Genomic DNA, 59829 nt, shown 5'->3' on the forward strand with positions numbered 1-59829 from the left:
CATGCCTGTAATCCCAGCACTTTGGGAGGCTGAGGTGGATAGATCACCTGAGGTCGGGAGTTCAAGACCAGCCTGATCAACATGGAGAAACCCTGTCTCTACTAAAAATACAAAATTAGCCGGGCATGGTGGCGCATGCCTGTAATCCCAGCCCTTTGGGAGGCCGAGGTGGGCAGATCACCTGAGGTCAGGAGTTCGAGACCAGCCTGACCAACATGGAGAAACCCCATCTCCACTAAAAATACAAAATTAGCCGGGTGTGGTGATGCATGCCTGTAGTCCCAGCTACTCGGGAGGCTGAGGCAGGAGAATCGCTTGAACCCAGGAGGCGGAGGTTGCAGTGAGCCGAGATCACACCATTGCACTCTAGCCTGGGAAACAAGAGGGAAACTCTGTCTCAGAAAAAAAAACACAAAACAAAACAAAAAAAGTGTGTGTGTGTGTGTGTGTGTTTTGAAACAGGATCTCATTCTGCCACCCAAGCTGGCGTGCATTGGCATGATCCTGGCTCACTGCAGCCCGGACCTCCTGGGCTCAAGTGATCCTCCTGCCTCAGCCTCCCAAGTAGCTGGGACTACAGGCATGCACCATCGTGCCCAGCTAATTTTTATATATTTGTTTTGTTTTGTTTTGAGACAGAGTCGTGCTCTGTTGCCCAGGCTGGAGTGCAGTGGCGCGATCTCGGCTCACCGCAAGCTCTGCCTCCCGTGTTCACACCATTCTCCTGCCTCAACCTCCCGAGTAGCTGGAACTACAGGCGCCCGCCACCACGCCTGGCTAATTTTTTTGTATTTTTAGTAGAGACGGGGTTTCACCATGGTCTCGATCTCCTGACCTCGTGATCCGCCCGCCTCGGCCTCCCAAAGAGCTGGGATTACAGGCGTGAGCCACTGTGCCTGGCCTTGAAGAAAACGTGTGTAACTTTCTTTATAACTTTAGAGTGGGAAACGGTTTCTCTAATCATGATTAAACATCTAAATACCATAAAGCAGATTCGAGGCAAAAATCCTCACAAGTCAAGTCACAACACGAAGCGCACACTAGGAAAAATACCTGCGGCTCAGATCTACCAGGCGAAGGGATCCTAAATGTGTGTGCAAGAGCACAACCAAAAACAGAAGGCAAAGGACGTGAACAGATCATCCGCAGAAAAAGAAATCCACAGAACAAACACGTGGAAAGGTGTTCGTCATCGGAGAAATGCGCATCAGAGAAAGACACTGCAGTTCTGCTTCTCATCCAGGGGAATCGCCAAATCAGACCTCCTGCCCCATTGGCACAGCTCAGGGAGAGCCCCCCGACACACTGCTGGTGGAGGGGCCAGGCAGCGGAGCCCCAGGGCAGGGGCCTGGCCACTCTGTCCATGAGATCATGGCCCCAATTTGTGCTAGAACCCAGATATCCCACTACTTCTTTCTCCTTCTCCTTCTCCTCCTCCTCCTTCTCCTCCTCCTTCCTCTTCATCTTCTTCCTCTTCTTCCTCCTCTTCCTCCTTTTTATTCTTTCTCCTCCTCCTCCCCCTCCTCCTCCTTATTCTTCCTCCTCTTTTTCCTCTTCCTCCTATTTTTCTTCTTTCTCCTCCCCCTTCTTCTTCTCCTGCTCCTCCCCTCCCCTCTCCTCCTCCTCCTGTCACTCTTCCTCCCCCTCCTTCTCCTCCTCCTCCTTCTTCTCCTCCTCCTCCTTCCTCTTCATCTTCTTCCTCTTCTTCCTCCTCTTCCTCCTTTTTATTCTTTCTCCTCCTCCTCCTTCCCCTCCTCCTCCCACTCTTCCTCCCCCTCCTTCTCCTCTTCTTCCTCCTCCTTCTTCTTTTTTCTTTTGAGACAAAGTCTCTCTCTTCTGCTCAGGCTGGAGTACAGTAGTGCAATCCTAGCTCACTGCAGTCTTGAACTTCCAGGCTCAAGTGATCCTCTCGCCTCAGCCTCCTGAGTAGCTGGGACCACCGGTGTGTGCCACCACATCCAGCTAATTTTTATATTTTTTTGTAAAGACAGGGTCTCCCTATGTTGCCCAGGCTGGTCTTGAACTCCTGGGCTCAAACAATCTTCCTGCCTTGGCCTCCCAAAGTGCTGGGATTACAGGTATGAGCTACAGCACTCAGCCTCAGAAATCCCGTTTCTAAAACTTGTGCCATTGATCTGCTTGTTCATATGTGAAAGGGACAGGTGCAAGGATCATTGCAGTGACATCGACGGTCATTGTGATCGACTGAAAACAGCCAAGTTGCCATTGTTGAGGGACTAGCTAAGTCACTTAGCTCAGCCACATAGTGGAATACTATGCAGCTATGAAAAAGAAAGCAGAAGACCTCTGCATGCTGATTTGGAAGGTTTTCCGGGGTACATTGTTAATGAAAAAGCAAGGTGCAGAACTGGTGTATAATATGCTACCTTGAGGGTAAGAAAGGGCAGGAGAGAAAAATGTAGATTCGTGTTTGCACCAGTACAAGGAAGACTGGACAGATAAAGAAGAAGCTAACAGAGGCCAGGCACGGTGGCTCACACCTGTAATCCCAGCACTTTGAGAGGCCAAGGCAGGAGGATTGCTCAGGGCTAGGAGTTCAAGACCAAACTAGGCAACGTGGCAAGACCTCATATCTACAAAAAATTTTAAAATTAGCCAGACATAGTGGCACGTGCTTGTAGTCCTAGCTGCTTGGGAGGCTGAGGTGTGAGGATGGCTTGAGCCCAGGAGTTCAAGACCAGCCTGGGCAACAGAGCAAGACCCTGTCTCTACAAAATATGAAATAGCTAGGCTCATGCCTGTAATCCCAGCACTTTGGAAGACTGAGGCAGGCAGATCACTTGAGCTCAGGTGTTCGAGACCAGCCTGGCCAACATGGTGAAACCCTGTCTCTACTAAAAGTATAAAAAACTAGCCAGGCGTCGTGGAGGGCACCTGTAATCCCAGCTAATTAGGAGGCTGAGGCAGGAGAGTTGCTTGAACCCAGGAGAAGGAGGTTGCAGTGAGCCGAAATTGCACCACTGCACTCCAGCCTGGGCGATAGAGTAAGACTCAGTCTCAAAAAAAATAATTAGCAGGGCGCTATGGTGTGCCCCTGTAGTCCCAACTACTCAAGAGGCTAAGGTGGGAGGATCACTTGAATCCAGGACTTTGAGGCTGCAGTGAGCTAAAATTGTGCCATTACACTCCAGCCTGGGTTACAGAGCAAGACTCTATCTCTAAAAAATAAAAAGAAAAGAAGCCAGTAGAAACAGGTGCCTTTGGTAGGGTGGACAGGGCAGGGTGAGAAACTAGACTTCTCTGGAAAACCCGTTTTATGTCCTTTTGGCTGCCGTCAGGCCACGTATTCAAAATTATACAACTAAACGTAAAGTGAAATAGAGGAAAGAACGCTTGCCTCATGGAGTGGTTGTGTGGGTTCAAGTTCGAAGGGGCTGTGCAGACCTTTGCCCTGTGCCTTGGTGAATGTCCCTATTACGGCTTTATGGCAGAGGTGGCCTTGGTTACGCCCAGATAGGCTGTCCCTGTTTGCCCTGGGAAAAGCTGTGTGACAGCCGGGGCTCTGGGACCAGGGTACAGAGCAAGGCCTGCCCTGGGACCCCAGCGGCGCAGAGCTGGTTCTTGCAGGGAGATGAGTCCAATTGTACTGTGAGCCTGGGACGCCCTGGGACGGGTGGGATCCCTCCTACCCTTGCTTCTTCCTGAGAGTTGGAGGTATGGAGGGTAAGCCGGGTGGCCCTGGCTGAGGTCGGGGAAAGGGAGGGACACGGAGACCACCAGGATCAATTCTACTGCAGGGAGAAGACAGGCAGGAGCCCTGAGCATGGAGGGTGGGAGGTGGTCCCAGCAGTTCTACCCTCAGGATGCCCACAGACTCTTCCCCAGGGACTCAGACCCCAGAAAAGTGAAGACTGCAGCCTGAAACAGGCTGGACTTCAGGGCCCCCAGCTGCATCCCACCTCCAGCTCGGGAAGTTCAGCATGGCTCCCTGGGAGCTGAAGGGGGCCCAGTGTCTGCACCCCACGCCTCGGGAAGGGACAGCCTCTGCAGGCGGGTGCTTGCTGACCGCCACACACATGATGCACACTTCCTGCATGACGGCAGGGCTCAGCGGCACCCGTCCATCTCCAGTACTCCCTGCCCCCGTGAGGAGGAGGGGGGATATGACTGCCTCGGCAGAGGCAGGGCCGCACCTCGACCTGATCCGCCTGCACGCTCAGGGCTGTCCTGGGCCCGGCTGGGTCAGTGCTGTGCCCTTGGAAGGCTCTACCTGAGCAGAGGCCCTCCCAGGAGTGTGGGGGCCCCCAGCTGGGTCCCAGCATTCAGGCTTCTCCCAGGAAGCCGTGGTGGGCCGGGGCCGTCGGGATGGCCAGGGACCTCTGCCTGTCGGGGGAGCAGAGGGAAAAGGGGTGCCTGTGCCTGTCAAATCTGGGAGAGGCGCAAAGTGCCCCAGAGAGGGAGGAGAGGGGATCTGACTTGCCAATGCTCCACCATTTGTCCAGCCTCACGGCCTAGGGGCATGGTCACCACCCTAAGCCTGCTCCTCATCCCTAAAATAGGAACAGGATCAACTTGAGGGCCAGACATGGGGAAGTACTTTGTAAACTGCAAAGCGTTCTCAAATGAAAAGACTGGCAGGGCGCAATGGCTCACGCCCAGGACTTTAGGGGGCCAAGGTGGGCAGATCACCTGAAGTCAGGAGTTCGAGACCAGCCTGGCCAACATAGTGAAACCCCAACTCTACTAAAAATACAAAGATTAGCCAGGCGTGGTGGTGCGCACCCCTGTAGTCCCAGCTACTCAGGAGACTGGGGTGAGAGGATCACGGGAGCACATGAAGTCAAGGCTACAGCAAGCTACGATGGCACCATTGCACTCCAGCCTGGGCGCCAGAATGAGACCCCGTCTCCAAAAAAACAACAAAACTCAAACCAAACAAAAACACAGTAGTTCCCACCCAGTGGTGACCTGGTCTCTGGGGGCCCCTTGACCTGGACAGCTTCCTGTATCCTTGGTTGTCATACCGGTGGTGACGGAGGTGACCAAGGTTCTCTCCCAGAGCAAACCCCAGTCAGGATTCTCTGGCTCTGTCTTTGCTTTTTTTTTTTTTTTTTTGAGACAGAGTCTCACTCTTTTCGCCCAGGCTGGAGTACAGTGGCATGATCTCGGCTCACGGCAACCTCCGTCTCCCGGGTTCAAGCGATTCTCCTGCCTCAGCCTCCTGAGTAGCTGGGATCACAGGCACTCAACAGCACACCCAGCTAGCCCAGCCATTTTTTTTTTTTTTTTTTGTATTTTTAGTAGAGACGGGGTTTTACCATGTTGGTCAGGCTGGTCTCCAACTCCTGACCTCAGGTGATCTACCCACCTCAGCCTCCCAAAGTGCTGGGATTACAGGCGTGAGCCACCGCACCTGGCCTAATTTTTTTTTTTTTTTTTTTGAGACGGACTCTCGCTCTGTCGCCCTGGCTGGAGTGCAGTGGCGCGATCTCCACTCACTGCAGGCTCCACTTCCCAGGTTCATGCCATTCTCCTGCCTCAGCCTCCCGTGTAGCTGGGACTACACCACCACGCCCGGCTAATTTTTGTATTTTTAGTAGAGATGGGGTTTCACCGTGTTAGCCAGGATGGTCTCCATCTCCTGACCTTGTGATCCACCCGTCTTGGCCTCCCAAAGTGCTGGGATTACAGGCGTGAGCCACCGCACCTGGCCTAATTTTTTTAAATTTTAAATTTTGTGTTGAGAAAGACAGGGTCTCACTCTATTGCCCAGGCTAGAGTGCAGCAGCATGATCATCACTCACTGCAGCCTTCACCTCCTGGGCTCGAGCGATCCTCCCACCTCTGCCTCCCAAAGGGCTGGGATCACAGGCATGAGCCACGGCTCACGGCTGCCTCCCCATCTTTCACAGGCATCACTGAATGATGTTTTATTTTTCTCTAACAGGGAGTTGCTGCTAGTGTGGAGTAAGCGGGGGCCGGGGAGGCTGGTCAACACCTCCATGCAACAGGACAGACCCAGAGCAAAGATGCTTCCATCCTTCCATCCCACAGACTGGGGTTGGGACACCTGTTCTGGGGAAGCCCAAGTCCCTCTATGACAGCCTTTCCCTCATGCTCAGACAACAGCAAGAAGCAAGTGAAGAGCTGCCGAGGTTGAGTTGCTTTTGGGTGCCAGTCACTGGGTCAGGTATTCAACATTCCTTCATTAAACTCTTCCGAAGGGCCTGGCCAGACGGCCGATATGGTTCGGCGGTGTCCCCACCCAAATCTCATCCTGAATTGTAGCTCCCATAATTTCCCCATGTTGTGGGAGGGACCCCGTGGGAGGTAATTGAATCATGGGCGTGTTTTCCCCCACACTGTTCTCATGGGAGTGAATAAGTCTCATGACGTCTGATGGTTTTATCAGGAGAAACCCCTTGTGCCTGAGTCTCATTCTCTCTCCTGTCTGCCACCCCGTGAGATGTGCCTTTTGCCTTCCTCCATGATTGTGAGGTCTCCCCAGACACGTGAAACGGTGAGTTTGTTAAACCTCTTTTTCTTTATAAATTATCCAGACTTGAGTATGTCTTTTTTTTTTTTTTTTCTGAGACGGAGTCTTGCTCTGTTGCCCAGGCTGGAGTGCAGTGGCACAATCTCGGCTCACTGCAACCTCCGCCTCCCAGGTTCAAGCGATTCTCCTGCCTCAGCCTTCTGAGTAGCTCGGACTACAGGCATGCACCACCATGCACAGCTGATTTTTGTATTTTAGTAGAGAGAGGGCTTCACCATATTGGCCAGGCTGGTCTCGAATTCCTGACCTCAAGTGATCCACCTGCCTCGGCCTCCCAAAGTGCTGGGATTACAGGCGTGAGCCATCGTGCCCAACCGGGGTACGGTACGTCTTTAACAGCAGCGTGAGAATGGACTAATGCAACAGTTTTGTGGTCTCCCAGGAGGACCAGAGAGCCAGGACCATGGCCCGTAGACGTGTGTGCAGGTGAAATCAGGCTTGTCCTAGGATTGTTCATAATGGCCCCAGACTGAAACCACCCAGGTGTCCACCACCTGGGAGACATGCCTCATTCCTGGATGTTTGCGGTCCACAGCCCGGGCGACAGCCAAGTCACCTTGCATGATGTCACATGTGGCATTTTCCAGAGAGAGCTGTAGCAATCTCTCCTGTCCCCATGTTTTCGTTACGGTGACTTCACCACTCTTCCAGCAAGAGGCTGAGTGGGGCCTCACCACTCTTCCAGCAAGAGGCTGAGTGGGGCCTCCTCCCCGTGAACCTGGGCGGACTTACGACAGCCTTGGCCAGCAGGGGACAATGGAGGTGATGTCATGGGACGTCCAGGGCTGGGTCATGAAAGGCAATTGTTTGGTTTTTCAAAACACCAACTGCATTAGTCAGAGGTCTCCAGAAAAACAGACGCAAGAGGACGTAGAGAGAGGGATGTGAGGAGACGTATTATGAGGAATTGCCTCACGCAGTCCGTCCGCAACCTGGAGATCTCAGAACACTGCTGGTAAAACTCACCTGTGCCCAAAGGCCTGGGAGCCAGGGGAGGCGATGGTGGAAATCCTAGTCTGAGGATGAAGGCCCGAGGGGGAACTGGAGAAAGTTCCAGATCCAGAGGCCCGAGAACCAGCAGCTCTCACGCCCAAGGGCAGGAGAAGGAGAGAGAGAGAATTCAGCCTTCGTCTGCCTTTTGTTCGAGTTGGACCCTCCGTGGATCGGATGGTGCCTGCTCTCACTGCGGAGGGGGGCGCCTCATTACTGGGTCCACTGATCTAGTGTTGGTGTCTTCCAGAGACACCCTCATGGACACACCAAGAAAGAATGTTTTAGGCTGGGTGCAATGGCTAGCGCCTGTAATCCCAGCACTTTGGGAGGCTGAGGCGGAAGGACAGCTTGAGCCTGGGAGGTCAAGACCAGGCTGGGCAACATAATGAGATCCCATCTCTAAAAAAGTATCAAAAAATTGGCCAGGCGCGGCGACTCATGCCTGTAATCCCAACACTTTGGGATGCCGAGGCGGGCGGATCATGAGGTCAGGAGATCGAGACCACCCTGGCTAACGCAGTGAAATCCGGTCTCTACGAAAAACACAAAAAATTAGCCGAGCATGGTGGCAGGTGCCTGTAATCCCAGCTACTTGGGAGGCTGAGGTGGGAGAATGGTGTGAACCCAGGAGGCAGAGCTTGCAGTGAGCCGAGATCGTGTCACTGCACTCCAGCCTGGGCAACAAAGCGACACTCCGTTTCAAAAAAGAAAAAAGGCCGGGCGCGGTGGCTCACGCCTGTAATCCCAGCACTTTGGGAGGCCGAGGCGGGCAGATCACAAGGTCAGGAGATCAAGACAACGGTGAAACCCTGTCTCTACTAAAAATACAAAAAAAAAAAAAAAATTAGCCGGGCGTGGTGGCGGGTGCCTGTAGTCCCAGCTACTCAGGAGGCTGAGGCAGGAGAATGGTGTGGACCCGGGAGGCGGAGCTTGCAGTGAGCTGAGATCCTGCCACTGCACTCCAGCCTGGGCGACAGAGCGAGACTCCGTCTCAAAAAAAAAAAGTATCAAAAAATGGCTGGGCGTGGTGGCTCATGCCTGTAATCCCAGCTTTTGGGAGGCTGATGCAGGCAGATCACTTGAAGTCAGGAGTTTAAGACCAGCTTGGCCAACATGGTGAAACCTACTCTACAAAGAATACACAAATTAGCCTGGCATGGTGGTGTGCACCTGTAACCCCAGCTACTCAGGAGGCTGAGGAGAATCACTTGAACCAGGGAGGCAGAGTTTGCAGTGAGCCGAGATCGTGCCAGTGCACTCCAATCTGGGCGATACAGCGAGACTCCATCTTAATAAAAAAAAAAAAGGTGTTCAAAAAATTAGCTGGGCATGGTGGTGCATGCCTGTGGTCCCAGCTACTCAAGAGGCCAAAGTGGGAGGATCACTTGAGCCCAGGAGATGGAGGCTGCAGTGAGCTATGATTGCATCACTGCACTCCAGCCTGGGCAACAGAGCAAGACCCTATCTCAAAAAAACAAAACAAAACTGTTATACTGTCTGTTTGGCATCCCTTAGCCCCGTCAAGCTGACATAAAATTAACCATGACAGCCAACACCAACTGGTGTCCTACAAGGCACTACTTGGAGTTAGTGTGGAACCCAGAGGCTAAGGACTTGGTCCCCCTGCACTGTCCTCACTTCAGCTGCCAGCCACAGAAGGGGTCCCCAGGTTACTAGATCGCCTCAGGGTGGGGGCTGGGGGCCTTTGCTCGGCTGAAGACAAATGCTGGGCTTCCCATGACCTCCCCACTCATTATCCAGTGCGATAATTTGCTATCACAGGACAACTCACGGGTTGTGACTTGTGATTAGAGTTTATTGTAAGGGGTATAACTCAGGACTAGCCATGTGGACTTACCGTATAAGGCAGGGAACTAGGACACGCAGGCACCCATGCCTTCTCCAGGAGCTTCGCCTACTGGCACAAGGAGATCACACTACTGCACTCCAGCCTTGGTGACAGAGTGAGACTCTCTCAAAAAAAAGAAAATAAATGAAATGAAAAGAAAAGAAAAGAGAAAAGAAACTCCCTGAGCCCTGAGCCCCATGGTTCTGAGTTCAGTATCCAGGTCTCACAAGGTACGCATGATTGGTTAAACCACTGGCCGTTGTGATTTAACCCTGTCTCCACCTCCCTCTCCCCGGAGTTCGAGAGTGGGTAGCTGGAGTGGAGTGAAGGTTCTAACTCAGTAATCACACGGCGACCGGGCACAGTGGCTCTCATCTGCAATCCCAGCACTTTGGGAGGCCTAGGCAGGAGGATTGCTTCAGGCCAGGAGTTCAAGACCAGCCAAGGCAACCTAGCAAGACTTCATCTCTACAAAAAAATTAAAAAAAAAAAAATTAGGGGCGGGACGTGGTGGCTCATACCTGTAATCCAAGCACTTTGGGAGGCCAAGGCGGGTAGATCTCCTGAGGTCAGGAGTTCGAGACCAGTCTGGTCAACATGGTGAAACCCCATATCTACTAAACATACAAAAATTAGCCAGGCATGGTGGCGGGCGCCTGTAATCCCGGCTACTCGGGAGGCTGAGGCAGGAGAATTGCTTGAACCCGGGTGGTGGAGGTTGCAGTGAGGTGAGATCACGCCATTGCACTCCAGCCTGGGCAACAAGAGCGAAACTCCATCTCAAAAACAAAACAAAACAAAACAAAACCAGGCAAGTGTGGTGGTGCATACCTGTAATCCCAGCTACTCGGGAGGTCGAGGCAGGAACGTGCTCTTCTTGGGCTGAGGAGTTCGAGGCTGCAGGGAGCCACGATTACACAGCCCGGGCGACAACACCAGACCCTGTCTCTATTTAAAATAAGAGCGATAATCATATGATTGGTTCCTCTGGGGACCAGCCCCTGTCCTGGAGCTATCTGGGACCCCACCCTAAGCCACCTCATTAGCAGAAACTCAGACAGGTGGCTTGTTATGACAAAAGACACTCCTGCCACTCAGGAAACTCCTGGTGCCAGGAACCCAGAACAAAAACCTTATCTATCTGTAAAGATACACATTTTTTTTTTTTTTTTTGAGACGAAGTCTCGCTCTGTCGCCCAGGCTGGAGTGCAGTGGCACAATCTTGGCTCACTGCAACCTCCGCCTCCCGGGTTCACACCATTCTCCTGCCTCAGCCTCCCCAGGAAAGTTCATGAGGTGATTTTTCTCCTTTCCAACATAACATATCGGCTCATTGCAGAAAATTTGAACAATCCCCTGTACAATCCCCAGCAGTGCTGGGGAGAGTCTGATGGTTTATGGGGACAGTGTGACACAAGATAAAAAAAGCAGGACTGCCCTGGATGGGGCCAGTGGGATAAGGTCCTGGCTCAGGCGCCTGCCCACCTCGCTCCTCCCAGCCTAGGAAGGGAGAGGGGAGCAGGAAGGGGGAGAGGGGCTGGAGCTCAGGTTCTTGGTCTCTGCCCTCCAGAGGAAGCGCTCTGCACCACAGAAGGGAGCCTCTCCACAGAACCTCTCTGTGACCTTCAGCTCTCCCAGCCCACGCCCTTGACCTCTGCCCTCCTCTCTCCATTACAGCTCACCAGTCACAAGGTGCCTCCGGAAGCTTCCATCGCCACAAAAACAAACAAACAAAGAGCCTAGGCCGGCAAGGTGGCTGACGCCTGTAATCCCCACACTTTGGGAGGCTGAGGCAGGCGCATTGCTGGAGCCCAGAAGTTCAAGACCAGCCCGGGCCACACAGCTAAACCCTGTCTCTACTTTTCATTTTAAATTTTTATATTTAGGCCGGCCACGGTGGCTCACGCCTGTCATTCCAGCACTTTGGGAGGCCGAGGTGGGCGGATCGCTTGAGGTCAGGAGTTCGAGACCAGCCTGGCCATCATGGTGAAACCCCGTCTCTACTAAAAATACAAAAATTAGCTGGGTGTGGTGGCACGCACCTGTAATCCCAGCTGCTTGGGAGGCTGAGGCAGAAGAAACGTTTGAACCTGGGAGGCAGAGGTTGCAGTGAGCCGAGCATCACTGCACTCCAGCCTGGGCGATAAGAGCAGGACTCCACCTCAAAAAAAAAAAAAAAAAAAAAAAAACTAAACGCCCCTCCAGGGCCTCAGCCTCTCCAGGGAGACAGTTGGAATGTGGGTGAGGAGCTGGCTGGGCCTGGGTGAGTCCCTGCTCCTCAGTTCCTTCCCACCATTGCACTGGTACTCAAACTTCATTCCCCAGAACCCAGGGGGTTCCGTGTCACTGAGCCCAGCAGGGGTTCCAGGCCCCTCCCCACACTCCAAGGGTACCCCACACGTCAATCCTTCCTGCACTTCGTGACTGACAAGAATATTCTGCATCGTCGTGATTTGTCTTTCTTTTCAGGAGACAGGATCTCACTCTGCTGCCCAGGCTGGAGTGCATGGTGCAGCCTCAGCTCACTGCAACCTCGACCTTCCAGGCTTAAGCAATCCGCCCACCTCAGCCCCCCTAGTAGCGGGGACTAGAGGTGCACACCACCCCACCCAGCTAATTTTTGTATTATTATTATTATTATTTGGCAGAGATAGGGTTTTGCCATGTTGCCCAGGCTGGTCTCAAACTCCTGGGCTCAAGGAATCCTCCTGCCTCGGCCTCCCAAAGTGCTGGGATGACAGACGTGAGCCACTGTGCCTGGCGTTCATGACTTTTCAAAGATGGGGAAACCACAGCCAGAAAACTTTTCTAAACCACAGTTAGAAAAAGGCTGAGTGCATTTATTTCCGCTCCCAGAGCCCAAAGGTCGGCAGCCTGAACTCAGCCATGGGCCTGGTCAAACGCAGTGGCAAGCTTGGATCCTGGAGTGGTGGAAGATCCCCGTGGGGGCTTTCCGAGTGGGGGCTGCCGAATCCCAGGACATCAGAGCAGCTTGCCTCTCACTGAACAGGAAGGGAAACTGAGGCTTAGAGAAGGGGTGCCCTGCTGAGAAAAGCACAGGTGCCAGATAGGACCACAGTGTCTCCCAGCCCAGCCAGTTCTTTGCCCAGCACATCCAAGCCTGGGAGGACGTCCTGTCACCAGCACTGACCTTTCCTCCTGGCAGTGAATCTGAGAGCAGCCATCTGCAGCCCAGGGCAGCCTTCTTTCTTTTCTTTTTTTTTTTTTTTTTTTTGAGACGGAGTTTTCCTGTGTCGCCCAGGCTGGAGTGCAGTGGCGCGATCTCAGCTCATTGCAACCTCCGCTTCCCAGGTTCAAGCGATTCCCCTGCCTCAGCCTCCGGAGTGGTTGAGACTACAGGTGCACGCCACCATGCCTGACTAATTTTTTTGTGTGTATTTTAGTAGAGACGGGGTTTCACCACGTTGGCCAGGATGGTCTTGATTTCCTGACCTCGTGATCCCAGGGCCGCTTTCTATGCTGCATTTTCCTGGACATCTGGGATGTCAGGGGTGAGAAACGGAAGGACTCAGGTCTCTCGGGGTCAGAGGCCTCAGGCCCCCTCCCTGCGCTGCAGTCTTCCTGCTCCCGCCTCCCAGCTCCCGGTGACGGGGACTCATTTCCTCATGAGCCGGCCGTTCTATTTTCAGACAATTGTTGGAAAGCGCTTCCCAGTCTCCAGCCAGAAGCTGCGCCCCCACCCCCCCCCTCGAACTCCCCCGGAGCTTCTGCTGGCTGGCGGGGGTCTGCATAGGTTAGGAGGCTCGTTGCTCAGCGGGTTCTTGAATATCAGCCCCCAAAGGGCTGCTTCAGGCCCGGGCCACCTGGGCGTCAGTTCGGCTGGGCGCCACCCCGCGAGGGACCACCTGTGACCTCCTGAGCTGCCAGTGGGTCCCGCCGCAGGGCACCTTCTTGGCAGAATCCAGCTTGAAACCTCCATATAAGAATGTTGTTTAGCACAGAACAAAACCTCCATGGGTGTGCTGATGGGCTCTGAGCCGCCCCACAGGCACCGACGCCCTCCTAACTGCTGACTCACGGCTTTGACACTCGTCACCGTCACCGTGCTGAGGAGCCTCCAGTGTGGATGAGGCAGTTTCTAAATTTAGTGAGCAGGGTGGTTGGGAGACGACGGCCAGCCCCCGCTCCAGGCCCTCTGTGGCCACTTGTCATTCAGAGGAATATGGAATCTCTCAGTCCCTGGCCCTGAGCGCCCACTCCCAGTGACCGTGGCAGCCACCTGCCCAGCCGTGTGCCCGGGTCCGGGACCAGGACCAGGGTCAGGGCCGCTTCTCACTGAGGCCCTTGCAGCAGCCCCAGGCCCCAGGAGAGTAGGACGTCTGCTGCGTCCATTTTCCGGGTGGGTGAACTGAGGCTGGGAGAGGAAACCTGCCCGACACCACACGGCCAGTGAGCTGGGCGCCAGAACTCGACACCAGATAAATCTCCCTGGGCCTTTACTGCCACATGGCCCAAGGCCCTGGAGGCCAGATCCCATCCTGGGTGTGGGGCACAGCCGTTCCCCATAGTTCTCTAATTTCCTCACTTGCAAAATGTTTAAAAAAAAAAAAGTACCTCTAGCGGATACTGTGGGCGTGCGGCTTCCCCGTGCAGGTGACACACGGGCCCCACAGCTGCAGCCCGCGTCGGTGAACAGCCCCTGGCTGCCTCTTCTCCAGAGAACGGCCTGGGCTGGGGGGGCACCACTCTGCCAGTGCCTGACGCACGCTCCCAGGGTAGCCCCCAGCCTCGGGCAGGAGAGACTTCCTGGTCAGGTGGAGGCTTCAACAGAAGCACCCCCTTAGCTTGGCTTCTTCTTGCTCCATCTCTCCCTCCTCACCTGTCAAGTTTCCCTGTAAAGAATGAGGCTGGGGCCGGGCGCGGTGGCTCAAGCCTGTAATCCCAGCACTTTGGGAGGCCGAGACGGGCGGATCACGAGGTCAGGAGATCGAGACCATCCTGGCTAACACGGTGAAACCCTGTCTCTACTAAAAACTACAAAAAACTAGCCGGGCGACGTGGCGGCGCCTGTAGTCCCAGCTACCCGGGAGGCTGAGACAGGAGAATGGCGTGAACCCAGGAGGCGGAGCTTGCAGTGAGCTGAGATCCGGCCACTGCACTCCAGCCTGGGCGACAGACCGAGACTCTGTCTCAAAAAAAAAAAAAAAGAATGAGGCTGGGACCAGGCGTGGTGGCTCACGCCTATAATCCCAGCACTTTGGGAGGTCTAGGCGGGCGGATCACGAGGTCAGGAGATCGAGACCATCCTGGCTAAGACGGTGAAACCCCGTCTCTACTAAAAAAAAATAAAAAATAAAATAGCCGGGCGTGGTGGCGGGCGCCTGTAGTCCCAGCTTCTCGGGAGGCTGAGGCAGGAGAATGGCATGAACCCGGGAGGCAGCGGAGCTTGCAGTGAGCGGAGATCGTGCCACTGCACTCCAGCTCTGGGCGACAGAGCAAGACTCCGTCTCAAAAAAAAAAAAAAAAAAGAGGCTGGGTGCAGTGGTTCATGCCTGTAATCCCAGTACTTTGGGAGGCCGAGGCAGGTGGATCACCTGAGGCCAGGAGTTTGAGACCAGCCTGGCCAACATGGCAAAACCCTGTCTCTACTACAATTACAAAAATTAGCCGGGCGTGGTGGTGTGTGCCTGTAGTCCCAGCGACTCGGGGGGTTGAGGCGGGAGAATCGCTTAAACCCAGGAGGCAGAGGTTGCAGTGAGCTGAGATTGCACCACTGCACTCCAGCCTGGGTGACAGGGTGAGACCCTGTCTCAAAAAAACAGGAATGGCACCTGGGCTGGGTGCCGTGGCTCACTCGTGTAATCCCAGCACTTTGGGAGGCCAAGGCAGGTGGATCACTTAAGCCCAGGAGTCCAAAGCCAGCCTAGGCTACATAGTGAGACCTTGACTTTACCAAAAGATACAAAGGTGAGCCAGGCGCGGTGGCGCAGGAGGTGGGGATGGGAGGATGAGCCAGGCACGGTGGCACAGGAGGTGGGGATGGGAGGATGAGCTAGGCACAGTGGCACAGGCCTGTAGTCCTAGTGGCTCAGGAGGTGGGGATGGGCGGGTCACGTGAGCCCAGGAGGTCAAGGCTGCAGTGAGCCGTGATCATCCCACTGCACTCCAGCCTGGTGGGCAATAGAGCCAGACCCTGTCTCTAAATTTAGAAAAAGGAGAACCAGGATCGCCGTGTCACGGAGACCAAAGGCACAAAACACTGGTGCTCCATGTGGTCACAGGACCGGGCACTCCGGGGGGAGCCACTGGGGTCCTCAGAGCAGCGCCCATTTCAGGGAAGTGCCTGGGGCTGGAGCGAGTGGAGATGCATGTGGATGGCGGGGAAGTGGAGTTGCAGAGAAAGAAAGGGCCGTGAGTGCAGATTCCGGGGAAGGGGCGATGGAAGCCAGAGATTTGAGGGGTGGGCCCAGAGGACGGGGCGGGATGATCCAGCAGGGGCGGCTTCCACCGCAGGAGGAGAGAAGTGGGGAGGGCCTGAGATCTGAAGCAGGTTGCACCAGACATTTTGGGGGTCTGGGCCTCCCAGAGTCCTTTCCCTTCCTCATAACTCCTGATTCTCTTTGTCGGTTCACCTCTCTCCTGAGCAGCCTGGGGGTGGAACCAGGATTGGCCCCTGCTCTTGGAAGCCAAAGGGTCTGAGCTCTTCCCCAGTAGACCAGGTATCCTGAGTCACGGCACAGTGGCCAGCAAGGCGCAAGCTCTCCCCAGCAGACCAGTCGTCCTGAGTTTCGATGTGGTGCCCAGCGAGGTATGAGCTGAAAACCAGCCGTCCCGAGTCTCAGTGCAGTGGCCAGTGGCCTGACTGATCCTTGGGTGAGCTGGAATTCTGGATGTGGGTCTGCTTTTGGGGCTGCACCCTATCGGAGCCCCACACAAGGTTAGGGGTTCCAGCCAGGGTGGGTAGAGAAAGTGGGCGCCCAGGTTCCTAGCAGGGGCTAGCCTGGGGGTGGATGGGGAAGGAAGGCTTCAGGGAGGTTCAGGGAGGGGCCGGGGCTGGGCCCTCAGGATGGGGGTCACTTGAGAAGAGCCGCAGGTTCCCCGCAAGGGGCCCTGCGTGTAATGGGAAGGCCAGGCCTGGTCTGCGCGGGGGATGCTTGGTCCAGGAAGGGAGGCTGGAGCTCCCTGTCTACGCCCAGGCTGCACAGAGAGTGGCAGCTGCTTCCTGGCACGGAGCAGTTAAACCACACGCAGCTGCAGGCTGCCCACCGTGCCTGTCTCCCCTTGGGCCCGACCCGGGCCTCTGCTCCCCCGGTCCCCACCCTGCCAGCCGCCCCCAGCCCCTGGTGCTGGTGGGTGGTGGGGGGCTGCAGTGGCACCCTGGAGCCCAAACCTGCCACGCCAATCAGGTCACGAGGTCGGGTCCTGCTGGGACAGGGTCACCTTTGGCACTCACTGCACTCTGGGGTCACAGCAAAGAGGACCCCAGGACGGTAGAAGTCAGAGGCTTGGGCTTGCCTGCCCGACAGTGTCCCACCAGGCTGAGTGAGGCCCAGCTCTCCTAACAGCTGAGGCTTTTAGTGCCGGCTTCCTCCCCCCAGGCAATTCACAGTTATCACTCACCAGTCCATGGGCTCTCACTGAACATGGTGAGCCACCCTGGACCCAGCAGGGGACTGGGCAGACTAGACTCTGCTGGTGGCTCTGTCAGGCAGGAAGGCAGGGAAAAGACCAGCCAGGGGTGGGCGTGCACCTGTGGTCCCAGCTACTTGGGAGGCTGAGGCGGGAGGATTGTTTGAGCCCAGGAATTTGAGGCTGCAGTGAACCATGATCATGCCACTGCATTCCAGCTAGAACACAGAGCAAGACCCTATTTCTAAAACACTTTTTTAAAAGACACGAAGGAAGGGCCAGGCACGGTGGCCCTTCACAGCACTTTGGGAGGTCAAGGTGGGTGGATCACCTGAGGTCAGGAGTTCAAGACCAGCCTGGCCAACATGGTGAAATCCTATCTCTACTAAAAATACAAAAATTAGCCGGGTGTGGCTGAACATGGTGGCCACCATGTAATCTCAGTGCTGAGCCTGTAATCTCAGCACTTTGGGAGGCCAAGGCAGGCAGATCACCTGAGGTCGGGGTTTGAGACCAGCCTGGCCAACATGGTGAAACCCCATCTCTACTAAAAATACAAAAAATTAGCCGGGCATGGTGGCAGGCGCCTGTAACCTCCTGACAGGGGTGAGGCAGAATTACTTGAACCCAGGAGGCGGAGGCTGTACGGAGGCTGCAATAGGCAGAGACTGCGCCACTGCACTCCAGCCTGGGCAACAGAGAGACTCTCAAAAAAAAAAAAAAAAAAAAAATTAGCAGGGCGTGGCAGCAAGTACCTGTAATCCCGGCTACTCGGGAGGCTGAGGCAGGAGAATCGCCTGAACCCCAGAGGTGGAGGTTGCAGTGACCTGAGACTGAATCACTGCACTCCAGCCTGGGCGACAGAACAAGACTCCACCTCAAAAAAAAAAAAAAAAAAAAGATATAAAGGCGACATCCAGGTGCGGGGGGCTGGGGCATCAGTGACTGACCAGGGAAGGAGGCCACTCAAGCAAAGACTAGAATGGGGTGGACAGGGAGCCCCAGGACCAGCTGGGGAGATTCTGGGCACAGGAAACAGTGCGTGGAAAGGCAGGCATCTTCTGGAAACAGTGAGAAGGCTGAGTTGTGCGGTGGGGTGGCATGGGGGGAGGCGAGAAGGAGATGTAGACCCTGCAGGACCCGGCAGTCCTTGGCATGGGGCTGGGACGGGGCAAACAGTGGCCCCATAGCCCACGTCCACCAGAGCCACAGGATGGGAGTTATTTGCAAACAAGGTTTTTGCAGATATAATGAATTTTCTTTTTTTTTTTTTTAGATGGAGTCTCGCTCTGTCACCCAGGCTAGAGTGCAATGGTGCAATCTTGGCTCACTGTAGCCTCCACCTCCCAGGTTCAAGCGATTCTCATGCCTCAGCCTCCTGAGTAGCTGGGATTACAGGTGGGTGCTACCAGGCCCAGCTAATTTTTTTTCTATTTATAGTAGAGACAGGGTTTCGCCATGTTGGCCAGGCTGGTCTCGAACTCCTGACCTCAGGCAATCTGCCCGCCTCAACCTCCCAAAGTGCTGGGATGACAGGTGTGAGCCACCGCACAGGCCTAATGAAGGTAAAGATCTTGAGATGAGATCATCCTGGATCTGGGTGGGCCCTAAATCCAGTTGTCCTCACAAGGCACAGAGACACAGAGAGAAGACAGCCACATGGAGACAGAGGCAGAGGCTGGAGGGATGCGGCCACAAGCCGAGGACCCCTGGAGCCCCCAGGAGCTGGTCCAGGTAGGCAGGGTCCTCCCCTAGAGCCCTCGGAGGGAGCCAGCTCTGCCCACACTTTGACTTCAGACTTCTGGGCTCCAGAACTGCAAGAGAGGACATTTCTGTGGCTTTAAGCCACCAAGTCTGTTGCGTTTTGTAAGAGCTGCTGTGGGAAACAAGCGCAGGTGTTTATTTTACTGTTTGGGTGATAAGCAGAGTCTTTGGCGAATTCTGAGCAGGGAAGGAATGTCTGATGATGTCTTCTTTTTTTCTCTCTTTTTTTTTTTGAGACGGAATCTCGCTCTGTGGCCAGGCTGGAGTGCAGTGGCACCATCTCGGCTCACTGCCGCCTCCACCTCCTGGGTTCAGGTGATTCTCCTGCCTTGGCCTCCCAAGTAGCTGGGACTAAAGGCACCCGCCACCATGCCCGGGTAATTTTTGTATTTTTAGTAGACATAGGGTTTACCATGTTGGCCAAGCTGGTCTCAAACTCCTGACCTCAGGTGATTCGCTCGCCTCAGCCTCCCAAAGTGCTGGGATTATGAGCCACGGCGCCCAGCCTAAAAACTACATTCTTAATACTTTTTTTTAAAGACAGAGTCTCACTCTTGTTGCCCAGGCTGGAGTGCAATGGCGTGATCTCGGCTCACTGCAACCTCTGCCTCCCAGGTTCAAGAGATTTTCCCGCTCAGCCTCCCGAGTAGCTGGGATTACGGGTGTGCGCCACCACACCCAGCTAATTTTTGTATTTTTGTAGAGATCACATTTCACCATGTTGGCCAGGCTGGTCTTGAACTCCTGACCTCAGGTGATCCACCCGCTTCGGCCTCCCAAGGTGCTGGGATTTGTACAGGCGTGAGCCATCTCGCTTGACCATAAAAAATATTTTTAAAAAGTGAGCAAACAATTGAACAGACACCAATAATGCCGATATATGGATGACAAAAAAGATGAGAAAACACTAATTACTCATCAGGGAGACGCCAATGAGGAGCACAGGGCAGACTCTGCACACCCCCCAGGACGACGGAATGCCCGCGGTCCTGCCCGGGCCATCAGCGGAGAAACCATCGTTGGAATCTGGACTCCATTCTGTGGGAGACACTCAGCTGACAGAAGCCACCAGTGCCCACAGCGCCAGGCTGAGTCTCAGAATAATGATGCCAGGCTAGGCGCAGTGGCTCACACCTGCAATCCCAGCACTTTGGGAGACTGAGGCAGGAGGATCAAGAGGTCAGGAGGTCAAGACCATCCTGGCTAACACGATGAAAACCGTCTCTATGAAAAATACCAAAAAAAAAAAAAAAAAATTAGCCGGGCATGGTGGCGGCGCCTGTAGTCCCAGCTACTCAGGAGGCTGAGGCAGGAGAATGCTGTGAACCCGGGAGGCGGAGCTTGCTGTGAGCCGAGATGGCGCCACTGCACTCCAGTCTGGGCGACAGAGCAAGACTCTATCTCAAAAAAAAAAAAAAAAAGAATGACACTGGGTGCAGCCAGCCAGGAAGCATGCCCCGTGGGCTTTCATTCACACAGACCCCAGAAGAGCAAACAGCGCCTCTCCAGGGACAGAAAGTGGCGCCCTGGTGGCTTGGAGACAAGGCAGGGGCGGTTTGGGAATGTTCGTTACAGGGTTGGAAGGGATGGGGGATGGGGCCACAGGTGCGTGTGAATGTCGCGAATGTCAGCATGCAGCAGCCTGCACCCGTTCCACCCTTTACACCCCTGCAGTTTATCAGACACCAATCATAACTCAAAACAGCTGTTTCAAAAAGAGGAGGGGAGAGGGAGGAGGAAGGCAAAGAGGTAGAGGAGGGGGAGGAAGAGGAAGAGGAGAAGGAGGAGGAGAAGAAAGAGAAGAGGGAGGAAGAGGTGGTCAAAGTTGACTCCTGAGTTTTTACAGAAAGAGAAGGACGAGGAGGAGGAGGAGCAGGAGGAGGACGAGGAGGAGCAGGAGGAGCAGGAGGAGGGGGAGGAGGTGGTCAAGTTGACTCCTGAGTTTTTACAGAAAGAGAAGGACAAGGAGGAGGAGCAGGAGGAGGAGGGGGAGGAGGAGGAGGGGGAGGAGGTGGTCAAGGTTGACTCCTGAGCTTTAAAAGGAAAACGAGAAGGAGGAGGAGCAGGAGGAGGAGGAGGAGCAGGAGGAGGATGAGGAGGAGCAGGAGGGGGGGAAGGAGGAGGAGGGGGAGGAGGTGGTCAAGGTTGACTCCTGAGTTTTTACAGAAAGAGAAGGACAAGGAGGAGGAGGAGGAGCAGGAGGAGGAGGGGGAGGAGGTGGTCAAGGTTGACTCCTGAGCTTTAAGAGGAAAACGAGGAGGAGGAGGAGCAGGAGGAGGAGGAGCAGGAGGAGGACGAGGAGGAGCAGGAGGAGGAGGGGGGAGGAGGAGGAGGGGGTCAAGGTTGACTCCTGAGTTTTTACAGAAAGAGAAGGACAAGGAGGAGGAGGAGCAGGAGGAGGATGGGGAGGAGCAGGAGGAGGAGGGGGAGGAGGTGGTCAAGGTTGACTCCTGAGCTTTAAGAGAAAGAGGAAAAGGAGAAGGAGGAGGAGCGGGAGGAGGAGCGGGAGGAGAGGGAAGAGGGGGAGGAGGTGGAGGAGGAGGTTGTCAAGGTCGACCCTGAAGTTCTGGCCTGGGCCCGGGTGAGGGCATTTGCCGAAGGCATAGGCCCCGCATGCAGGGGCGGCAATGCTGGTCAGAGGGTAAGGAGAGACAAGTGGCAGGGCAGAGGAAGCTCCCTACAGGCTGCTCCTATTCAGATGACAGGAGGAGGAAGCATTAGCCCGTCGGATCTCCCCTCTACCTTAGAGAGTTACCCTGAGGGACAGATTGAGAAACGGCGGAGGCATGAAGCTGCACAGCCCTGGCCTGGTGTCCAGTAGGGATCTGCGGTTGACCGGCCTCTCCTCCCGTGGGCGCCGTGGACATCTCCTTCCGGACTTGCTGCCCACACAGCGCAGGGTGCAGGGCCCTGGAGCCCCTGGGGTCATCCAGGGACCCAGTTGATACCCGCAGCAGTGGGAAGAGACCGCAGAGGGTCACACAGCAGTTCTCAGGCTGCAGCCTGGGGCCATGAGCCTCACTGAGGCCACACCCAACTTCAGGGACACAGGGACACCATCTCCGCCTTGCCGTCCCTGGATGGGGAGATGGGACACACCGGGCAGGCGGCGCTCAGGACTCCCTCGGTGGGGGGACAGAGTTCGAGTCAGTGTCCTGCTGGGAACAGATCTCGAAAATGTGGTTAAGTGGCAAAAGCCAGGCACAGAAAAGAGGAGCCGTGCACTACCTGCAGGGTGACAAGGCAGAGGGAGGCACACGGGTGGCTGCCTGAACGCACACGGACAAGCTGGGAAGACAGGCACCAATCAGAACAAAGGCTGACTCCAGGGGAGGGACTGGCTGCTCAGGGGTCGGGGGAGACCCTTGGACTGGATGATTCCCCTGCCTTTTTTTTTTTTAGACAGGGTCTTGCTCTGTTGCCCAGGCTGGAGTGTAGTGGCACCATCATAGCTCACTGCAGCCTTGACCTCCTGGGCTGAAGAGGTCCTCCTACCTCAGCCTCCTGAGTAGCTGGGGCATAGGCAGGCACAACCATGCCTGGATAATTTATTTTTGATCTTTTTGTAGAGATAAAGTCTCACTATGTTGCCCTGGCTGGTCTCACACGCCTAGGTTCAAGTGGTCCTCCCACTTTGGCCTCCCAAAGGGCTGGGATTAGTGGTTCATGCCACCATGCCCAGCTAATTATTATTATTTTTTGTACAGGTGGAGTCTTGCTATGTTGCCCAGGCTGGTCTCCAACTCAACCGATCCTCCTGCCTTGGTCTCTCAAAGTGCTGAGATTACAGGTGTGAGCACCACACCTGGCAACTGTATAATCTTTTGCATCTTTTGATTTTTGTTCCCATCAGTGTTTCTATAAAAAAAAAAAAAAAGGCGGGGGGGGTGCAGTAATCCCAGCACTTTGGGAGGCCAAGGCGGGTGGATCACCTGAGGTCAGGGGTTCAAGACCAGCCTGGCCAACATGGTGAAACCCCGTCTCTACTAAAAATACAAAAAAAATTAGCCAGATGTGGTGGCGGGCGCCTGTAATCCCAGCTACTCGGGAGACTGAGGCAGGAGAACTCCTTGAACCCGGGAGGTGGAGGTTACAGTGAGCCGAGATTGGGCCACTGCCCTCCAGCCTGGGCGACAGAGACAGACTCCGGGTCAAAAAAAAAAGGAAAGATAAGAAAAAGGAAAGGGTGAACTTTGTGGAACACGAGTTCCATCTCAATAAAGCTATTATTATTTTTTGAGACAGTCTCTCCCTGGGGTCCCCCGGGCTGCGCCCCCTCACCAGTGCCTGCGCCCCGGCCTCCCACACCCCCCGGGACGTGCAGAACCCGCCGCTTGACGCATCCGCAGATCCCTGACGCCACCCCTCCCCGCCGTGCGTCCTGGAGTGTGTCCCTTCGCAACGCCAGCACCACCTGTGCATGGAGATGCCAGCGCCTGCCCCGCGCCGCGGAGCCACCTGTACCAGACCACGTGCGCGCGGGGCTCACCACTCCCGCCGCCAGGGGGCGCTGCAGGCATCAGGCCGGCGCCGCGAGCCTCTCGCACCTCCCTCTGGGCCCGCTTCCCGCCGCACTATTTTGCTTCCGGTTGTTCCGGAAGTCGGGTCCTTGAGTGCGGCGAGATCCGTTTCCGATTCCGGGGTGGCCGGGTGGCGGCGGCTGGGCTGTAGTCGCGATGGGCCAGAGGTAAGTGAGCCGCGGCCTGGGCGCTCTCTCATTGCCAGGCGAGCGCCTGGTTCTCCCGGCTACCCCGCCCGGCCTCGGGGCCGTCCCTCCTGGTTCTGCCGCCTCCAGCCCGGCGTCCGCGCCGCCTGCTGCCACCCGACTGAGCCGCTCCCGGGCGGCTGGGAGGCGGGGTCCCTGCAGCTCCTGCAGCATCGCCCCTCCGGGCGGGCGCGGGGCCACTGTCCCCGGGTCCCAGGCCCAAGCCCCGTGCGGTAAGGGAGCGAATGAGCGAGCGAGCGAATGAATGAATGAATGAATGACCGCACGCTGGCTCCTCCGCAGGTGACGCCGCAGCCGCCGGGAGCAGCGAGGGACGCGGTAGGATGAACCGGGCCAAGCCCACCACGGTGCGCAGGCCCAGCGCCGCGGCCAAACCCTCAGGTGCGTCTCTCCCCCCGCTCTGCAACCCGGGGTCTTTGAGGGTCTTTGGGGATGTCAACTGCCCCGGAGCCTGCGTTCGGCTTGGTTGTTCCGCAGCCGCGGCTGTTTCCAGGAATTGGATCTGGAAACACTGCTTTCGGTCCTCAGCGGCTCTGAGAGTCCCTGGGAGGCTTGGGACAGCGGCGGCTTCCTCCGGGAACCCGGTGATCTCGTTTCAGGCTGAGCTGCAAGGCTGTCGACAGTAGTGGAAGGGTCTCCCCAGCCAGGAGGCAGGAGGGAGCACAGTGTAGGGTAGCACGGGGTCTGCAGCCAGACTGTCAGCTCAGATCCTCCGGGCTTAAAGCTGCTACTCACCTGCTGTGTAACGCTGCGCACATTGCTTAACCTCTCTGTGTCCCTTTCTGCCCTGTAAAGTTAGAGTAATGGCACCTATTGCGGAAATTTGGGCGGGGCGGGGGTGGGGAGGGGGGAATTAAGCACACTGATTCGGATAGAACAGAGATGGCCTGGTTTGTGGTTAGCGCTATATGACTGTCCACCGTCACTTGTGCGTATCTTGCTGGTGCCTGCTCTGCTGTTGGCTGCTGAGTGAGCTCTGGCTTCTTCCTTGCCTTCTCTGACCGTTGTTTAATCCCCTCTGACATAACGGGAGGTTGGAGTCAGTCTTTTTCCACCTTGGGTGTTGCGAATGTGCCTGGTTTTCTCTCTGTTTTCTCTGCAGGGCACCCTCCCCCGGGAGACTTCATTGCTCTGGGCTCAAAGGGTCAGGCCAATGAATCGAAAACGGCATCCACCCTGCTGAAGCCAGCCCCTTCCGGCCTGCCGTCTGAGCGCAAGCGGGATGCAGCGGCTGCGTTGTCCAGTGCCTCGGCCCTCACCGGTCTCACCAAACGCCCCAAACTCTCCTCCACACCCCCGCTGAGTGCCCTGGGGCGCCTGGCTGAGGCTGCAGTGGCAGAAAAACGAGCCATTTCTCCGTCGATTAAAGAGCCATCTGTGGTGCCAATTGAAGGTAATGAGTCTGTGGACTTCCCCTGAGAACGCCCCTCAGCACGTCCATCCATCAGGTCCATCCATCAGCCCAGGCCCAGCGCTGCCTGTATGGCCGAGCTCTTCTGGGAGAGCGGATGTTTGTGACTTGTTCTTTGAAGCGCTTCTGACGTAGGTGCTCTTACCCTGTGTGTGCGTCTGCGTCCTGGGCTGCCAGTGGCTGCCCTTCGAGAGCCGGGTCACTCCCCCGTTGAGTTGTTTGTCTCATGTCTCTGTTGGACGCCCCCTTTGATGGGCACTGTCTGAGCCCTGGGGGTAAACCGGGCCTGGTGACACCCTAGGTGCGTGTTCTCAAGGTCGCGCGCCCTGGTGCGTTCCTCTCTCAACCTGAGCAGAGGCGATAAGTACTTGGTTCCTCCTTCACTCCTGGTTACCAACAGGGAAGAGTTGATGCCTTCCCTGTTTTCAGTTGAAAAGCAGCAGCAGGGTAAACACATCAACAGGAAATGTAAACTTCACGATCTGCTTCTCGCAGAAATGCCTTTAACTCTGTGCCTAGAATCGCCCCTGCTCCTCTGTGCCATTTTCCCAACGACCATCTTTCAAGGCTCCATGACTTCCCAGGAGTCACTCTGGCAGTGTCACACCAGCCCCAGCAAGCCTCATGGTCTGCAGTGTTTTGTTTCTGTGGGAGCATTTCTTTTGGGTAATTTCTTTGTAGTAGTCAAAAAGAACAAGCGTCCTGATGACTTTGGTAGTGAGGTGTCTGTTCAAGCCACGCCACCTCTGATTACTGAGTTTTGTGCCAGACAGGGCCCAGGGGACTTGTGGGCTGTGGCCTTGCCCTCAGAGGGATCAGGCTGCTGCAGTGCAAGCCTGTGAGTGAGTCCCAGACGGTCCTGAGAGGGAGGAGGCCTGGCAGGGAGTTGCAGTGTGGGCTCAGGCCTGCAAGCACAGGCGATGAAACTGGGGCAGGCAGGAAAGGGAGGTGCCAAGCAGACAATGGACTGTGCCCAGGGAATGGAGGCCTGGCCTGGGCAGCACACGCTACTGAGAGCCGAGGCTGGACGCTGCGGGCAGTGTTTGTCCTGGACTCAGTTGGCATCAGGGAGCCCTGGGGGCAAACAGCCCAGGACAGCACAGATGGGGGCTGCTTTAGGAGGTCGAGTCTCAGGTGTCCCATGAGGCCTGTCCCTGGGCAGCTGGTGCCAGTGAGGATCGAAGACAGAGACCACAGGCCCCACCCCAGCCCGGGTTCTCGGCCTCTGGCTGCTCAGTATTTTATTTATTTATTTACTTATTTATTTATTCTTATCACCACCTCCTGTAGAAAGGAGATTTTGAAGATGACAGGAGACGTGGTTATGAAAAGCATATTCAGAGTGGTAGATCACTTTACAATATTATTCTCGCAAAACAGAGATGGCTGCTTCCAGCCATTTGTGGTATCTGTCCCAGGCTGTCCCTCCATGCTGGCAGCCCACTTCTCCCCACCCTGCTTATCTCAGGGCATTAGGAAATTTCTTCCAAGTCTTTGTCCCAGGTGCAGTTAAGGTGGATCACAATGCCTCTGTCCACATGTGTGTGTGGATATTTATTTTTTATTTATTTATTTATTTTGAGATGGAGTCTTGCTCTGTAGCCTAGGTTGGAGTTCAGGGCGCAATCTCGGCTCACTGTAAGTTCCGCCTCCCGGGTTCATGCCATTTTCTTGCCTCAACCTCCCAAGTAGCTGGGACTACAGGTGTCCACCACCATGCCCAGCTAATTTTGTGTATTTTTAGTAGAGACGAGGTTTCACCATGTTAGCCAGGATGTTCTCAATCTCCTGGCCTCGTGATCCACCCATCTTGGCCTCCCAAAGTGCTGGGATTACAGGCGTGAGCCACCGCACCTGGCTTATGTATTTATTTTTTGAGACGAAGTGTTGCACTGTCCCCCAGGCTGGAGTGCAGTGGCACGATCTCGGCTCACTTCAGCCTCTGTCTCCCAGGTTCAAGTGATTCTCCTGCCTTAGCCTCCGAAGTAGCTGGGATTACAGGCATGCACCACCACACCTGGCTAACTTGTGTATTTTTAGTAGAGACAGGGTTTCACTGTATTGGCCAGGCTGGTTTCAAATTCTTGACCTCAGGTGGTCCACCCGCCTCAGCCTCCCAAAATGGCAGGATTATAGGCGCGAGCCGCCGCACCCGGCCGTGTGTGGATATTTAAAACACAGTCCTAAAAACTCCTGGGTCAGAGAAGAATCAGAATGAAAATGAGAAAACCTCCGATGCAACAGTGGCAAACATGAGGAGAGGAAAGGTGTGTGCTGGCCCTGGTGCTCCTCGGTGGATGTGGGAGGGTCAGGCCCTCATCTGGAGGAAGGTTGTGAGTCGAGCACCCATGGAAAGGGGGGAAAAGAGGGGAGAAGAGCATGCTGGAGACTGGCGCCGGGGCAGGTGCGGTGAGAGGGCTGCTGTGCCGCGGTCCACAGTGAGAAGCTGCCAGACGGAGCCACGATTCAGTGGAAAGTAAGGCTGCAGGTTGCCTGACTTGCTGGGAAATGTCTGTAGCCTTCGAGGTAGCTGTGTGGGACACAGCGGAGCCAGGACTGGAGTGGCTGGCGGGCCAGTGCTGAGGCCTGTGGGGCAGCCTGTTGTGTTGAGGGGACCATCTGGTGGGGTGCTTGTCCCCTGTGGGAACTCTCTTGAGGGTGGATGGCTGGTTCATGGCAGCGCCAACCCTGAGAGCTTCGGGTTCCTCGTGGTCTTACTGGTGTCCCGAGGCTTTGGGGCGAGCCTGCCCTGGCCCCGCTCTGACTGTACCGCCTGCCCTGGCCAGTGCTGCCCACGGTGCTGCTGGACGAGATCGAGGCGGCTGAGCTGGAAGGCAACGACGACAGGATCGAGGGCGTGCTGTGCGGGGCCGTGAAGCAGCTGAAGGTCACCCGCGCCAAGCCCGACAGCACCCTCTACCTGAGCCTCATGTACCTGGCCAAGATCAAGCCCAACATCTTCGCCACTGAGGGCGTCATCGAGGTGCGAGCTGGGCCCCTGGCGGGAGGCGAGCAGGGCTGGGGCGCTCGGCTCCCCTCCTCACCTCCCCTTTCAGTGCCCTGCCCGGCCCACCCCAGCTTTGCCTCTGGGGCCAGTGAGGCTCCCACGTGACATGCACCCTCCCTGGCAGGCTCTGTGTAGCCTCCTGCGGCGGGACGCCTCCATCAACTTCAAGGCCAAGGGGAACAGCCTGGTGTCCGTGCTGGCCTGTAACCTCCTCATGGCCGCCTACGAGGAGGACGAGAACTGGCCTGAGATCTTTGTCAAGGTGAGTGGCCTCTCCCGGGACGGTGAAGACAGCAGAATGCCATGGGCGGGGCGGGGGCGGGAGAAAAGCAGGAATGTGTTCTCTCCAGAGGACTGTGTCTGACAGCCCCGATGGTCATGGCACAGTCCCCTCCGCACCCAGAAGCTACAGAGGGCTGCCTGGGCGCCCAGTCCCTGGGCAGCAGGCAGACATTCCCCAACCTGGCTGCCCGGCTGGGCTCGGGGCTGAGGGTGTGGCTCCCACACAGGTGTACATCGAGGACTCCCTGGGGGAGCGGATCTGGGTGGACAGCCCTCACTGTAAGACGTTTGTGGACAACATCCAGACGGCCTTCAACACCAGAATGCCCCCCAGGAGTGTGCTGCTGCAGGGGGAGGCGGGCCGTGGCGCTGGCGACCTGGGCGCAGGTGAGAGACATGGCCGGCCCGGGAGGGCGGGTGTCTAGCCCCAGGGCAAGGAAGGGTTGGGAGGTCAGGTGGGTGCGAGGCGCTGCATGGAGCCCTCTCCTTGGTCTGCAGGGAGCAGCCCACACCCCTCCCTCACGGAGGAGGAGGACAGCCAGACGGAGCTGCTGATTGCGGAGGAGAAACTGAGCCCCGAGCAGGAGGGCCAGCTCATGCCCAGGTAGCTGCGTGCCCGCCTGGTCCCAGTGGGAAGTGGTTGGGGCAGGTGCCTCAGGGCCGCCTTCCTCCCTCCCTGCTCCCTCCTATGACCTAGGTACGAAGAGCTGGCGGAGAGTGTGGAGGAGTACGTCCTGGACATGCTGCGGGACCAGCTGAACCGGCGCCAGCCCATCGACAACGTCTCCAGGAACCTCCTGCGGCTCCTCACCTCCACCTGTGGCTACAAGGAGGTGCGGCTGCTGGCGGTGCAGAAGCTGGAGATGTGGCTGCAGAACCCCAAGGTGCGGGGGTGCCTGGGGTGGGGCAGGGGTGCCCGGCAGGGGGCCGGGGCAGGCTCCGTGTGGTCCCACAGCTGGGGTGGCCGTGAGCCCACAGCTCCCTCCGCGGCCCCGCAGCTGACCCGGCCGGCCCAGGACCTGCTGATGTCCGTCTGTATGAACTGCAACACGCACGGTTCCGAAGACATGGACGTCATCTCACACTTGATCAAGATACGCCTCAAGCCCAAGGTCCTCCTCAACCACTTCATGCTGTGCATCAGGTGCGAGGCGGGCAGGGGCAGAGCGGGGTGCGGGGCGGAGCAGCGGGCAGGGGCGGAGCAAGCGGGGAGGGGCGGAGCAGGGACGGGGCCTGCACCCTCACCTCCCCGGCTCCCACACCCAGGGAGCTGCTGAGCGCGCACAAGGACAACCTGGGCAGCACCATCAAGCTGGTGATCTTCAATGAGCTCTCCAGCGCCCGGAACCCCAACAACATGCAGGTCCTGTACACCGCGCTGCAGCACAGCTCTGATCTGGCACCCAAGGTAGGCCCAGGCCTTGCCCTCCACACCCGAATGGGGGGCTAGGGGCTAGAGAGACACCTCGTGTCTGGGGAAGCCGAGGGATTGGCGGGGCTTTGTGGGAGAATGCTCCTGGGGCTCCGGAAGGAGCTTTTGAAACTCACTTGGGCATGAGGTTGAGCCATTTCTAGAGTGGGTACAGCCACAGCGCCCAGCATCTTTCTCAGAAACGGACACTGTACATTTAGGAGGGAGCCACACTGAGCCTTAAAAGCCACCCAGGTTTCTGAGCTAAGACCCAGACCTGCCAGCTTATAGTTTTATTTCTCAAGCTCATTGCTGCCTTTGGATAATAAGGTTGTTTTAAAAATTTTTTGTAGAGACGGGGTCTTATTATGTGGCCCAGGCTGGCCTCAAACTCCTGGGCTCAGGTGGTCCTCCTGCCTCAGCCTCCCAAAGTGCTGGGATGACAGGCGTGAGCCCCTGTGCCTGGCCCAGACCTGCCTTCTGTGCAGTGGGTCCCTCAGTTAAGCAGGAGTCCTTGTAGCGCTGGCTTTAGGACCCTTGGATTCCCGTGTCTCCTTTGAAGCGGACTGGGGAGATGCTCCCATTTCCACCAGCACGTCAGGCCTCCTGGTGGGCTCTGTGGCATGCAAAACACGAGGGAGGCACGGCCGCTCCGGCTCGGCGCTGTTGTCTTTGCAGCCCGGCATTTTGAGATGGGGGTGCATCCTTTCAGATCTCGGGTGGTGGCCTTTGGTTTCTGTTCAGCCTGTGGCACACGAGTGGGCTGAGATGGCGCACGCACTTCTGTGGCTCTGCCGCCTGGTGTCCCACACCCCCGGCGTCTGTTAATTAATCCTTCTGCTCATTTAACGAGGACCAACTCCCCATGTGCCGGTTGCCGAGAGGGGAATCAGATGTGGCCCCTGCTCGCCAAGGGCTGGCAGCCAGTAGAGCAAGGAGCCCGCCACCCCGTGCCCCGCACTGCCTGAGACCCGCTGCGGCATCCTCGGGCACCATCCCCAGGGGTGCTGCGGGAAGGAGCTGGGCATGTGCTCCTGGAGGGGCCTGTGACGGGGACGGCAGCATTGGGCAGCCTCCCACACAGCCTCTCTCTGCCCCAGTTCCTGGCCATGGTGTTCCAGGACCTGCTGACCAACAAGGATGACTACCTGCGGGCCTCGCGGGCCCTGCTGCGGGAGATCATCAAGCAGACTAAGCACGAGATCAACTTCCAGGCCTTCTGCCTGGGGCTCATGCAGGAGCGCAAGGAGCCACAATACCTGGAGATGGAGTTCAAGGTGCCAGCCCCTGCCGCTGCGGCGCCTTTCCCTCACTGTGGGTCCCACGCGCCGCTGTCCCCCTCGCCCTGGGTCCCACGCACATTCCGCCCCTTCGGGTGCTCTGGCTGAGCGTGGGTACGGGGCTGAGTGAGGCTGTTTGCGGCCATGTGTCACAGAGGGTAGCATGGGCTCCGTCCTGTGTGAGGACCCAGGAGGGGCTGACCAGGTGTGGGGGAACCGGCAGCCCCTGGGCTGGGTGGGACAGATTGCTGCTGGGAGGAAGGCGAGTGTGTGAGCAGGGAGGCAGGGCGGGGCCGCGGGCTGCCTGGCTGGGTTGGAGACTGTGCGAGGGGTGCGGAGGGAGCTGGTGCTGGAAGGCACAGTGAGAGCGGATCACAGAGATGCCAGGTCCCTGCAGCCAACTGGCAGCCAGCCTGCCAGGGTGGCCTGTTTTGCGGACGGGTCTTTGTGGATCTCTGTTGACTGAACCTCCCTCCCGTGGCCAGACTAGGACCTTTTAAGTCACCAGCCTGGTGCCCCTCCTGTCAGACCCCTCTCAACTGGTTCTGGGCTCTCTCTGGATCCCTGCTTGTGTGTGTGTGTGGGTGTGCAAGTGTGTGCATGTGCGCCACATGTATGTGGAGTGGGGCTCCGGGTGTCCCTTCTGGATACAGACTGCGTGCTGCGCCCACGTGGGTGTGGAGTGGGGCTCCGGGTGTCCCTTCCTGCATCAGACCTCGTGCTGCACCTGCAGGAACGCTTCGTGGTGCACATCACCGACGTGCTGGCCGTGTCCATGATGCTGGGCATCACGGCGCAGGTGAAGGAGGCTGGCATCGCCTGGGACAAAGGAGAAAAGAGGAGTAAGGACGCGGGGGTGGCCTGGCCTTGCTTGGTGGGGGTCTCAGGTCCAGGCTGATGGCAGGTGGCTCTCCATGGCTGCACTGTCCTCTGACCGCCTGGGAGGAGCGGTCCCACAGCACAGCCACTCAGGGACACAGAGCCTGGAAGCTGCCGTCCCGGTTCCTGTCCATCCAGACCTCACCCCAATTGCAGGTTCAGGCCCTGTTCTCCCCGAGTGTCCTTTGTGTGCTCCAGTTCTGGCCCAGTGTGGGGGCATTGCCGGCATGGTGGCCCCAGCCGTGGGTGGGAGGGAGGGGAGGTGGTGTTTGGGGCAGTCTGGGTGTTTGATCGTGGGTTCACAGGAAGATGGGGCTGCAGAAGCCCTCTCAGCCATTGACTGGAGCAAGTCACTTGCGACAGGAGGATTCCGGTCACCCACGTGTGTGTCAGGGTTACTCCATGCTCCCCGGGCTGTAATTCCCGCCAGGAATGGTCCAGAAGCTGGGGGTGCCCTGAGTTACCCCCTCCCAAGTGCCAGCCTTGAGCTGGAACCCTAGGGGTGCCTGTATTCCCTCAGCCCATGGCTTGGATGGGCCACTAAGCTGCGTGTCTGTTGCAGACCTGGAAGTACTCCGCTCATTCCAGAACCAGATCGCCGCCATCCAGCGGGATGCCGTCTGGTGGCTCCACACTGTGGTCCCCTCCATCAGCAAGCTCGCCCCCAAGGACTACGTGCACTGGTGCGGCCCGGGCGCCGCACAGCCCCTGCCACACATCCCACTGAGCCGGAACAAGCCAGGGCCCCACACAGCCCCTGCCCCATACCCCCCTGAGCCGGGACAAGCCAGGGCCCGCACAGCCCCTGCCCCATACCCTCCTGAGCCGGGACAAGCCAGGGCCCCACACGGGAGCCTGTCCCCTCTCTGGACAGCAGCAGCCGTCAGGCGGCAGGCATGTCACCCTGTGTACATTAGAGCCTCCCGTGGGGCCTCTGCCTTGGTTGGGGTGGGGCTGTCAGGCTCGAGCCTGCATTTCTCTGCAACGATTTTGGAAAGGACGGCCGGTCGCTGTCCAGCCCCGCATCCCCGTGAGTGGTCCCTGGGCTCTTTGGTGGTGCCGTGAGGAGGTGCTGAACTTGGCATCAAGCAGCCCCGCCTCTGAGTGCTTGGGCATGCGGGAGTGGGGGTCCCTTCCCTGGAACTAACAGGGCTGGTCCCTGAGCACCCACGTTGTGACTGAGGGCCCTTCTCTGCCTGCCCAGCCTGCACAAGGTGCTGTTCACAGAGCAACCGGAGACCTACTACAAGTGGGACAACTGGCCACCAGAGAGTGACCGCAAGTGAGTGCACTGCCTCCTGGGCTCCTGGGCGCTGGGCTGGGCAGGGCGGGGGGGTGCCTGACTGGCTGCAGCAGGAAGGGCCAGTGGGAGTTGGGCTGCTGTTCTCAAGGTCACGTCACCATCCTGTCCCTCCTCCACAACCCTGGGTGCCTTCTCTCACTCCCATGCTGGCGTTCCTGCACCACTGCAGGGATTCAGCCGCCGCCTGTGTCCACGTGACTCTAAGCCCCAGCCACAGCCTCCCCCAAACTCCCGCCTTCCAGACACTTCCCAGGGCGTCCACAGGCACTCCACCCTCTACGTGGTCCCAAATGCACTGTCTGCCCCTGCTTTTGTCCAGACAGCTGCACGCTGTCCTTCCCCAGCCAGCTGGCCTCACAACTCTGTCCCCCTTCAAGTCCCGTGGGTGACCCTGCGGGTTCTTGGCCTACGCTCCCCTCCACCCCCGGCTGGGGCTGCTGCTGGTTCACCCTGTGCCCACCTCGTGCCTTGGGCGCTCTGCTCACCTTCACTGCGGCTTTCCCCTCTAGTGGAGGGGTCATCTCTGCCACCTGGCTCTCAGCTCCTTGACGGCAAGAAACATCTTGGCCTCTGTGGGGCAGCAGAGCCTCCCATGTGGTGGCCGTAGGAACCAGTGACTGTGTGTAGCCCCAAAGGCCTTGGGGTGGGGGTAGCCTCCCCTTCTCTCCCTCTGCCCAGGCGAGACTTAGAGCCGGGGCTCCTGTCCTGCAAAGGGAGGCTCAGGTTGGAAGGGACAGGCTCGTGGGAGGCAGCAGCAGCCCTCTGCCGCCAGCCCGTGGGCTCTGAGGGAAAGGCTGGCCTGACCTCGCCCCTCAGGTCCAGCAGGTGTGGGTAGCCCGCAGCGAGTCATGCCTCTTCACGCCCCCGCAGCTTCTTCCTGCGCCTGTGCTCCGAGGTGCCCATCCTGGAGGACACGCTGATGCGCATCCTGGTCATCGGGCTGTCCCGGGAGCTCCCACTCGGGCCCGCAGACGCCATGGAGCTCGCCGACCACCTGGTGAAGCGGGCGGCGGCCGTGCAGGCGGATGGTATGGCTTCTCCAGGGGATGGCCCCTGTGCTGGGCTCTGCTCCCCTCGTCCCTGCAGAAACCCCGGCGCTGGCACACACCTCTGGAGCACTCTGCAAAGCTGCGCTTCAGCTGGGTCCTGGGTCCCCGGGAGGCCTGGGGACCTGCCTTCTCTGCATCTGTCTGTTACGAATTCAGAAGTGCGTGTCTTTGGCAGTGATGCAGTCACTGCTCCGTTTTTTGGAATTTTTCCTGGAACTAGCACATCATCTTCTTTAGGAGGCTGTTAGAGTGATTTTAAATCCAGCTCGCACCTCGCCTGGCTCTCCCCTGGGGGCTTGTGGGTGCCCACCCTGCCGGCCATGCCCCCGTCCTCACCTCCCTACCCTCCCTTGGCAACCCTGCCTGCTCTCTAGACACAGCCCGGGTGTGGCCCAGAGCAAGGTGTGCCTCGTGTCCCAGTGAGAAGCCGTGTTTTCCACAGCTCCCCTGCTCAGGCCTGCGCCCCACCCCACCCCGATGCCACCCAAGCAGGGCCTGTCCCCTCGCTGCCTGTGCCTGATGGTCTGTGAGCAGCCCCAGAACCCGTGTGTGGCTCTTGGTCCTAGATGTGGAGGTGCTGAAGGTGGGGAGGACCCAGCTGATCGACGCCGTTCTGAACCTGTGCACCTACCATCACCCCGAAAATATCCAGCTCCCGCCCGGGTAAGCCCGCGCCCCGCTCCCCACTCCCTCCCGGGTAAGCCCGCGCCCCGCTCCCCACTCCGGCTGCTGGGGTAAGCCTCCTCCCTGCCCCCCACTCCCGCCGCCGGGATAAGCCTGCTCCATCCCCCCGACTCCTGCCCGGGATAAACTCGCACCCTGCGCCCCGTTCCCCACTCCCGCTTGTACTCTGCTCCCCACTCCCTCCTGGGCAAACCTGTGCCGCACTTTCTCCCTGGTAACCCCGGTTAAACCAGCGCCCCACTCCCCACTCCCTCCCGGGTAAGCCCTTGCCCCGCTCCCCGCTCCCTCCTGGGCAAGCCCGCACCCTGCTGACCTCACAGGTCCGCTCGTGACCTGTTCCCAGAGACCAGTGAGGCCACTACGGGCCTTGACTGCCTGGGCCCAAGTCTCACCATTACCTGGGTTTGAGTGGGCCGTTTCCCCGTTATCTTTCTCCGTGTCTCCAGCTCAGTCATACTTTTTTCTCCTGTGTTTAACGTGTGTGTATTATTTTTCACACAACAATGAGTTTATGCTCTATGTTTCACGACTTTATGGAGAGAGAATTCACATACGTGTCATCTAAAGTGTGCAATTCCATGTTTTCAGGATGTTCACAGGTTGTACAACCTTCATTATAATTTAATTGTAGAACCTTCTTTGGTCCCCCTAAAAGAACCCCATTCCCACCAGCCGTCACTCCTCATTCCTCCCACCGCAGCCCACAGCAGCCGCTCACCTGCTGTCATCTCTGTAGAGTGGCCCTTGGGCGTTTTCTGTAAACGGCGTCCTACCGTGCGTGGTCTCCTGTGACCAGCTTCCTTCCCCAGGTGTGCTGTTCCCAGGGTCGCCTGTGCTGTAGCGTGAGGCAGTATCAAAGTCCTCCTTGTGGCTGAGGGTGCCCCCCTGTGTGGACAGACCACGTCTGCTGCTCCCACTCCTGTGCTCACAAACGGTGCTGCCGTGAGCGTGTGTGGACAAGCCTGTGTGGACGTGTCTTCAGTTCTCTTGAGCAGGTGGCTGGGAGTGGGGTTGCTGGGCCAGGTGTTTAACTGAGGCTCTGTCAGACCCTCCCCAGTGGCTGCCCCCACCTTGAGTTCCCACTTGCATCACCGCCAGTGCTACACGATGGTTCCCCGTCTCCATCCCATCCTCGCTCGCACTCATGGCTGTTTCTCAGCAGAGCCGTCCTGCCGGGTTGAGACGGTATCTCACGGTGGTTTCGGTTTGCATTTTCCATTTTTTGTGGGGAACGGAGTCTTGCTCTGTCACCCAGGCTGGAGTGCAGTGGTGCAGTCACGGTTCGCTGCAGCTTCAACCTCCCTGGCTCAAGTGATCCTCCCACCTTGGCCTCCTACGTAGCTGGGACTATAGGCACATGCTACCATGTCCAGCTAATTTTAGTGTCTGCAGAGATGGGGCCTCACTTTATTGCCCGGGCTGTTTTCAAACCCCTGGGCTCAAGCAGTCCTCCTACCTTGACCTCCTAAAGTGTTGGGGTTCCAGGTGTGATGAACCACTGCGCCTAGCCAGAAGTTTTCAATTTTGAGCAAATCCAGTTTTATCTATTTTTCTTTGGTTTCTGTGCTTCTGTGTCATATCTAAAAAACCATCGCCTAGTTCAGCATAATGGAGATTTAATTCTGTGTTTTCTGTCAAGGGTTTTATCACCCCAGCTCTTACATTCAGGTCTTTGAGCCATTGTGATTTAGTTTTTAGGGTGTGAGGCTGGGGTCCGGCTTCATTCCTCTGTGTGCGGACATCCAGCTGTCCTGGCACCGCTGTTGAAAGCCTGTTTTTCCCTAATGAGGCTCTCTTGGCTCTGTGTCGGAAGTCACACCCATGTGGGTTGTTCCTGGACCCTCACTTCCATTCTGTAGACCCACACGGGCAGCACAGGGCTCACCTTTGGGGAGGCCCAATCACCTTCATGCTGCTGCCGCTGTGTGTGCTTTGATGTTGTACCTAGGATGCTGGGGCTGCGCCACGCTCCCAAAGCCTTCCGTTTTCTCCTAGGAATCTTATAGTTTGGCGCTCCCTGTCTCTGGAGCCTGTCATCTGCTTGATGTGTGGTTTAGCGGGGCCCTGCTTCATTCTGTTGGTGTTGATTCTAGTTGTCGCAGCATTGTTGTTGAGAGGGCTGTTCCTGCGCCTTAGGCTGTCTTGGCGCGCTCTTGGCAGTCTGCACCTGAGTATGAAGGTTGACCTCTGGACTCTTTTTTGCGTGTAGGCGAGCGGGTTGACCTCTCGACTCAGCTCTGCTCTGTCCGTCTGCACGTCCGTTCTGTCGGTGTATGTGTCCATCCTCTATGAGGGCTGAGTTTTAAAATTGGGAAGTGCCTTTTCCAACTTTGTTCTTTCCCAGGATTGTTTTGGCTGTTCTGGGTCCTTGCATTTCCATGTGAATTTCAGAGTGAGCTTGTCAATTTCTGCAAAACAGCTGACTGGGATTTTGAGACAGTGTAGAATGGTGGGTCAGTCTGGGGAGCCCCTCCATGTCAGTGAGGCCACACCCTGCGATCTGTGCACCTGGGCAGGTTTCCCCTTATCCGGAGCTGACACCCTTTCAGAGGTGTCCCTTTATCCAGAGCCCACACCCTGTCGGGTGTCCCTTTATCCAGAGCTGACACTGTTTCGGGGGTTTTTGTTTATCCAGAGCTGACAGCCTTTCAGGGGTTTCCCATTATCCAGAGCTGACACCGTTTCAGCAGCGTTGTGGAGTTGTGGTCGGATGCACCTCGGAATCCCATGCTGCACCCAGCCTCGCGTGCTCTCTGATGCCACGGTCGGGGTTCTCCTGCCATGGTCGGGGTTCTCCTGCCGCGGTTGAGGTTCTCCTGCCTCTCTCTCCTTCGGCAGCTGCTGCCCACTCTGCTTTCTGGTGTGGTCTTTCCCTCTGGGCAGCCTCTGCATGTGGCTCCAGGCAGTGTCTCAATTCACATCTGTCTCATAGTTAGGATTGTTTCCTCACCTGAGGGGCCCGTGCTTTAATGTGATTGTATCGTTACAATTCCATCTCAGTGGTTCCTGGGGTGGTGTTTGTCATCTCATGTAGAAGATAAGAATCCCTGACACTTAATGAGCATGTATTATGTATCCACCACTGCTCCCATTTTATAGATGAGAAACAAAGACATAGAAAGGTAAGGACAGAGCTGGAGTCGGGCCTGGACAGGGAGCCCAGAGCCAGGCTCACGCACGTGCTTGGACAGGTGTCACTGGAGGGCAGTCCCAGGAGGAGCTGGGAGCCAGCACCGTCCCTGCCCCCAGCTTTGCTGCCTGGCCTGGCCGGGCCGATCCTTGGCGCTGAGCTTGGTGTGCTGGACCTGAGTCGGGGCGCCCCTGCCTTCCAGGTACCAGCCTCCGAACCTCGCCATCTCCACCCTCTACTGGAAGGCCTGGCCCCTCCTGCTGGTCGTTGCGGCATTCAACCCGGAGAACATCGGTGAGCCCCTGCTCGCCCCCGCGTGCACACGCATGGCCCTGCTGGTCCTTCTTTTGGGGCAGTTTGTCTGTTGGGACTTGGGATGAACCCAGCTGGGGATGAGAGGAGGAGCTGGGAGAGGGCAGGGTCACACGCCTGGTGCCCAGGGGAGCCTGGCCAGCCCCACACCCTCCGGTTCCCTAGGCCTGGCTGCGTGGGAGGAGTACCCAACCCTGAAGATGCTCATGGAGATGGTGATGACCAAGTGAGTCTGCACGTCCCCTCGGTGGGCCCGGGGCGGGGAGCAGGGCCTGAAGTGAGTCCTCGTCCTCTTGGGGAGCCCGGGGCGGGGAGCAGGTATCGTGGGGACCAGGTGTGTGTCTGTCTATGGCATCTGGATCAGGTGTGTGTGTGGCTGTTGTGCTGTGGGGAGTGGGCGTGTGTCTGCCTGTGGTTTTGTGGGGACTGGGAGTGTGTCTGCCCGTGGTTTTGGGGTGACCGGGCGTTTGTCTGCCTGTGGTTTTGGGGGGACCGGCCGTGTGCCTGCCTGTGCGTTGTGGGGAGTGGGCGTGTGTGTCCTGAGGTGGGAGGCACAGCTGCTTCCCCCACCTCTGAAGGAGCAGACTGACTTTGGGGCCTTGGGGTCAGAGCTCAGATTAGAGCAGCCATGGGGAGTTGGGTTTTGGAACACGCCAAAGCCACGTTGCCTCTGTAGGCAGAGAGTCCCTGCCCTGCAGGTCAGTCCCTGGATGGGTGGGCGGAGCCTGCATGGCTGTCATACTGGGCTGTGCTCCCGGCGTGGGTGGCGTGGATGGGGAGGCGGCCCGGGAGGAGGCCAGGTTCTGATGCTGCGGCCTTGGCTGTGGTAAGGGCGGCATGCTGCCTGTGGAGGACAAGGCAGTGGCTGGACCGCACCTCTGGGCAGCGCCGTGGCTTCTCGCCGTGCTCGACAGCTCTGCGGATGCTCCCGGGCGCCCTGTGCTCCTGACTCCTGTGCAGCAGGCAGCAGTGGTCATAGGGGTTTTGACCCTCCTTGACCCCGAGCGTGGTCCGCTGGGAGTGAGCCCTTCGTGGGGGACAGGGTGACACGCTCCCCTCTCTGGCCCTAGCAACTACTCCTACCCGCCGTGCACCCTGACGGATGAGGAGACCCGGACGGAGATGATGAACCGTGAGCTGCAAACTGCCCAGCGGGAGAAGCAGGAGATCCTGGCCTTCGAGGGGCACCTGGCAGCCGCATCTACCAAGCAGACCATCACTGAGAGCAGCAGCCTCCTCCTGTCGCAGCTCACCAGCCTGGACCCCCAGTATGCAGCCCGCACAGCCCTGCCCCACACCTGCCGTCAGGACCTGTGGGTGGTTGGTGTGGGTGGGACAGAGGCTGAAGGAGCAGGTGGAGGCGACTGCACTGCGGCAGACCCTAAAAGGCCTGTGGGGCCCCGTCCCCATGTCCCTGGCTTACTGCTGTGGGGCCAGGCCTTGGGGACATCCCAGGTCAGGACGGGTCGCCTGTCTCGGGCTGTCGGCTGCCCCTCGAAGCAGGGATGGGGGGGCCGTTCTGGGGGTGATCTGCTCAGGGCGTGCTGACGCATCATGTCCTCTGTCACCCTCAGGGGGCCCCCTCGGAGGCCTCCCCCTCACATCCTGGATCAAGTGAAAAGCCTCAACCAGTCCCTCCGCCTCGGTCACCTCCTGTGCCGCAGCCGAAACCCCGACTTCCTCCTCCACATCATCCAGCGGCAGGTGAGCTCCAAGGCTCCAGGAGGTAGAGATGGCGGTCTCGGGAGGCCCGGAACCTTCCAGAGGCCTTGGTGGCCAGAAGCGGGCAGGACACACCTGGATGCCGGGCCCATGAGCTGGCTGCTGTGTGTCACCCTTTCTGGCTCCAAGGTCGCCCGGGGGGCTGGTGGCAGGTGTTGGGCCCAGAAGGCGCTGAGCGGGGGCTGCTATCACCTGCCCAGGCCTCCTCGCAGTCCATGCCCTGGCTGGCGGACCTGGTACAGTCCAGCGAGGGCTCCCTGGACGTGCTGCCCGTGCAGTGTCTGTGTGAGTTCCTGCTGCACGATGCTGTGGACGATGCTGCCTCTGGGGAGGAGGACGACGAGGGCGAGAGCAAGGAGCAGAAGGCCAAGAAGCGGCAGGTCAGGGCTGCCCACCCCTCAGCCCACCCGCCTCTCAACCCGCACTCCTGTCAGGGCCGCCCACCCGTCGGCCCACCTACCCCCTGCCTGCCTGGCCTGCCAACTGCACCCCTGTCAGGCCGCCCATCCCTGAGCCTACCCGCCCCACACCCCACATCCCATCTGCCTGGCCTGTCACTTGCACACCTGAGAGCATCCTCCTCCCCGCAGAGGCAGCAGAAGCAGCGGCAGCTGCTGGGCCGCCTGCAGGACCTGCTGTTGGGCCCGAAGGCTGATGAGCAGACAACGTGTGAGGTGCTGGACTACTTCCTGCGGCGCCTCGGCTCCTCCCAGGTGGCCTCCCGTGTGCTGGCCATGAAGGTGAGGTGGTGGGCGGGTCTTCCTGCGCATGCTCTTCATGTTTAAAATGAGTAGGCTGGGGACCAGGCGCGGTGGCTCATGCCTATAATCCCAGCACTTTGGGAGGCCAAGGCGGGCGGATTGCCTGAGGTCAGGAGTTTGAGACCAGCCTGGCCAACATGGTGAAACCCCGTCTCTACTAAAAATACAACATTAGCTGGGCGTGGTGGTGCGCGCCTGTAATCCTAGCTACCCTGGAGGCTGAGGCAGGAGACTCGCTTGTACCCGGGAGGTGGAGGTTGCGTGAGCCAAAATCATGCCATTGCACTCCAGCCTGGGCAACAGGAGTTAAACTCCATCTCAAAAAAATAAATCCGTGAAAAATAAAGAAGTGATATGAGTGGGCCTGGCACAGTGGCTTGCTCTGGTCAGCCCAGCACTTTGGGAGGCCAAGGTGCGAGCAGCCTTGAGTCCAGGAGTTTGAGACCAGGCTGGGCAACACAGTGAGACCCATCTCTACCAAAAATAAAAGATGAAAAAAATTACCTGGGTGTGGCGGCATGCACCCGTGGTCCCAGCCACTTGGGAGGCTAAGATGGGAGAATCACTTGAGCCCAGGAGGTTGAGGCTGCAATGAGCTGTGATCACACCACTGCACTCCAGCCTGGGTGACAGAATGAGACCCTGTCTTAAAAAGTGAAAGTAAAAATAAAATGAGTGTTCAGTTCACCCCGACTGTATTTTTAAGTTCCTTGCCCGCGTAGGAGGGATACGCTGGTGAAACGTGAAGGCGGACCCCGCCACCTGCCTGGTGTTCCTTTCCTGCTGGGGACGGGAGGGTCCAGAGTGGCTTCACGAACTTGAACAGAAGTGTTTAACAGAAAGAGCTCAGTCTCATTTTTCCCTTTTACCTGCGGCCTCTCCCCTGGGAAGCAAGCGCCACATTCTCCTCAGGGCTCTGAGGGCACCACAGTGTGCTCCCGGGGCCAGGGTGAGACCCTGCCCACGTTGCTGAAGCCGGCCCTGCTCACACGTGTCTGCCACAGGGTTTGTCACTGGTGCTTTCGGAGGGCAGCCTGCGGGACGGGGAGGAGAAGGAACCCCCCATGGAGGAGGATGCGGGGGACACAGATGTGCTGCAGGGCTACCAGTGGCTGCTGCGGGACCTGCCCCGCCTGCCTCTCTTCGACAGCGTCAGGAGCACCACAGCCCTGGCCCTGCAGCAGGTGAGGGCGCTAACCAGGGCCGCGGTGGGTGGGGATGAGAGGGCCACAGCCCTGCCCCGGTGCTGCTCAGACCACCCTCCCCTCCAGGCAATCCATATGGAGACCGACCCCCAGACCATCAGCGCCTACCTGATCTACCTGTCCCAGCACACACCTGTGGAGGAGCAGGCCCAGCACAGCGACCTGGCCCTGGTGAGGCAGCAGAGCCAGTCAGCAGTGTGGCCCTGGGGAGGGGACGGGGCAGCACAGAGACCCTACCCTGGGGAGGGTATGGGGCCAGTGGTACAGTGCCCTGGGCTGGCGGCTTCTTGGACCTCAGGGAAGCATTGAGGGTGGGAGGGCTGTCACGGCTGCTGTGCTGGGGCCTCTGTGACCCTGTGGCCACCTGTGTCCCTTACTTAGTCACCACTCACTCCCTGGAGCCTTTCTCCCTAGTCCCTGAGGGTGCGAAGCCACAGGGATGAGGTGCCTTGTTCACAGCAGGGTGGAATCTGAGCCATCAGCCCTCTTCCCCACACCAGGAGGGTTTGGGCTGTGGGCCCAGGTCGCTGGGCACCCGCCCGCTGTCCTCAGCATCTCTGGCTCACATGTGTGGCGCTGACTCCTGTCTTCTCTCCTGGGTGCTGTCCTTCTCCGCTGGGCTTCTTCCAACTTTGCACTGCTGTCCTCTGTCCCCAGCCTGCGCTGTGACCTAGTGAAAGTTCATGGCCCGAGTCCTTGGGGAATGAGCGATGGGTGAACAGATGGTGGCTGCCGGGCAGAGGGCAGCAGCGTCTGCCTTCAGGGCCTGGTCATTGTCCTTGGCCGTGAGAGTCGTGTCCTCCCTCCCGCCTGGAGAGTCCGACCCAGCTCTGGTCGTCTCCCCGGCAGCCTGTGGCAGAGTGAGGGTTGGCAGTGCTGATGCCGTGGGCCCTGCTTAAGATCCCAGTGAGGACGTGCCTGTGATAAGGCCGCCCCAGCTGGCCAGAGAGCCGAGCTGTCTTGGAGCCTCTGACACCACCCTGTCCACACACCAGGACGTGGCCCGGCTGGTCGTGGAGCGCTCCACCATCATGTCCCACCTCTTCTCCAAGCTCTCCCCAAGTGCTGCGTCGGACGCCGTGCTGAGCGCTCTGCTGTCCATCTTCTCACGCTACGTGAGGCGCATGCGGCAGAGCAAGGAGGGCGAGGAGGTCTACAGCTGGGTGAGGCCGCGCAGCGTGCTTGGTGCCCTTGGTGCTGGCCCAGGGTCCCCGAACCTCACGGCCCTGACTCCACCTCGTTTCCCACAGTCAGAGTCTCAGGACCAGGTCTTCCTGCGCTGGAGCAGCGGGGAGACGGCCACCATGCACATCCTCGTGGTCCACGCCATGGTCATCCTGCTGACGCTGGGTCCGCCGCGAGGTGAGCCACCACGGGCACTGGGAGGGCACCTTCGTGCCAGGCGGGCCATGGCCCTGACCACACCTAGCGGCTTCCATGTCCTTGCCTTGCTTCTGGGCAGGAAGCCCTCCGGCCCTTTCACCCTGTGTCCTAGCTTCTCTCCTAAAGAGGAGGCTGCAGTCCGTCCCGCGCGTCTCTGAGCACTTGCTGGACACGTGGGAGATCCCCGCGTGGTGCGACCTCCCAGCCTGGAGAGCCCTGAGCTGGAGGACCTGGTGCAGCCTGCGGTCAGAGTCCTCACTGCCCCAGCCTATCCGTGTAGGCCTGCGGTGCCTGGGAGGCGGCAAACTCAGGGTTTCACTGTGTGGAGGTGTGACATCAGGCTGCCAGGCAAGCAGGTCCTCTCCCCAGGGCCTGGACATGTGACCCTGAGGACGCTCCAGCCAGCGCAGTGTTTGGAATCCGGCGCCCACCCAGCCATGCCCTCTGTGGCCACAGCCTTCTGCTTTGTTCTTGGCTGACACCAGGAACTGCTCCCACGTTCACCCCATTGTGTCTGCCAGTGGGAGAAGGGGGCGGAACCCCCTTGCTGGGGTTTGGGTGGACGTGAGCGGGCTGTGCCAGGGTGGTGAACTCCCTTGTCAGAGGTCGGGTGGATGTGGGTGGGCTGTGCCAGGGAGGTGAGCCCTGTTGGGAGGCAGATGCAGTCACAGGTGTCACCCTTGGGAAGGGCAGCAGGGGAAGCTGGCCCCATGTGGCCCTGGGTCTGTGGGGTTTCTCATTGGCTTTGTGGAGCCAGAGAGCTGGATGGGACCTGGTTCATCCAAGCAAAGCCTCAAGGGCAAGGGCCGGACAGGGACATGCACATGTCCCCTTGGCCAAGACAAAATGGTGGTGATACCGCTTGCCATCCTGCAGTGTCTGTGAGGATCAAATGCATGCACCTACGCAAAGCATCCGTGCATAGCAAGTACTCTAGCATGGGAGCCCCGTGCTCCCCCCAAGCCTCAGTCTCCCCCTTGGGAGAGGAGGTGCTTCTAGCCTTGGCACCAGCTGTGCTTGGGGCTGGGCTCCCGGCGGGTCTGAAGGCTGCTCACCCGTTGTCCTTCCTGAAGCCGACGACAGCGAGTTCCAGGCACTGCTGGACATCTGGTTTCCGGAGGAGAAGCCGCTGCCCACCGCCTTCCTGGTGGACACGTCGGAGGAGGCGCTGCTGCTTCCGGACTGGCTGAAGCTGCGCATGATCCGTTCTGAGGTGCTCCGCCTGGTGGACGCCGGTACGGCCCAGGCTGGGCTTGAGTGGTGGGGGCTGCTGATTGGGGGTCCCGGGCCCCTCGCCTGCTCCTCGGCTCTGAGTGCTCCACCTCATGGACGCCAGTATGGCCCAGGCTGGGCTGGGAGGCAGACCGCTGGCTCAGAGGTCCCAGACCTCTCACCTGCTCCTCTGTTCTGAGGTGCTCTGCCTGGTGGACGCCAGTACGGCCCAGTCCGGGGTCAGGGGGCGGGCTGCTGACTCGGGTCCTGGGCCCCTCGCCTGCTCCTCCGCTCTGAGGTGCTTGGCCTGGTGGATGCTGGTACGGCCCAGGCTGGGCTCGGATGGGGCCTGCTGACTCGGGGGGTCCCAGGCCCCTCACCTGCTCCTCGTGGGCCTGGACGGTCTCTGGCCATGGCAGAGGAGAAGACTGGCCGGGTGGCCTCAGGGGATCCTGTAGATCATATGTCCTGGCCACAGCAGGCTGTGCTGGACCCTGGGAGGAGACCTGGGGCAGCCTGTGCTGGCCCCGTCTGGGAGGGTCTTACTGTCAGGCTCAGGGGCCTAGAGTGAGAAACGGGGCCTGGACGGAAAGAAGAGAAAGTGGTCTAGGGTTGGAGGGGAGGAGGGAAAGTGGTGGGGCCTCTGGGTTGGTCCCTGAAGGATTTGGGGGTTGGAGCTGCAGCTGGGGACGCCAGCAAGGGATGAGGGTGGGGCCTGGGCCCATGTAGGTCAGTAGGGCTGGTGCCTGGTCACAGTGAGGAGACATGGGGGGCAGCTTGGTGAGTAAGTGGGGCTGGTTCAGGAAGCCCCTGACTGCCAAGGGTCTAGGCTGTTGTGTGCCCGCGGGAGCCGTCGATGGCTTCAGGGTAAGAGCGCCGTCCTGAGCATTGAGAGGAGATAGTCACGGCGGTCTGTGTGCAGTTCGGGAGGTATACTGCGCCGTGCCACCATAGGCCCTCTGGAGCGTCCACCCACCCCCGGGGATGGGGCCCACACAGCTGCCATCCAGGGCGCAAGGCGGTCCTGAACTGCTGTCCCGTTGTGCGGCCCCAGGTCTCGGGTGGGGCTGCCGAGTGTGTACCGCCGCGGGTCTTGGCTGGGGTCACTGAGCCCATGTGGCCCAGGGTCTCGGGTGGGTGGGGTCGCTGCACACAGGCAGGTCTCGGTGGGGTCCCGAGTGCCTGTTGCCCGGGTCTCAGGTGGCGTTACGGAGCGCGTGCCCTCTCAGCCCTGCAGGACCTGGAGCCGCAGCAGCTGCTGCTGTTCGTGCAGTCCTTTGGCATCCCTGTGTCCAGCATGAGCAAACTCCTGCAGTTCCTGGACCAGGCAGTGGCCCACGACCCCCAGACGCTGGAACAGAACATCATGGACAAAAGTAAGACGCGGGGACCTGCGGACGGAGCGGCCCAGCCCGGCCGGGCTTCTGGGGCCTGGGTGTGAGCGGGTGGGTGATCTGAGGTCGGCTGGGTGTGGGTGGCACTCGAGGCCAGGCTTAGAGCTGTGGGCCAGTGAGGCTGGCACAGGCAGAAGGGAGCCGAGGCCTGGGCCTGCCCCAACCCTGGGGCCAGGCACCCTATCAGGCCTGTTTTGAGGTTGGAGGGACTGTGGGGGCCTCAATGCTCACTGAGCCTGCCCAGCTTCTGAAGTCCTTGGGAAGCGGAGACCGTAGGGGTGTCCCTAACTCTGGTGTCTGTGGAGAGGGGAGGACCTGCCCCTGACCCCTGGCCGCGCCTAGGCGTGACCCTGCTGCTGTTTGCAGATTACATGGCCCACCTGGTGGAGGTCCAGCATGAGCGAGGCGCCTCCGGAGGGCAGACTTTCCACTCCCTGCTCACGGCCTCCCTGCCGCCCCGCCGAGGTACAGGGCCCACACAGAGACCCAGCCTGGGGAGGGAGGGAGACGTGACCTGCATAACCACACAGTGCAGTGCACACTTGCTGATGTCACCTGAGAGGGGCCCCCACAGAGGCTCTCGGCCGGTCTTTGGTCAGCGTTTGCCTCTGGCCAGCATGTGGGTACTCGTTGAGTCTGAGATCCCTGTGGTCCTGAGCGAGACCTGGGGTCTTTAGGGAGCACGAAGCCCAGGTCTGAGCTCTTCCTCCTGGGTAACAGTCCCCAGGCAGGGCTGGCCATGGCTTGCACAGTTTCCACCGCTGGAAGCCAGTCAGGAAGTGTCCAGCCGCTGACGGTTCTCCTGTCTCTGCAGACAGCACAGAGGCACCCAAACCAAAGAGCAGCCCGGAGCAGCCCACAGGCCAGGGCCGGATTCGGGCGGGGACCCAGCTCCGGGTACTGGGCCCTGAGGACGACCTGGCTGGCATGTTCCTCCAGGTAGCGATGCTGCTGCGCATGGGTCTCCACTGCAGCCCCTCTTTCCTGTGTACAGCCTCCCCTGCCGCCTCGCACACACAGCGGCCTTTACACGCGTGACTGCCTGACCCTGGCACATTGCTTTCATGTAACACCCCCATGCTCTCAGATGGGGGCTTAGGCCAACATTAGGGAAGGGGGCCACCCTGCACCCTCTCTGCCATCCTTGCACACCCCTCTGCGCGGGGCATCCAGTTTGATATATGCAGAAGCCAAAGTTGCAGGTCTCACCCGAGGTCTGGCTGTTGGAGCCAGGGATCCTGCAGGGCTCACCACCTCCTGATGGAGAGCCTGGTGGGCCCTGGGCAGGTTCTGGATACCAGCTCCTGGGTGTTGGGGTCCCTCACTGCTCCCCATCACAGGTCTCAAGGGCCCTGGGCCCCTCAGGCCACAAGGTGGGGGCCACAAATGAACAAGGAGATGATGGGACGTGGTTCTGGCACGGAGCTGCACCCACTGGGCACTTAGCCTCTCCGCTGTGCTCCTCCTCCTCCACTTCCTCCTGACACCGGCCTGCCCTGTTCCAGATCTTCCCGCTCAGCCCGGACCCTCGGTGGCAGAGCTCCAGTCCCCGCCCCGTGGCCCTCGCGCTGCAGCAGGCCCTGGGCCAGGAGCTGGCCCGCGTTATCCAGGGCAACCCTGAGGTGCCGGGCATCACGGTGCGTGTCCTGCAGGCCCTCGCCACCCTGCTCAGCTCCCCACACGGCGGCGCCCTGGTGATGTCCATGCACCGCAGCCACTTCCTGGCCTGCCCGCTGATGCGCCAGCTCTGCCAGTACCAGGTGCCCGGGTGTGGGCCTCGGGTGGGAGGAGGGAGGAAGGCAGTGAGGGCTCTGCCTCCCGCAGGACGGCCTGGGTGTCTTGTGACTGCTCCTCTGTGGGTCTTGGGTCTCGGTTTCTAAGTAAAAAAGGACAGTGGCCCAGGGAGCAGCAGCGGGGTCCCCTTTCTTCAGTGAACGTTCCCCCAGGACGGGAGGTGGGGCAGTGCAGCGTCCGCCTGTTCGTGCCCCACCACCCAGGCTTGGCACCCCTGCCTTGCTCTCCCCATCTGCTGGTGCCTGGGACTGTGTTTTACTTGTGTGTCTGTTTATTTTTTCCCTTGAACCGCATGGGAGCCCTCACCAACTGGGGGGTTTTGAAAGGGTCTCTGCGAGGTCATCTGGGCCTGTGCAGGGGAGGCACCGTTTCAGGCAGGAGGTGGGATGAGGTTGGCTCGGGCCCCAAGTGCCAGTCGCGGCAGGTGTCAGCAGCCTCACGGCCCCAGTGTGGGCCTTGGGTGCCGGGTCCCCGTGTGTCATCTGCCAGGGTAGCCACATGCCACTTTGTCCCCGCAGCGCTGTGTGCCGCAGGACACCGGCTTCTCCTCACTCTTCCTGAAGGTGCTCCTGCAGATGCTGCAGTGGTTGGACAGCCCTGGCGTGGAGGGCGGGCCCCTGCGGGCACAGCTCAGGATGCTCGCCGGCCAGGCCTCGGCCGGGCACAGGCTCAGCGACGGTGAGAACCGCGCCAGACTGGCAGACAGCTGGGGGGCACTGGATGGGGGCTCACACAGAGTGGCCAAGCTGCCTGGCACCCCGAGGCCCGGAGAGTGGCTTGGGGGGGTGCCCGCATGGATCCAGGGGAGCTCTTCTACCGTGGGGCCTCCCTGGACGGGGCATACCAATAGGGGTGAGGGCGGAGCCACAGGGCACTCACACAGACCTCCCGCAGTACGAGGGGGGCTCCTGCGCCTGGCCGATGCCCTGGCCTTCCGTCAGGACCTGGAGGTGGTCAGCTCCACAGTCCGTGCCATCGTTGCCACCCTGAGGTCTGGGGAGCAGTGCAGTGTGGAGCCTGAGCTGATCAGCAAAGGTACCTTCCTGGCCCAGTCCCCTTGGGCCGCTGGGGCCCTGGGAAGACCCAAGCCTGAGGCTGCTTCTTGCTGCCTAGTGGGGGACGGACAGTGGCTGCTCAGCACTGTCCTCAGAAAGTGCCCACAGAGGTCCCCTCTCAGATGGCCCAGGGCGGGGCCTCTTGAGAATGAGTTGGAGCTTCCTCCTTGGGTGGCCCCCCCATCACTGCTGCACCCAGCAAAGTGAGCCCCGGCCCCAGCTGCACTCTCTGGCCTTGGCTGGGCTCTCCCGTTGTGTTCCACACACGCTCACCCCACATCCTACCCTGGCTAGCCCACACCCACTGAGCAGCCCCCCTGACTTGGGCGTGACCCACATGTTCTTCTGTCCCTTGCACAGTTCTCCAGGGGCTGATGGAGGTGAGGTCCCCCTACCTGGAGGAGCTGCTGACTGCGCTCTTCTCTGCCACTGCGGACGCCGCCTCCCCGTTTCCGGGCTGTAAGCCCGTGGTGGTGGTGAGCTCCCTGCTGCTGCAGGAGGAGGAGCCCCTGGCTGCGGGGAAGCCGGATGCGGATGGTGGCAGGTGAGCTGGGGTGTGCACACGGCTGGGGCGGGGGGGCAGGCGGCACCAGCTCCTCCCTGAGCCACCTTCTCCCTGCAGCCTGGAGGCCGTGCGGCTGGGGCCCTCATCAGGCCTCCTGGTGGACTGGCTGGAGATGCTGGACCCCGAGGTGGTCAGCAGCTGCCCCGACCTGCAGCACAGGCTGCTTTTCTCCCGGAGGAAGGTGGGTGGCACCCAGCTTCAGCACGGGGACCCACTCGGGGTCAAGGGCTCTTCCTGACCTGCAGTGCAGCAGCCTTGGCCTGGGCGAGCCTTGTAGGGGCCCCAATAGCCCCCCTGCTCTCAGGCCGTGTCCTGTAGCAACCCAGAGGAAGGGCAGGGTCCCCCACTGGCCCCAGCAGAATCCAGGCCAGGGTCACCGTCACCTGTGGACCAGCCAGATGTGGGGACGGGGTGGGTGGATGGGGTAGGGTTGGCCCCGCCAAACCCTGTAGATCGTGTAGGGGCCTCCGTCTTCCCAAAGGGAATGGGGCTGTGGCCAGGAGAAGGGAGGGCAGGTGCTGGGCTCCCCAGGTCCCCCGCAGGGGAGGGATGGCCTCACCAGAGAGGCTGCACAGAGCCCCGGGCACCTCCGCTCTGCGGCATGGCTCCCGTGGGAAGAGGTGGGGAGATGCTGCACGGCCACCAGGAGGGGCCCTCCAGCACCACATGACGGGGCCGGTGTCGCTGGCAGCACCCCAGGCCTCGGCTCTCTGAGCGGCGCACTGGAGAAACCATCTGCTGACCTCAGCGGAGCCTGCCATTGGCCCAGGTGAGGCCATCTGGGCTGCTTTCTCCCTCCCCAGGGCAAAGGTCAGGCCCAGGTACCCTCGTTCCGCCCCTACCTCCTGACCCTCTTCACGCATCAGTCCAGCTGGCCCACGCTGCACCAGTGCATCCGAGTCCTGCTGGGCAAGAGCCGGGAGCAGAGGTGGGCGCCTCCCCGTCCCTGACCCGGGCTGCGTGCACACTGGCCTTCGCCAGAACTCTCCCAGCGCCGGCTCTGACTGGTATCTCCTGTGCTGAGACGAGACACCTCATGCTCAGTGGAACCCATGCCTCCCCACAGGTTCGACCCCTCCGCCTCTCTGGACTTCCTCTGGGCCTGCATCCACGTTCCTCGCATCTGGCAGGGGCGAGACCAGCGCACCCCGCAGGCAGGTCTTGGGAGGGTGGCCCATCCAGGAGAGGGCGTGGCGCTCCGGGACTGACACAGACGCCTGTTACAGAAGCGGCGGGAGGAGCTAGTGCTGCGGGTGCAGGGCCCAGAGCTCATCAGCCTGGTGGAGCTGATCCTGGCCGAGGCAGAGATGCGGAGCCAGGACGGGGACACGGCCGCCTGCAGCCTCATCCAGGCCCGGCTGCCCCTGCTGCTCAGCTGCTGCCGTGGGGACGATGAGAGCGTCAGGAAGGTGACGGAGCACCTGTCAGGCTGCATCCAGCAGTGGGGAGACAGGTGCTCAGGCCCCTTGGCCCTGGATGCTGCCTGGGAGTGAGCCCCATGGAGGGGGTCGAAGCCCAGCCCTGGGTGGTTCCCCATCACGCCTGGTCCCGTCCTCCCACCCCTGTCACTGGCGCCCCGTCTGCCTGGTGAGCCCTGCTCCATCTCTTCCAGTGTGCTGGGCAGGCGCTGCCGAGACCTCCTCCTGCAGCTCTATCTACAGCGGCCGGAGCTGCGGGTGCCCGTGCCTGAGGTCCTGCTGCACAGCGAAGGAGCTGCCAGCAGCAGCATCTGCAAGGTGAGGGCACCACTCTGCCGCTCCTTGCGCCGTCCCAGGTGCCCTGGCCGGGCAGGGAGGGAGGGCGGAGGCTCCAGTTTCTGTGGCCATCACCGGCTTCACCTCTTGTCCCTTCCCGGTCTGCGCTGCCGGGTGGCCCCGTGGGTTTGTCTGCACTGAATCTTATACCAAGGGGACCTGCAGGCGCTTTGCTCGCGGGGCGCCATCCAGCAGAGTCTGCAGAGTCGTGGTGTCATGGGCGCTGAGCGGCCTGCCATTGTGTGGATCGACCGTTGGTTTATCTGTTCACCTGCTGGTGGACGTGGAGTCACGTTCAGTTTGGGGCAGTGACAGCTGCTGGGGACTCGTGCATGGGTCTTGGTGGACGGCTGCATCTGCTCCTCTTCAGTGACCCTGGGGGCGGGGCTGGGCCTCTCGTGTCCGCTTCCCCGCCGCTGGCTGGAACCCGCAGCCTGTCTTCTGGTACCACAGAGGGCAGCTGACTTTTTCTAATCATTTCTGCTTGTGATTTTTTTCACTTATAAGTTGTTTCATACATTGAAATCATACTTGATGTGCAGTTTTGTGGGGAGTTTTTGAGGCAGGGTGTCTGTTGCCGAGGCTGGAGTGCAGCGGCACTATCATAGCTCACTACAGCCTCAACCTCCTGTGCTCAAGTGATCCTCCCACCTCAGCCTCCCGAGTAGCTGGGACCACAGGCATGTGCCACCACACCCAGTTAATTTTTTTTTTTGAGACGGGAGTCTCTCTCTGTCGCCCAGGCTGGAGTGCAGTGGCCGGATCTCAGCTCACTGCAAGCTCCGCCTCCCAGGTTCACGCCATTCTCCTGCCTCAGCCTCCCGAGTAGCTGGGACTACAGGCGCCCGCCACCACACCTGGCTAGTTTTTTTGTATTTTTTAGTAGAGACAGGGTTTCCCTGTGTTAGCCAGGATGGTGTCGATCTCCTGACCTCGTGATCCGCCCATCTCGGCCTCCCAAAGTGCTGGGATTACAGGCTTGAGCTACCGCGCCCGGCCATCTTTTTGTATTGTTAAAAATAGAGACAGGGTCTAACCATGCTGCCCAGGCTGGTGTTGAACTCGTGGGCCCTGGTGATCTTCCTGCCTCGGCCTCACAGAGTGCTGGGATGACGCGCATGAGCCACCGCACCTGCCTGGCCGATGTGCAGTTTTGGCTTGTTTCCTGCTTTGTATCATTTGGTGTTGAGCTTTGGTTTTATTCTTTTTTTTTTTTTTTTTGAGGCGGAGTCTCGCTCTGTCGCCCGCACTGGAGTGCAGTGGCCAGATCTCAGCTCACTGCAAGCTCCGCCTCCCGGGTTTACGCCATTCTCCTGCCTCAGCCTCCCGAGTAGCTGGGACTACAGGCGCCCGCCACCTCGCCCGGCTAGTTTTTTTTGTATTTTTAGTAGAGACGGGGTTTCACCGTGTTAGCCAGGATGGTCTCGATCTCCTGACCTCGTGATCCGCCCGTCTCGGCCTCCTAAAGTGCTGGGATTACAGGCTTGAGCCACCGCGCCCGGCCACTTTGGTTTTATTCTGTGTGGGGTTTTCCCAGAGGCTGGCTGTGGCCTGCCCGCCCTCCCGAGGTGCTCATGGAAGCCTTAAGGAGCCAGTTCCTCTGCTCATGGAATGCCATGCGGTGGATCGTGGCCACAGCTGGCGGCCAGGCTGAATGTGGGCGGGCAAGTGAGGGGAGCCAGCGGCCCCAGCCTCAGAGTGCCCCTCCCTGCAGCTGGACGGACTCATCCACCGCTTTATCACGCTCCTGGCGGACACCAGCGACTCCCGGGCGTCGGAGAACCGAGGGGCGGATGCCAGCATGGCCTGCCGGAAGCTGGCAGTGGCGCACCCACTACTGCTCCTCAGGTGCTGCCTCAGAAGCGCTGCCCTCACCAGACGCTGGTTTAACCAGGGCTCTGCGGCTCTCCAGCCTGGGCAACAAGAGTGAAACTCCGTTTCACACAAAAAACAAAAAGCATGGGCTGAGGTTGACCGAGGGAGGTCAGAGCCCTGAGCTGGGCTTCAGGTGGGAGGAGCTGGGTGGGCCCCAGAGAGGGGCGATGTCATCCCCACCTCCTAGGGCGGGGGGTGGTGTGGGAGTCGGGGTTGGGCAGCCCAGGGTCTGGCTCCCAGGGCAGTCAGTGGGGCCTTCCTGGGGACATGTGCAACGTGAGCCGGCTGGCCGGCGCTGACTGGGCCCTCACTGCGCCTGCAGACACCTGCCCATGATTGCAGCGCTCCTACACGGCCGTACCCACCTCAACTTCCAGGAGTTCCGGCAGCAGAACCACCTGAGCTGCTTCTTGCATGTGCTGGGCCTGCTGGAGCTGCTGCAGCCGCACGTGTTCCGCAGCGAGCACCAGGGGGCGCTGTGGGACTGCCTGCTGTCCTTCATCCGCCTGCTGCTGGTGTGTGCTCCGGTCGCCCGCCCTCCTGCTCCCTTCCACTCCCTCTGCCCTGGCCCAGGCCCGCCTCCTCCACACGGGGAGGGACTGGGAGGACCCCTGCAGCCAGGGCCCAGGCCAGGCCACCTGCCCTGGGGACCAGCTCCCACCCTGGGAAGCCCCTGCCTGCTGCCCCTTGTGTGCCTGGGGGACCCACGTCCTGCAGAAGCCCAGCCCAGACCCTCCATGCTGCTCTCTGCCTGTCACTTGTGCCACCTCAAGCCCCTCATCCATCTGGGCATATGCCCCAGACGACTGTGTTCACACCCTGACAGGCCACGCTGGCCACCCTCAGGCCCGTGACGCCACAGTGATTGGCAGAGGGGGCTCATTGGCTGGGGGCTCGTTGGCTGTGGAGTCCGTGCCCTGAGGCTCTGGGAGCAGATGGGAGCACAGGCTCTGTTTTGGCCCAGCGGGGCAGAGCAGCTCGAGGGTGCCGCTTTTGCTTTGCAGAATTATAGGAAGTCCTCCCGCCACCTGGCTGCCTTCATCAACAAGTTTGTGCAGTTCATCCATAAGTACATCACCTACAACGCCCCAGCAGCCGTTTCCTTCCTGCAGAAGCATGCTGACCCGCTCCAGTGAGTGCCACGGGCTGCAGGGAAGCCTCGGGCCTCCCGCCAGGGGCCAGTGGGGTCTGGAGGGTGTTCCCGGGAAGGCTGGGTCATGTCAGATCTGCGGCTCCTGAGGCCGGAGAGGGCTGCTGAGCGTGGTGCTCATCCCAGGGGGCAGAGGCCACCCCACCCTGCGCCGGAGCTGTCCAAACCCACCCTTGCAGCTCTCTGTCCTGTTCCACGCACACATGGCCTCCCCGCCCAGGCCTCCCCTGACTCAGCCTTCCGCCTGCCAGCGTCTTCCTCCCAGGTGAAAGCATCTTCTCTCCCTAGCGACCTGTCCTTCGACAACAGTGACCTGGTGATGCTGAAATCCCTCCTTGCAGGGCTCAGCCTGCCCAGCAGGGATGACAGGACCGACCGAGGCCTGGACGAAGAGGGCGAGGGTGAGTGGGGCTGGCAGGGGCTGCTGGAAGCAGCTGCGGAACAGTCCGCACAGCCAGCCCTGGGCCGTCTGAGGCTTCCTGATGGGGCTTTGTGAGCCTGGGACCTTGCTGACTGGCCCCTGGCCGACCTCACCGGGAAAAAGTGCTGACTGGTGCCTGACAGAGCATCAGCACACCTGTCCGGCACATCGCCCCACCTGGCACATCACCTCCACCCCGGGCACATCGCCCCGCCCCCGGCATATCACCTCCACCCCCGGGCACATCGCCCCGCCCCCGGCATATCACCTCCACCCCCGGGCACATCGCCCCGCCCCCGCCATATCACCTCCACCCCCGGGCACATCGCCCCGCCCCCGCCATATCACCATCACCTCCACCCCCGGGCACATCGCGCCCCGCCCCCGCCATATCACCTCCACCCCCGGGCACATCGCCCCGCCCCCGCCATATCACCTCCACCCCCGGGCACATCGCCCCGCCCCCGGCATATCACCTCCACCCCCGGGCACATCGCCCCGCCCCCGGCATATCACCTCCACCCCCGGCACATCGCCCCGCCCCCGGCATATCACCCACCCACACCCCCGGCACATCGCCCCGCCCCCGGCATATCACCTCCACCCCCGGGCACATCGCCCCGCCCCCGCATATCACCTCCAGCCCCGGGCACATCGCCCCGCCCCCGGCATATCACCTCCACCCCCGGGCACATCGCCCCGCCCCCGGCATATCACCTCCACCCCCGGGCACATCGCCCCGCCCCCGCATATCACCTCCACCCCCGGGCACATCGCCCCGCCCCCGGCATATCACCTCCACCCCCGGGCACATCGCCCCGCCCCCGGCATGTCACCTCCACCCCCGGGCACATCGCCCCGCCCCCGCCATGTCACCTCCACCCCCGGGCACATCGCCCCGACCCCGCCATGTCACCTCCACCCCCGGGCACATCGCCCCGCCTCCGGCATGTCACCTCCACCCCCGGGCACATCGCTCCGCCTCCGGCATGTCACTTCCGCCACAGGCACGTCGCCCCGCCCCCGGCATGTCACTTCCGCCCCGCACATCGCCCCGTCTCCGGCACATCATCTCCACCCCCGGCACATCACCCCGCCCCCGGCACATCGCCCCGTCCCCGGCATATCACCAACACCCCCGGGCACATCGCCCCGCCCCCGGCACATCACCTCCACCCCCTGCACATCACCTCCACACCAGGCACATCACTCCACCCCCGGCATATCGCCCTGACCCCGGCACATCACCTCCATCCCCAGCATATCACCTCCACCCCCGGCATATCACCTCCACCCCCGGGCACATCACCCCGCCCCCGGCACATCACCTCCATCCCCGGCATATCGCCCTGACCCCGGCACATCACCTCCACCCAGGGCACATCGGCCCGCCTGGCACATCACGTCCTCCCCCGGCATATCACCCCGCCCCTGGCACATCATTTCCACCCCCCAGCACATCGCCCCGCCCCCACCACATCGCCTCCGCCCCTGGCACATCCACCACCCACCAGCGCTTGTCCCAGGTGTCCCTCAGGAAGCATTCCCTGGTCCTACTGGCAGGTCTTGTCCTTGGCTTTTCCCTTCCGTCCTTCCTTGCCTGAGATGACACGGTACCGCAGCACGTCTCTCCTGTGCTGCCGGAAGAGTGCCAGGCCCGGGTCCCAAGCCATCCTGCCTTGTGCCCAGTGGGTCATGGCCCACATTGCGAGAAACCCAGCAGGGAGAGACTTGCAGAGGTGCATGCGTCGGATCCAAAGGCGGTTCCTGGCTCCACCCCATTTGTGGAGCACTGCCGTGTGCTGGCACCTTGGGAGCCTGGGCAGTGGCCGCTGTGCTGTTGGGAGGGCAGGCCCTGGTGCTTCAGTGTGGCACGTCCTGCCGCTTCCTGTAGCCCTGCCACTGTCTTCCAGAGGAGAGCTCAGCCGGCTCCTTGCCCCTGGTCAGCATCTCCCTGTTCACTCCTCTGACCGCGGCCGAGATGGCTCCCTACATGAAGCGGCTTTCCCGGGGCCAAACGGTGGAGGGTGAGTCGGGCCCTGCTTCACTCACTTGAAGTCAGCGCCTGGTCGGCACCCTGGGTCCCATGTGCCTGCGGGTAGCAACCAGCAGCTATCCCGGCACTGACTGGGGCGTGAGCACGGCCCACGCTGGGCTGTGGGTGGGTGGGCCAGTCCTCACACTGGGGAGCACCCCCAGAGAGGGCCTTAGAAACTCAGGGGCCCAGGGGAGCTGGAGGGTGCTGCTCTGCTTCAGACACAGCAAAAAGCAGGGGAGCACCCTGAGGGAGTGGGAGTGTGGCAGGAAGAGGTCAGGCAGGTGGGCAGGACCAGCGGGTAGGCAGGACTGGTGGCCGCCTTCAGAGAAGCGCCAAGGCTGGGTGGCCCAGGTGGAGCTGGGCCGTGGGGCCACTTGATGCTAAGAGCACCCTGGATGTGGGGCTGCCGCAAGGGGTCAATCTCTTTCCTTGGAGACCACGAGTAGGGGCAGGGACGGGCATTTGCGGAGCTTGGCGGCTTCACTGCTGCGGGCATCACTGGGCTCATGCTTTCCAGTGCTTTCTGTCCTGTGGTGCTCGGGGCCTTGCCCCTCTGCGTGGCTGGCCGGGGTGGGGTGGGCAGAGGTCTGCTTGGGCCATTCAGCTCCGGCCTGGCTCTCTCTCTGTGTTAGATTTGCTGGAGGTTCTGAGTGACATAGACGAGATGTCCCGGCGGAGACCCGAGATCCTGGGCTTCTTCTCGGTGAGCTGGATGGGGCTGGGGGAGAGCTGGGAGGAGCTGATCCCTTGGAGAACCCCAGTAGGGCCACTGCCCCCAACAGGGTGTGCCCGCCCTGAGCCCCAGGGAGTCCTCTGAGGCCGGGCTTCAGGTGGGGCCTCAGCCCAGGCGTTCACAGTCGAGCCCCCGCCAGGGCAGGCCCACCTTCAGCCCTGGGCTGTGACTGGCCGATGGCGCATGCGTCCTGCCTTCTGGATAGGAGCCTAGGGGTCCCTGCCATTGCCATCGGCCATCAAGAGACCAAGAGGTGAAGGGGCCTCGATGGGGGCTGGATCCCCTGGTCACACACCTCCCACCTTTCCCCTGGTCAGACCAACCTGCAACGGCTGATGAGCTCGGCCGAGGAGTCTTGCCGCAACCTGGCCTTCAGCCTGGCCCTGCGCTCCATCCAGAACAGCCCCAGGTGAGACCACCGCCGGCCTCTGTCCCGCCGCCGCCACCGGGCCCTACTAAACCAGGTCACTGCTTGACCCACCTGGTGGCCAGACCAGACTTCCAGGCGGCTCAGCTCGCCCTGTTGGGTGGGGGTCTGGCGTGGGCACAGGGCGGAGGTGCCCACTGAAGTGTGTGGCTCTTTCAGCATCGCAGCTGACTTCCTGCCCACATACATGTACTGCCTGGGCAGCCAGGACTTTGAGGTGGTGCAAACGGCCCTCAGGAACCTGCCCGAGTACACTCTCCTGTGCCAAGGTGAGGACGGTCCCCTGTCCGGGGCCCTGGCAGCCCCCGGGGAGGCCAGAGGCGCGTCTCCCGAGAGCTGGCTCTTGAGAGTCCCGAGGTCTGGTCACTGCGGCCAGGGTGTTTGTGGCCAGTGTGATGTGCAGGACCCCGTCTCCCCTACAGAGCACGCGGCTGTGCTGCTGCACCGGGCCTTCCTGGTGGGCATGTACGGCCAGATGGACCCCAGCGCGCAGATCTCTGAGGCCCTGAGGATCCTGCATATGGAGGCCGTGATGTGAACCTGTGGCAGCCGACCCCCTTCCAAACCCCGGCTCGTCCCATCCCTGGGGATCCTCAAGGCGAAGCCCAGGAACCGCCGCCATTGCTGGTCTCTCCGAGGAGGTGAGGGCGCCAAGCTCCGAGGCCAGGCAGGCCCAGGAACAATACCCCGAGCCCTGGGGTGGCTCCGAGCCAGCTGCTGGCATGGGGGGCCGTCCACCAAGCCCTCGTTCACCTTCCGGGCCACAGCCCTGCAGCGGAGCGGTGGGCAGCGTGGCCCAGCGTGTGCAGGATCCCACTGGGCGTGGCCTGGGCTGGTTTTGAATGAAACGATCTGAACTCTCTGTGTACTCTCTGGTGTCCCATGTCACCCTCTGGCCAGCTGGAGCCTCAAGGACCCTGGCCTTGGCTCCCCAGCCCTGCAGCACAGAGAGTTGAGCAGGGTCCTGGGAGGCGGAGATCAAGGCCAGGCCGGGCTCTCCCTTGGGCCAGCAGTTCTTGCAGGTGTCGAGGGTCAGGGGACGCTGCCTGCTTGGCTGCCCCCACCATCACGGTCTCCCCGTCAGGTGCCGGCCCTGGGCCCTGCCTGGCCTGGAGTCCTCTGCTCACGGGGTTGGACTCTGTTGAGTGAATCCAGCCTTGTCAGGCTGCGTGGGGGACTGGCCCGGCAGACCGATCTCTCCCTCCTCCACTAAAAGGATCAACAAGGCCCTGAGAGCCTCAACTGTGGGAGCCCCGTGGGAGCTGAGTGGGGGATCCCATTCCAGAAGAGTCCGAGTAGCCGGCGATGCTCGTCCTGCCTTTCCCAGCACCCGCTCACAGGGGAGGGTCTGGGAGGGTCCTAGTGCATGCGGGGTGGAGCTTGGCGTGGGGCCCATTTGCTGGCCCGGTTGGGGTTAGAGCTGCCCACCTCTCTGTCCTCACCGCACTGGGGTCTTCCCAGCACACAGATGGGACCCGTGTTCTCCCTGTTCCCTATGAGTGCCCCCAGGTCAGCCCTGCCCCAGCCGCCCACTGCCTGGGCCACTGTGGCTGAGAAGCTGACCCAGGCCCTCCTGCAAGCCCAGGTAGCGCGAGGCCTCAAGGTTCTAGTGATGCTGTGGGCTTGGGGGGATGCCCCGTGACAGCATCCAGCAAGGGAGCAGCCAGGCTCTAGGCCCACAGCCTCCCAGCCCAGCCCCTGGCCTGCATGCCCGCACCACCTGCCTGGGCCCCTGCGCCCTCCTGCCCACCCTCCCCAGACTCTTCCAGGCTGCACAGGTCCAGGGACCAGGTCCCGGGTCGGGGGAGCCAGTGCCGGGTCTAACACCAGACGTGTCTGTCTGCAGCTGGCTCCTGTGGCTTCAGGGGACTGGGAGGCTGCTCTGGGAGTGACTTGGAGGCCTATGGGCCGCCGAGCAGCCTCCATCCCAGCTGTGCGGGGCCGTCCTCCCCCACCCTTGCCCTTAGTGCCTTGCCTTCAGGACCCTGGTGCCAGCACCTCTGCCCTGGGTCCAAGTGTGTGTTAGGGCTAGGGATAGGGACAGCAGTGAGGAGTGCCCAGCACAGGCCTGGGTGTGGGATGAGGCCCTTTCTGCTCTGCTGCTGGCTCTCCTACTTCTGCACAGATAAAGGGCAGGGCTGAGATTTGAGCCC

General features: G+C 59.9%; 1 protein-coding gene and 1 long non-coding RNA gene across 4 annotated transcripts; one reads left to right on the top strand and one right to left on the bottom strand.

Moving 5' to 3' along the window:
* Positions 1-9014: 9014 nt before the first annotated feature.
* LOC117072909 lies at positions 9015-12619 on the bottom strand. The gene is made up of 3 exons (XR_004433006.1): positions 12511-12619; positions 10191-10307; positions 9015-9827 (listed from the first exon to the last, which is right to left on the bottom strand). It is a non-coding gene; the product is annotated as an uncharacterized LOC117072909 (long non-coding RNA).
* Positions 12620-23291: 10672 nt separating this feature from the next.
* On the top strand, positions 23292-58538 carry INTS1 (integrator complex subunit 1). Of its 3 annotated transcripts, none has more exons than XR_004433258.1 (48): positions 23292-23400; positions 23722-23820; positions 24542-24832; positions 27637-27833; positions 27982-28119; positions 28367-28526; positions 28638-28743; positions 28837-29023; positions 29138-29283; positions 29406-29547; positions 30651-30827; positions 31564-31672; positions 32272-32392; positions 32914-32991; positions 33883-34040; positions 34628-34724; positions 38078-38169; positions 38353-38413; positions 39258-39455; positions 39762-39891; positions 40110-40289; positions 40500-40649; positions 41675-41854; positions 41942-42046; positions 42871-43038; positions 43126-43237; positions 44332-44493; positions 45700-45846; positions 46231-46329; positions 46679-46803; positions 47370-47624; positions 48177-48336; positions 48553-48693; positions 49074-49257; positions 49336-49459; positions 50082-50206; positions 50345-50432; positions 50505-50731; positions 50891-51014; positions 52747-52880; positions 53230-53422; positions 53912-54039; positions 54346-54458; positions 56373-56505; positions 57149-57219; positions 57567-57658; positions 57836-57945; positions 58099-58538. XR_004433258.1 is itself a non-coding variant. In XM_033194523.1 (48 exons), exons 2-48 carry the CDS (start codon positions 23763-23765, stop codon positions 58212-58214), a joined length of 6573 nt encoding a protein of 2190 aa, XP_033050414.1. In that variant the 5' UTR covers positions 23334-23400; positions 23722-23762; the 3' UTR covers positions 58215-58538. The 3 variants fall into 3 exon arrangements, 1 of the variants encoding a protein (XP_033050414.1); XM_033194523.1 differs by having other exon boundaries at positions 23334-23400; positions 56392-56505; XR_004433259.1 differs by lacking the exons at positions 54346-54458; positions 56373-56505; positions 57149-57219; ... (1 more) ...; positions 57836-57945; positions 58099-58538 and having other exon boundaries at positions 53285-53422.
* The last annotated feature ends 1291 nt before the right edge of the window (positions 58539-59829 follow it).

Source organism: Trachypithecus francoisi, unplaced genomic scaffold, assembly GCF_009764315.1.
Source record: "Trachypithecus francoisi isolate TF-2019V2 unplaced genomic scaffold, Tfra_2.0 Lachesis_group4, whole genome shotgun sequence".
NCBI lineage: Eukaryota > Metazoa > Chordata > Mammalia > Primates > Cercopithecidae > Trachypithecus > Trachypithecus francoisi.

Excerpts from the sequence above, each read along its gene's own strand:
- INTS1 (XM_033194523.1), top strand. The coding sequence starts at position 23,763 with ATGAACCGGGCCAAGCCCACCACGGTGCGCAGGCCCAGCGCCGCGGCC. Across the intron at positions 40,290-40,499 it reads AGAAGGCCAAGAAGCGGCAG|AGGCAGCAGAAGCAGCGGCA; the intron begins GTCAGGGCTGCC and ends TCCTCCCCGCAG. Across the intron at positions 43,238-44,331 it reads GACGCTGGGTCCGCCGCGAG|CCGACGACAGCGAGTTCCAG; the intron begins GTGAGCCACCAC and ends TCCTTCCTGAAG.